Below are 72,089 nucleotides of genomic sequence, written 5' to 3' on the forward strand. Positions count from 1 at the left end.
GCCCAGGTGTGAGCGACTCCACCGCAGCTGTTTCCATAAACAGTTGAGCTGGTTGAGCTAGCTAGCTAGCTTCAGGTTAAACCTTGTAAAAGGTAAATAACTCCTGCCCACGAGTGCCGCATATCAGTGTTTACTTCCAGGGAAAAGTGTTTCCGGGTTAGTCCTGTTGTGTTGTGATTCTGTGCTGATGTTGTGTCGTTGAGCCTGACTGAGATCCTCGTAATAGCTGCGGAGAATGACTCGCTCTGAGACCAGCCTTCAGTGACCGGCTAATAACCCACACAAAATAGTCCCGTAGTCTGGCAGATTTAGTGAGTTTAGTCAATGAAAAAAACATTTATTATAAATGTTACGTTTGTGGGACCCTGGTATAAGCGGATTAAACAACGAGGAGCCGCGTTAGACGTTATAATGCAGGAGGAACAACACTGCGTCGTGGTGTTCTTGACTCCGCGTCGTGCATTATAACCGTCTAATGCGGCTCCTCGTTGTTTAATCCTTACATAATTTACATGGCTACATAAATGGTTAACACCTCAATAAAGAAACATTCTCTCAAAACATGTTTCCCCACACGTGCACAACATTTGCAGGATTTCCGCCCCTTTACAAAAACTGCTCTTTTCGAGAGGCACACAAAGCTTAACTTAAAAAAATGTGCACAGCGTTATCTGCCCTGGAGCGAGCGGCGAGTGCAGTTATCACATTCAAGAGGATAAACAATGCTACAGCGGAGGCTAATCTTAAAAGGGGAGGCTCGTATCCTGCAAAAGCAGTGGGTAAATAGCAAAATTAGCCACGGGGCCAGCCACGAACGCCACTTATCTCGCACAACGGTGTCTGCTCTGGCACAAATCTCATTCAGTGCATTTTCTCATCCGGGGCTGCGAGGGCAAGGGACAGAGGAAGATGTTCGAACGCAGCTATGGGTGCCTCCCGTGTGCTGTCCCCGTGTTTCCCCCGTTTGAGAATATGGTACAACCCATCTCTGTCAGACGCGGGAGTGAAGTAAACTAAGTAAATTCGATAACTTTATGAACGAGCCAGCGCGACATGACGGGATTATTAACGGGAATGGAAACGAAAGGGCCGTCAGTGCGAGGACGTCAGCGCCGCCGCGTGTGTCGAGATCAGGACAAAGTCAGCGGTAACAAGTCAGTAACGTTCGAGGTTCTGTTTTGTCGCGCTATAAAATGCTCTGAAGTCATGGGCTGAGGGTAGACCAGGACCAGAGCAGTGTGAGCTGAACTAAGGAGAGAAAAGGGTGAGGATGTGCCTGGAGGAGGAGCACAGGAACATGAACAGCCCAGGATTATTGTTATTCAAGATATTTTTGACAAAACCAGATATTTTAATTGTAGGCTATAGTACCTTTGCTTATACTTATCTGTATTTGTGCTTATCTTGAGTGCAGAGCAATGTGATAGTCCAACGTCGTCCTCTAAAGTCTAGTTTATTATTAGGTCCACATAATTAGACATGTTAATCAATGGTCTGTTAGTGAGTGACAGAAAAAAGAAATCACCCAAATGTCTGTGCACGCCACTGCCTCCTAGTGTCGTTGCATGTGTGAGTGTGAATGTGATTTACTCCATCAGTGTGTGTTTGTGGGCAGGGCTTATATTCTGTATCATACGTTTCTAAATACAATGAGAGAGTACAAAAAAAAAGGGTCTCATCGATGTAGCGAGTTGGTAGAAATGTTCAGAGGGGCAGCGCACCATTGAGAGTCCGCGCTCGTGCCGCCTCAGAGGTCACGGCGCCAGATGTGATCCGGTGAAGCAGAGAGGAGCGGGGGACTCTGGTGCAGCCGGTCAGGAAGACTGAGCCTCAGGGCACACACACACACACACACACACACACACACACACACTCACACACACACACACACACACACACACACACACACGCACGAGAAATGCCATTTGGCAAGGAAAACAATTTCAACTCAACTCAAGTTATTTGACATGTTTGTTCAGAGTCGCTCCGCTCGACTGTCTGCAGTTTCATCTCTCGGAAAGAGCGTGTGGCGAGGACGTTTCTGCCAAGGTTCTCAACGCCTCGGGCCACAGTGCGTTGCGGCAGGAGTGGCATCTGGTTTAGGAACCTGCCAGAACATGATGTAACTGATTTGTTGTTAGAATCAGAAGAAAAAATATCGGGAGAAGGTAATCAAACTAGAGAAAAAATAGCGCGATGTGATGCAAATGGAGAAAAAGTGTGCAGATTTTGAATAAAACAAGACTGGGGCATTCGGAAGTGGACTAGGATCCAATAAGACGGCTGTGTAAATGAGAATGCTTTGGCTTCCGGGCTTTATTTCAGCCTTTGCACCTGGCCCCCACTCTGCCTCCTGCATCACGGAACTGCAGTGACCTTCTTGCAAACTTAAAAAGCTATACTTTCCCAGCTGTCGGAAAACCTTTGGGCTGTAGACATGGAGTGCGTAAACAACATCCAAGCGTTGAATAGTAAGAATAATGGTATATCCAATTCATTTTCTTATGAATGGGTAAACAAAAATGTAAGGTCCGGTGTAAGAAATGTGTAAACATCCCCACGTCGTGACATCTAAGAATCTTACAAGAATAAAGAAATAAGTCAGTGTAGGTCGGGCTTGTGTCACTAAGTCTACTTTTCATTTATGCACAACCTCTAAATGACCCTCATGTCCTTCCAACGACTGGAAGACCTTCGCACTTAATGAGGTTAACAGGTTGAATACAGAGCTAAAAAGCATGTAATTTTCTTCATTACAGCGTGAAGCACAGCGTGTTCCGAGTTACATGACCTCTCTGACACAATAATAGACCATCTGCGCTGCATAATGAAACCTCAGTATTTCGAATGTTGCTGCATGACATAATGAGTTTGGAGGGTGTGAAAATTAGCACTTTAACTTTCCAGCGCGTGATTTCGAACTGAGGAGAACAGAGTGTTACGGAGAGATTGGGGATTCGTGTTGAGGATTTGTGGAGATGAAGGGCAGGAGCTGGCTTTGCCGGTTCGTGCCAGTCACTCGTGCTGGAAATGGTGCTGATGCCGATGTGTAGTGGGCGCTTTATCTTACCGGCAATCGAGGAGATGGACGGAGAGCGAGGTCACTGCATGGTTACAGCACGGCTCTCTACAGTGTGTCAGCTCTCTACAGTGTGTCAGCTCTCTCTACAGTGTGTCAGCTCTCTACAGTGTGTCAGCTCTCTACAGTGTGTCAGCTCTCTACATACAGTGTGTCAGCTCTCTACAGTGTGTCAGCTCTCTACAGTGTGTCAGCTCTCTACAGTGTGTCAGCTCTCTACAGTGTGTCAGCTCTCTACATACAGTGTGTCAGCTCTCTACAGTGTGTCAGCTCTCTACATACAGTGTGTCAGCTCTCTACAGTGTGTCAGCTCTCTACATACAGTGTGTCAGCTCTCTACAGTGTGTCAGCTCTCTACATACAGTGTGTCAGCTCTCTACAGTGTGTCAGCTCTCTACATACAGTGTGTCAGCTCTCTACATACAGTGTGTCAGCTCTCTACATACAGTGTGTCAGCTCTCTACAGTGTGTCAGCTCTCTACAGTGTGTCAGCTCTCTACATACAGTGTGTCAGCTCTCTACATACAGTGTGTCAGCTCTCTACATACAGTGTGTCAGCTCTCTACAGTGTGTCAGCTCTCTACAGTGTGTCAGCTCTCTCTACATACAGTGTGTCAGCTCTCTACAGTGTGTCAGCTCTCTACAGTGTGTCAGCTCTCTCTACATACAGTGTGTCAGCTCTCTCTACATACAGTGTGTCAGCTCTCTACAGTGTGTCAGCTCTCTACAGTGTGTCAGCTCTCTCTACATACAGTGTGTCAGCTCTCTACAGTGTGTCAGCTCTCTACATACAGTGTGTCAGCTCTCTACATACAGTGTGTCAGCTCTCTACATACAGTGTGTCAGCTCTCTACAGTGTGTCAGCTCTCTACAGTGTGTCATCTCTCTACATATAGTGTGTCAGCTCTCTACATACAGTGTGTCAGCTCTCTACATACAGTGTGTCAGCTCTCTACATACAGTGTGTCAGCTCTCTACAGTGTGTCAGCTCTCTACATACAGTGTGTCAGCTCTCTACAGTGTGTCAGCTCTCTCTACAGTGTGTCAGCTCTCTACATACAGTGTGTCAGCTCTCTACAGTGTGTCAGCTCTCTACAGTGTGTCAGCTCTCTACAGTGTGTCAGCTCTCTACAGTGTGTCAGCTCTCTACATACAGTGTGTCAGCTCTCTACATACAGTGTGTCAGCTCTCTACAGTGTGTCAGCTCTCTACATACAGTGTGTCAGCTCTCTACATACAGTGTGTCAGCTCTCTCTACATACAGTGTGTCAGCTCTCTCTACATACAGTGTGTCAGCTCTCTACATACAGTGTGTCAGCTCTCTACATACAGTGTGTCAGCTCTCTACATACAGTGTGTCAGCTCTCTACAGTGTGTCAGCTCTCTACAGTGTGTCAGCTCTCTACAGTGTGTCAGCTCTCTACAGTGTGTCAGCTCTCTCTACATACAGTGTGTCAGCTCTCTACATACAGTGTGTCAGCTCTCTACATACAGTGTGTCAGCTCTCTACAGTGTGTCAGCTCTCTACAGTGTGTCAGCTCTCTACAGTGTGTCAGCTCTCTACAGTGTGTCAGCTCTCTACAGTGTGTCAGCTCTCTACATACAGTGTGTCAGCTCTCTACAGTGTGTCAGCTCTCTACATACAGTGTGTCAGCTCTCTACATACAGTGTGTCAGCTCTCTACAGAGTGTCAGCTCTCTACAGTGTGTCAGCTCTCTACATACAGTGTGTCAGCTCTCTACAGTGTGTCAGCTCTCTACATACAGTGTGTCAGCTCTCTACATACAGTGTGTCAGCTCTCTACAGTGTGTCAGCTCTCTACAGTGTGTCAGCTCTCTACAGTGTGTCAGCTCTCTACAGTGTGTCAGCTCTCTACATACAGTGTGTCAGCTCTCTACATACAGTGTGTCAGCTCTCTACAGTGTGTCAGCTCTCTACAGTGTGTCAGCTCTCTACATACAGTGTGTCAGCTCTCTACAGTGTGTCAGCTCTCTCTACATACAGTGTGTCAGCTCTCTACAGTGTGTCAGCTCTCTACAGTGTGTCAGCTCTCTACATACAGTGTGTGAGCTCTCTACATACAGTGTGTCAGCTCTCTACAGTGTGTCAGCTCTCTACAGTGTGTCAGCTCTCTACAGTGTGTCAGCTCTCTACAGTGTGTCAGCTCTCTACATACAGTGTGTCAGCTCTCTACATACAGTGTGTCAGCTCTCTACATACAGTGTGTCAGCTCTCTACATACAGTGTGTCAGCTCTCTACATACAGTGTGTCAGCTCTCTACAGAGTGTCAGCTCTCTACAGTGTGTCAGCTCTCTCTACAGTGTGTCAGCTCTCTACAGTGTGTCAGCTCTCTACAGTGTGTCAGCTCTCTACAGTGTGTCAGCTCTCTACAGTGTGTCAGCTCTCTACATACAGTGTGTCAGCTCTCTACAGTGTGTCAGCTCTCTACAGTGTGTCAGCTCTCTACATACAGTGTGTCAGCTCTCTACAGTGTGTCAGCTCTCTACATACAGTGTGTCAGCTCTCTACAGTGTGTCAGCTCTCTACATACAGTGTGTCAGCTCTCTACAGTGTGTCAGCTCTCTACATACAGTGTGTCAGCTCTCTACATACAGTGTGTCAGCTCTCTACATACAGTGTGTCAGCTCTCTACATACAGTGTGTCAGCTCTCTACATACAGTGTGTCAGCTCTCTACATACAGTGTGTCAGCTCTCTACAGTGTGTCAGCTCTCTACAGTGTGTCAGCTCTCTCTACATACAGTGTGTCAGCTCTCTACAGTGTGTCAGCTCTCTACAGTGTGTCAGCTCTCTCTACATACAGTGTGTCAGCTCTCTACAGTGTGTCAGCTCTCTACAGTGTGTCAGCTCTCTCTACATACAGTGTGTCAGCTCTCTACAGTGTGTCAGCTCTCTACATACAGTGTGTCAGCTCTCTACATACAGTGTGTCAGCTCTCTACATACAGTGTGTCAGCTCTCTACAGTGTGTCAGCTCTCTACAGTGTGTCATCTCTCTACATATAGTGTGTCAGCTCTCTACATACAGTGTGTCAGCTCTCTACATACAGTGTGTCAGCTCTCTACATACAGTGTGTCAGCTCTCTACAGTGTGTCAGCTCTCTCTACATACAGTGTGTCAGCTCTCTACAGTGTGTCAGCTCTCTCTACAGTGTGTCAGCTCTCTACATACAGTGTGTCAGCTCTCTACAGTGTGTCAGCTCTCTACAGTGTGTCAGCTCTCTACAGTGTGTCAGCTCTCTACAGTGTGTCAGCTCTCTACATACAGTGTGTCAGCTCTCTACATACAGTGTGTCAGCTCTCTACAGTGTGTCAGCTCTCTACATACAGTGTGTCAGCTCTCTACATACAGTGTGTCAGCTCTCTCTACATACAGTGTGTCAGCTCTCTACATACAGTGTGTCAGCTCTCTACATACAGTGTGTCAGCTCTCTACAGTGTGTCAGCTCTCTACAGTGTGTCAGCTCTCTACATACAGTGTGTCAGCTCTCTACAGTGTGTCAGCTCTCTACATACAGTGTGTCAGCTCTCTACATACAGTGTGTCAGCTCTCTACAGAGTGTCAGCTCTCTACAGTGTGTCAGCTCTCTACATACAGTGTGTCAGCTCTCTACATACAGTGTGTCAGCTCTCTACAGTGTGTCAGCTCTCTACATACAGTGTGTCAGCTCTCTACAGTGTGTCAGCTCTCTACATACAGTGTGTCAGCTCTCTACATACAGTGTGTCAGCTCTCTACAGTGTGTCAGCTCTCTACAGTGTGTCAGCTCTCTACAGTGTGTCAGCTCTCTACATACAGTGTGTCAGCTCTCTACATACAGTGTGTCAGCTCTCTACAGTGTGTCAGCTCTCTACAGTGTGTCAGCTCTCTACATACAGTGTGTCAGCTCTCTACAGTGTGTCAGCTCTCTCTACATACAGTGTGTCAGCTCTCTACAGTGTGTCAGCTCTCTACAGTGTGTCAGCTCTCTACATACAGTGTGTGAGCTCTCTACATACAGTGTGTCAGCTCTCTACAGTGTGTCAGCTCTCTACAGTGTGTCAGCTCTCTACAGTGTGTCAGCTCTCTACAGTGTGTCAGCTCTCTACAGTGTGTCAGCTCTCTACATACAGTGTGTCAGCTCTCTACATACAGTGTGTCAGCTCTCTACATACAGTGTGTCAGCTCTCTACATACAGTGTGTCAGCTCTCTACATACAGTGTGTCAGCTCTCTACAGAGTGTCAGCTCTCTACAGTGTGTCAGCTCTCTCTACAGTGTGTCAGCTCTCTACAGTGTGTCAGCTCTCTACAGTGTGTCAGCTCTCTACATACAGTGTGTCAGCTCTCTACAGTGTGTCAGCTCTCTACATACAGTGTGTCAGCTCTCTACATACAGTGTGTCAGCTCTCTACAGTGTGTGAGCTCTCTACATACAGTGTGTCAGCTCTCTACAGTGTGTCAGCTCTCTACATACAGTGTGTCAGCTCTCTACAGTGTGTCAGCTCTCTACATACAGTGTGTCAGCTCTCTACAGAGTGTCAGCTCTCTACATACAGTGTGTCAGCTCTCTACATACAGTGTGTCAGCTCTCTACATACAGTGTGTCAGCTCTCTACAGTGTGTCAGCTCTCTACATACAGTGTGTCAGCTCTCTACAGTGTGTCAGCTCTCTACAGTGTGTCAGCTCTCTACATACAGTGTGTCAGCTCTCTACAGTGTGTCAGCTCTCTACATACAGTGTGTCAGCTCTCTACAGTGTGTCAGCTCTCTACATACAGTGTGTCAGCTCTCTACATACAGTGTGTCAGCTCTCTACAGAGTGTCAGCTCTCTACAGTGTGTCAGCTCTCTACATACAGTGTGTCAGCTCTCTACAGTGTGTCAGCTCTCTACAGTGTGTCAGCTCTCTACATACAGTGTGTCAGCTCTCTACAGTGTGTCAGCTCTCTACAGTGTGTCAGCTCTCTACAGTGTGTCAGCTCTCTACATACAGTGTGTCAGCTCTCTACATACAGTGTGTCAGCTCTCTACATACAGTGTGTCAGCTCTCTACAGTGTGTCAGCTCTCTACATACAGTGTGTCAGCTCTCTACATACAGTGTGTCAGCTCTCTACAGTGTGTGAGCTCTCTACATACAGTGTGTCAGCTCTCTACAGTGTGTCAGCTCTCTACATACAGTGTGTCAGCTCTCTACATACAGTGTGTCAGCTCTCTACAGTGTGTCAGCTCTCTACAGTGTGTCAGCTCTCTACAGTGTGTCAGCTCTCTACATACAGTGTGTCAGCTCTCTACATACAGTGTGTCAGCTCTCTACATACAGTGTGTCAGCTCTCTACAGTGTGTCAGCTCTCTACATAAAGTGTGTCAGCTCTCTACAGTGTGTCAGCTCTCTACAGTGTGTCAGCTCTCTACATACAGTGTGTCAGCTCTCTACAGTGTGTCAGCTCTCTACAGTGTGTCAGCTCTCTACAGTGTGTCAGCTCTCTACATACAGTGTGTCAGCTCTCTACAGTGTGTCAGCTCTCTACATACAGTGTGTCAGCTCTCTACATACAGTGTGTCAGCTCTCTACAGTGTGTGAGCTCTCTACATACAGTGTGTCAGCTCTCTACAGTGTGTCAGCTCTCTACATACAGTGTGTCAGCTCTCTACAGTGTGTCAGCTCTCTACATACAGTGTGTCAGCTCTCTACATACAGTGTGTCAGCTCTCTACAGAGTGTCAGCTCTCTACAGTGTGTCAGCTCTCTACAGTGTGTCAGCTCTCTACAGTGTGTCAGCTCTCTACATACAGTGTGTCAGCTCTCTACAGAGTGTTAGCTCTACAGTGTTACTGATAATGATGCAGGAGCATAACGTGTTCTTTGACACTTCTGTTGTTTATACAATACAGTAAATTATAAAGCTGTGATCCAGAATGTCATTTACAGGGGAAACATGCAACAGGTGGCGGAAATGCCCTTAACCTAATAGTCCATTCAACTTTTATTTCTAGGATCAAGTCTCGAGGCACTGTATAGGCTCTTTGGATGATTCACAGTTTGAAAGTAATTTCCAACAGTTACGGCTGCTTGATTATAGAACAATTCTAATCACAATTAGTTTAGTCATAATTGAAATCACGATTATTCAACACAGTATTTCCTTTGGACAATTAAAAAAGTCCAAATTATATTAAATATTCTGCACATTTCGAAACTAATCCTCTATTGAGAGATTTCTGTCACACCTGCCCCCTGCTGGCCAGCCCTCACACCTGCTCAAGCAAACCAAGCCATGCGGTCTGATGACATCATCACACAGCGCTGTTTGTTTATGTCGGACCAAAGCATTTGCCTGTAGCAAAACACAAAGGGAAATATGAAGGGAACAGACCTAGCCTGGCCTCCGCTCAGTTATAATTTCCCTACATGTCACGTCTGGGCCTGATCTCAGAGGCCGTGTTACATCTGTTGAATTTCAAGCTACCATTCAGCAAGCGGGGGAGGCGGGGCTTGTAGGTGACGTCAAGCATTTGCTGGTTGTAGTTTGGCAATGGCGGCGGATACGAAAGTAATGGAAGCTCGTCAATCCGTTCTGGCTCGGCTCCCAAATATCCAGAAATTCAAATTGAAGCCTTTTTGAAGGAATTCCCCCAAGAGTTATGATTGAGCTGCTTCACATACGTCACGACCAAACGGTAGCGAACATCAGATCGAATCATTTTTATAGGAGTTCAGCCCTCCCACCTGATAACAGAGCTCAATTGTGAAAGTCCAGACCCTTGTTCGAAACGAAATAAGTACGAGGGTCCGGTAAAACCAGGCTAGAACAGAACAGAACAATCGTGAAGAAAAGATAAAAAAGCACAACTGCGGATCTTTTCTTCATGATCTTCATTTTTAGATCCAGCACATGGACTTTATGAATTAAGTGGAGCTGCGTGCCTTTACCCACAAACAGAAACAATCATCCCAGCGGCATGGAATAATGCGGGTTTGCTTTGAGCTCCGTAGAGATCTGCTCCTGAAGAGTTTCAGACTCTTTACACAACCAGCACCAGGGCAAAGGATGTAGAGGCTTCTAAACAGCTGTTCTACTTTCAGCAAAAGGAGTAGAGTAGAGTAGAGTAGAGTAGAGTAGAGTAGAGTAGAGTAGAGTAGAGTAGAGTAGAGTAGAGTAGAGTAGAGTAGAGTAGAGTAGAGTAGAGTAGAGTAGAGTAGAGTAGAGTAGAGTAGAGTAGAGTAGAGTAGAGTAGCGTTATCTCAAGAGCTACATATGAAAATGATTCAAATGACCACGACAAACACAGCAGTTCTATCACGCTACGCTGGGAGTTCAGCGGACGAACTTTCCACGTGTCGGATGGACAAGCGAGTATCAAGCGAATATCAAGCATTGTCTTAAATGACTGGAATTGAGGAAATGTATCTTGTTTTGAGCGGTTTTCACTCATTTAGACACTTTTCCTGATCGGACCACGTTTACTTTGCTTGTTTGAGGACATTTCAGACCAGTTCTAGGGTAAATCTCGCTTGAAATAAGAAAGTAAAATTGCCAATGAGATAAGACCAATTTTCTTTCCCCATTGGCAAAGAAAATGACCTGAAATAAGGACGAAATGTATTGAAACGAGTCAGAAACATCTCAGAACAAGTGAAATAATCCAGGACAAACGCCCAACAACTTCTTAACTAGTCAAAACAGCTAAAATTTGGATTATTATGCTCAAATTGAGATCTAGTTAATTACTTTTTGCATTGAGGGCATCCTTGAAAATAGTTTCCTCAAGTGTGACTTAGAAGAGATTGACGTTTGTGCTAGTTTTGGTTTCCTGCAGATGGGCCGAGCGATTACAGAGAAATACCTTCAAAAGATCAAGGTGTAAAAGGAAATGAAGTACTGTTTATTTAGAGATGGTTCCGAGCAGAACCTCTGTCACAGAGTTGCTCTAAATGCGCGGTAAAGCTGTGCACTTCCCTCTCTTTGACTGAGTTGAACATTGAGAAAGGAGAAAGCCCGATCTTGCGTTTGATCTCCGCTCCTGCAGCAGTTCAGCGAGACGTGAATCGCTCTCACTTTGCAATCAAAAGCGCGTGGCGTCAAAGTGAGTTTTGTTCTTAACGGCGACAGTGGGAGACCAGCTGTGCTCCGCCAGCGCCTGCACCCACACTCTTTCATTTAACAGTTCATTTCCATTGTTGAAGCATACGATGAGAGCGGAGCGCTGGATGTTTTGGTGGAGATGAAAAGACTTAATAGGAAAGAGTTTCTGAATATGAATGTAATGTAATGAGGGTTTCAGAGTAATCAAAAATTCGGGAACTTTTTAGAATAAAAGTTTTACGAAACAGTGGGGGGAAAAAAGCTCGATGAAATGTTTTCAAATTTGGGGGATTTATAAAAGTTTAACAATTCCACAACATATGCAACCTTTTAGGTTATTTGAAAACTTTCTGTGACATGACATAATGGGGGCATTTCAGATAAACAGTCTGAATTTAAATTTGCATGAACATTTTACTTGACAATAACAGAGTCTTAAAGCAGCACTAAGTAACGTGATTACCTTAATAAATCCTTTCCGTAGTCCCGTCTGTAAATATAATGCTATTACTTCTGCTTGAGGATAATCATTTATGTTTAAGTGAAAGCCCATAGAGTCATTAGAATAACTTTAACAAGATACTTTAGGAGAGGTACGTGATTACCTTATTAAATCCTCCCCGTAGTCCCTGTGGGGGTAATACAAGTGTTTATGGGATGATTGGAGGATCTTTCATCGCCCCCTGGTGTCTCTGGCCAGAAAACTATGTTTGCAACTTGACTGCCACCGGACTGGAGCCACCAATACACACTAATAGAATCATGAAGAAGAAGCTAACATGCTAACGGGCAAAGCTAACTGCGGGCTAACGTCACTTTAAACAGTATTTACAGCCAAGTTTGAGTGAAAATAATATTTCCATTGTGTGATGCACAATATCCCTCTCTCCCTTCGCCTTTTCTGCCAGCGTAGTATTTACTCTCCAAGACAATTAATAAGTTTAAAAATATCGCAACTTGCTACGACACCTGCAGTTGCACTTTTGGCCTCTAGGGGCAAGAGTTACTTAGTACTGCTTTAAAATGAAAGGAATTTCTGGAGTGTCCATGTTTTGGTAATGGCTTCTTCTACTGCATTAAAGGAATAGGCCACCGTTTTTACATACTGAGATATGTTCTTACCTAACCTTAGTCGAGTTAATATATCCCCGTCTGGTCTTTGTCCGTGCGCTCACACATACGCAGCCTCTCCCACATGTCACATAGCTCCAAAAAAGCTCACGATAGAAGCTACCAAGCTCTTCCACGTGTTCCCTATTTAAATAAAGTTACGTGAAGTCTTTTCATGCGAAGTATATTTACACAGAAATGTAACATGTCGATTTTATAAGCAGATAAAAAGGGGGACTATATTGTGAGGCGTAATGATACGAGGAGCACAGCGTCCGCGCAGTAACTCCTAAAGACTTCCCCGCTCACTTCCGTCAATAGAAGCTGCGTGACTTGTACAGAACCTTTTACAACAAGCAGAAAATATATTTTGGGAAAATGCTCTCGCATTCCTACCTCATGGTGGAGCTCCTGAGTCCTGCGTCGTCGTCCGGGGTGAGTTGGAAATCTGTGAAACATTACTACACTATATACTTTCTGCTTGTTATCACAGCCCGGCACGATGCACGAAAAAGGCATCGTTCACAAGTTATCCAGGCTTCTTCAACTGTTCTCTGCAGCTCTACAAGTCACGCAGCTTCTATCATAACATATCTAACATATCTTAGTATATAAAAACTGTGGCCTATTCCTTTAAAACATATACTATTCTTTTCCCGAATTGAAAAATAACTTGAAATACAAAGTGTAACAGCAGACGATCAATGTCAGTGGTGGAGGTTGTTGCATGAATCATTTGTCTTCATTTGTTCTCATTAATTTAGTTATTATCATTTTTCCTGCACTCAAAAAGCAGACAAGTGCCTGTCAAAGCCCCATCCCGTAATCCTAACCAGCTTATCCAGTATTGACAGTGATGACACAACTAATATCTGTGACACAGTGTTTGGGCCAGCCTCTGTTGTCCTTCATGGAGAGCGTGGGGTGATCCATATTTCATTTCCTGCAGGCTGATAGGAAGCATCTCCCCGGAGGTTTCCACTTGTCAAACTGTCACATCTCTCAAGCCGCGCCACCAGAATGCATTTGTTGATGTTTGCCAAAAGCCTCACACCCTCCTCTTCTTCTCCCATTTCTATTTTGATTCCTATTCCAGTCCGTCTTCATGACCTCTGTGCGGAGACTCGAGTCTCGGCAGCTGGGGGAAAAAACAAAGAAAAACGTCTGTGCGGAGCTGAGGGGCGCGAGCGTCTAATACTCCGCAGCAAATTTCCATCATTCAACTCCCTTTTATGTCCTTTTATGTGAGCCCCTTGAGTTTGGAAAGGCACCAAAAACACTCTCACTTAATCTGGTGCGATTTATGAGTTATACATTTAAATTTGAAAGTGATTTTGGCTCTGTTTTAATTTGATCAGGACCGTCATGAATATATTAACCCTTATACCATGGTCTGGGTGAATCCTGGACTCTGATTGGCTGGTGCATTATTTTGGTATAACCGCACACGTAGTCCGGTGGTTAAATCACTGGGATATCACTCCGCTGTGGCGTCGCCATAGCAACGCATGACACAGCTGAGTCAGATAAAGGCGTAATTAGTGACTGACAGGAACATATGAGATGGATTTTGTGTTTGCTAAATGTTTGTAGAGGAGAGTGAGCAGCTAGGTTAGCTACTGTCAATAACATATGAGCTTTACATTTCTATTGGAAACGGTTAAGGCTATTCATCATTTTCAGGCGTACATAAAATGATCCTGCATTGAAGCATCTTTGTCTGGATTAGTAAAGTCAAACATAAAAGTTTCAGTTGGGGGGGCCCAGGTGTGAGCGACTCCACCGCAGCTGTTTCCATAAACAGGTGAGCTGGTTGAGCTAGCTAGCTAGCTTCAGGTTAAACCTTGTAAAAGGTAAATAACTCCTGCCCACGAGTGCCGCATATCGGTGTTTACTTCCAGGGAAAAGTGTTTCCGGGTTAGTCCTGTTGTGTTGTGATTCTGTGCTGATGTTGTGTCGTTGAGCCTGACTGAGATCCTCGTAATAGCTGCGGAGAATGACTCGCTCTGAGACCAGCCTTCAGTGACCGGCTAATAACCCACACAAAATAGTCCCGTAGTCTGGCAGATTTAGTGACTTTAGTCAATGAAAAACACATTTATTATAAATGTTACGTTTGTGGGACCCTGGTATAAGCGGATTAAACAACGAGGAGCCGCGTTAGACGTTATAATGCAGGAGGAACAACACTGTGTCGGCCGTTAGAACCGTCTAATGCGGCTCCGAGCTGTTTAATTCTTACATGCAGGGTTGTTGTGTGTGATCTTGTGCGCAAGATCAGACAACTTTAATTTAAACAACTGTACACATTTTTCTTCTGGAGTTTTATTAAAGGCCCTATACCTGATCCCTCATCTACCGATACCTCATCCCTTATCTTCCCAACATGTTTGTAGCTTCTTCACAGGGACATGTTTATGGGCACATTTCACAACTTACAGGGTCACGTTTCAGGGTCACTTTCAGAATGCTAACACTCGCCTGCAAGGTCATGAAACTGATACAATTGATACAATAAGGAAGACAAAACAAATGTCATTCCATAACTAGAAAAAAAGAATCAATCTCAAGTGCTCTTTGTCTCTTTGCGGGGAAACAGCAACACGATTTTAATGCTATAACAATTACTGTGGCATTTTTTTTTATCATCATTTAACATTTGGAACATTAAGCTAGAATACATTCACCAAAATATGTACTATACAACCACCTTCATAGAAAATTAATATATATAGTATGCAAGTTTTTTTCTCCCCTTAAATCAGTAAGTCACTCATGCCCCTAGAGGCCATAAGCGCCACTGCAGATGTCATAGCATGTTGTGTTTTTTTACGTATTAATTGTCCGTGAGAGTAAATCCTGCGCTGACAAAAAACACAAAGAAGAGAGAGGGATATTGCACATCCAAATACACAATGGAGATCATTTTTTTCGTTCAAACTTGGCTGTAAAATTGTTTAAGTGGTGCTAGTCTGCAGTTAGCTTTGTGCCCGTTAGCCTGTTAGCTTCTTCTTTGCGATTCTATTGCGTGTATTGGGGTCTCCGAACCACCCGAAGTGTGGTTTTCTGGCCAGAGACACCAGGGGGGGAGATGAAAGACCCCCCCAATCATCCCATTAACACTGGCGTTACTCCCAGAGGGATACGGGAAGGATTTATCAAGGTTAACAAGTTACTTAGCACTGCTTTAAGTCGAGATTTAGTCGAGAAAATCTTTTCAATTTTAGTCTAGTTTTAGTCGACTAAATTGCATGTCAATTTAGTCGACTAAATTTAAGACTAATTTAGTCGACTTACATTGATAATCTTCATTCTAATCATATTTAATGTTGTTCCTCTGCTTCATGGAGCTGCTCCACATGAACAAAGCTCAGAGCTGATCCTTTAACAGAGAATTGACATGATCTGAGGCTCTTTCAGACGCTCAACAGAAGTTTGGATGATTTTAGTCTCTCCTTTTCATTTTTATTTAGTCTGATTTTAGTCGACTAAAATATCTGGACATTTTAGTCACAGTTTTAGTCTCATGAGAAATGTTTAATTTAGTTTTAGTCCAATTTTAGTCGGAAAAAATATCACTTTGACTAAAATTAAGACTAATTTTAGTCGACGAAATTAACACTGATGGGCTTTCACTTAAACATCCTCAAACAGAAGTAATAGCATTATATTTTATTTCATTCATGGTTTATGCTCTATTCCCATGAGTTATCATCAAACCAAACTTTCAATCTGACACTGCACAAGCTGTCAATATAAAAGGATTTCTAAATTTATATATTTGCGGAGACTTGTGATAAGACACAAAGTTACACAGCGTATGCACTGCAGCGCTCAGTCACCACTGACACACACAGACACAAGCAGAAGCAGCATAAAAGGACTGCAGTGAACATGTGATATGACTTCACGCACCCTGTCACATAAACTCAACCTATAACGAGCAGAAAGAGACAGTTTGCAAACTTTAAAAAGCAAAGCCACGACCGTGAAGCTCCACACTGCTAATGAGGCGGACGTCTCCTACCTGTCAATACGCCGACACACGCCGCGGAGCAAACATGCTAATATCAGCACATGGAGAACACGCGCAGTCTATAACCGTGATTAATTGTGGACGACCTTTCACCTTGGGCAGAATGCACAGTTAGCAGTGTGTGTCTGTGCATGCGGCCCGGCGCCTGACCCCTCCTCTGCTCACACGTATAAACTCCTTCACTCTGGAGACCCAACGTGGGGGGGGGGGGACTCGGTAATTATGATGCGCCGTGAAGCCGTCTTTAGGCTCAACCCTCACGGCCTCCACGCGCTCACGCAGACTCCGCCGAATCGCGTAGCCAATTACTCCGCGTGTCAGTGAGTGATTTATTGCGCCAAAAGCGGCATCTCGTCCACGGGCGGGGAGACGGGCGGGGGGGGGGGGCGCTGTGTGTTCTCAGATGAGGTCCTCGGGTTGTATCCGTTTGACACAGATGACGTCGGTAATGGCCGGCGCTCGGCAGCTAACAGCGTGTATCTGCTGGAGGAACACGGGCGTAAACATGACACCTATAACAAACGGCTGCGGGGTTGTTTACCAGCGTCCGACTTGAACTCCGCCGCTCCCGTAATGCGCTGCTAAAATTGACTTGACCCTGTAGCTAACCCGCTACGAGAAATTACGGGCCCGCTCGGCAAACGCCCGGTAATGGACGCAAACGGAAAAAAGGAGTTGTGGGTTTAATTTTTCACACGTGTAGAGCAAGTATATCATAATCCTTTATAAGGTTTTGTCATTTCCACACCCTTTACATACGGCCTCCATGGTGCACATCAGTAAGGAGAAGTATGTGGTCCTCACTCAGCCAATCAGAAGAGATCACCCTACATCACAGATCCCACCTCTGTGGCATTTGACCAATCAGCCGCTTGCGCCCTCAACTTCCTGTTTTCGTCTGAAAAAGATCCGAGTCTGGCTAAATTCATGGCACATTTCTTTACATAACTTGAAAACTAACCATGATACGTTGATGGAACTCACACATTTTATTGCTGAATAATTGTGCTAAGTGATGATATATGTGTTGGTTTTGGAGGACGTAGTGAAATGAAATTACAGCATGAAAAAGGCAGGCACCATATTTGATCACTTAAAGAGGGGGTATCATGCTTTTCTCAGTCCCATAGCACCAGTCTATATCACACTACAATGATAAGCAAACCTCCAGTTGGTCTGTAAATGCAGTAAATTAGAATAACTGCCTTGTATAAAATGTCTCTCTCAAAATGGCTGTAGTGAATGTCTTGAAATAGGCCTCTGTCTCTTTAAGAACCTCTGAGCCTTTAGACACGCCCCCTCCACACGCTGTCTGTGGCATCAGTGGGGAGGGGGTTCTGCTGAGGAGCAGTGGTTGGTTACTCGGCTGGTGACGAAAGCTCGGAGGCGTCTCCAGGAGGTGGGGGCGTTCCTAGGAGGACTCAGGCAAACCTATCCCTAAAATGGCCGCCATCAGAGTTTTTACAGATTACTCAGAAATACGTGAATGTGCCAAGGCAACACTTCAGCCATGTTTTTAATGAGGGAATGACATCATAACATGATGGAAAGCTTGAAAAAGTCAATTTTGCATAATACCCCCCCCCTTTAAAGTTACATAGTTTTGTCCATATTTGGACATGCCTGTTGCACCCATTATTCACACAGTATTTTCTTGACAAAAGAACCAATACACCCCCGGACTATGTTTATGTTGAAGTCTGCATGTCTGTCCCAGGAGCTGAAGCGTTACATTGGGGATCAATAACAAGTTCAGTTTTTTTTTTTTCCAGCCTCAATACTAAATACGAGGAAATGGCCTAAAATAAGAGTCACATCTAAGTCTAGAATTAAACTCTTTCAGACCTGGGCCCATTACGGTTTTACCCCGATGAAAGTAGTCTGGACACGCCTCTGGTCTGACTCATCACAATCACAAGGACACAGGTGAAATACAAATGCACAAAGACACACTGTAAGTGTATTTGAGGAGGGGGGGTTAATTTTACATCCTTTGGAAATGTTCTATCACTGAGCCAATGAAGCCCCGTGTCTGAAAAGCTTTCAGTCATGTGATAATGCTACATCCTCATTAAAAACATAACGGGTCATTTATTAAAGGGATATTTCAGGATTTTTGACATAGGGCCTCATTTCTTAGTTATTCAGAGCATTGTTGATTTCTGGAGATTTTTTTCTTTTTTATTAAAATTCTTGCAGACCTTGTATTTGAGGAGTTTAGTGGTGCTAGGCTAGTGCTAGGCTAGCGCATGTCCATGGTAACTTGTAGCCTCCATTAAAAACAGTCTGACCCGAGCACAGTGCACCTGAGGCAAATCATTTATAACACCAGACTGCCCATATAAATGTCTGTGTTGACTGAATATTTTTTTTAAAATATAACCATACTGCATTTAAAAGAACTTATATTTGAGCAGCATCAGCTTCCTTTTTGTAGCTACGCAGCGGTGAAATGATCTGCTCGGTTACCGGATCTACAGTAGTTTGGCCGACTTTACCACAGGTGGAATTCACAAAGGAGCTTTCTACAAATCAGACATGGCAACGTTTGGAGCAGTGTTAATTTCGTCGACTAAAATATTTAGTCTTAATTTTAGTCAAAGTGATATTTGAGTCGACTAAAATAAGACTAAATAAAAATGAAAAGGAGAGACTAAAATCATCCAAACTTGTATTGAGCGTCTGAAAGAGCCTCAGATCATGTAAATTCTCTGTTAAAGGATCAGCTCTGAGCTTTGTTCATGTGGAGCAGAAACATGAAGCAGAGGAACAACATTAAATATGATTATAATGAATATTATCAATGCAAAGTCCACTCAATTAGTCTTAAATTTAGTCGACTAAAACTAGACTAAAATTGAAAAGATTTTTTCAACTAAATCTCGACTAAAATTACATTACATTTACATTACAAGACCATAATGTAAATGTAATGTAATTTGGTGGTCATACCGCCTTTGCTCTGCCCAATCCCGTCAGGCCTTGGAAGCTCAGCAGGGAAGGGCCTGGTCGGTACTTGGATGGGAGACCGTTTGGGAAAAACCAGGAAGCCTAGCGAATGTAGTGAGTGAGTGAGTGGTGGGAGGGGCCGATGGCGCAGACTGGTTGCCTCGCTTCCGTCAGTCTACCCCAGGGCAGCTGTGGCTACAATAATAGCTTACCACCACCGAGTATGGAGTGAACGAATAGTGCAATGTAAAGCGTCTTTGAGTGTCCAGAAAAGCGCTATATAAAACCAATGCATTATTATTATTATTATAAGACTAAAACTAAATTAAAATATGTTGTCAAAATTAACACTGGTTTGGAGGACGACCCGATGATTTTGAAGAGGTTTTTAATGTAGGCTACTAGTTACCATAGACATGCACTAGCCTAGCAACACTAAACTCTTCAAATATAAGGACCGCATGAATAAAAAAATATGGAGAAATTGGAGAAATTAGGCCCTATGTCAAAAATCCTGAAACATCCCTAGGTGCTAGATCGAGTGCAAGCTGGATCTATGTGTGGGCATGTTGCATCTGATTTACATTTCAAATTGCCTGTATTACAGTAATAGAAAATGACATACAATGAGAGACGGCTGAGTGTTTATAAAATGCATAAATGACCCGGCTGCTGAATCACTTTTGCACGTGGAACTTGTTTTGTGCATGAGCTTCATCAATGACCCCATGTGCATGTTTCAGCAATCCTTCACATTCACTGGAATAATGGAGTTATCCTTGACATCCTCTGCTTAAAAGCATTGTCAGAAACTGTCCACAATGATGCAGCTTTGAGGCAAAACATCACGGCTGGTTATCTCAGGTTGGGTCCACGGTAAAACAAAACAACCTTGCAACTTCATTATTGCAGCTTCTCCAAATAAAAGGGATATTAGTCGTGAAAAGCTTGGGAAAGTCAGGTCGTTTACATTTTGGACCTGAAGATACCGCTTCATTAAAACTTCCCCCCAAACAGCCCTCCCTTGAACAATTCACCGGCTTCTTAATAAAACGGCTCCTGTTTAATTGCGGTGTATTACGTTCAAGTGTTCTCCCCTCACTTTTACGGGCCATATGTGCCTGAACCGTCGAAACCATATGTTACCGCGAACTGCAGCGTCAAGCGCCGACGGCTGATTAAAAACGAGATGCAAACAAAGTGATCGCTGGAATAATCACTGACGCCGCACTGATAGCGGAAATGCAGCCGCTGAACTTTTTCTTTTTTTTTTTACAGCGGCGGTGGCGTTTGGAGAAAATATAAGAGGGCCCGGTGCCAGAGAGAATTAATGGGAGCCGAGTACTGGGTAATTACTGCCTTCTTCTTTTTTTTTAAACGCTGGCCTTTTGCTGCTGGAGGGAGAAGCGAAGGGCGCATTAAAGCAGGGACGGGTGATATTTGCGCGTTGATTACTGGCCGTCGCGTTAGTGGGGAACGTCCCAGTCGATGGTGACTTTTTGAAGCTTGATCATCACATTAAATACATCTTCTCAACACAAGCATCATAAATGGAAATGATGTGCGGACTTATCTGCTCGTTTGACACTCGCTGATTTACCTTGAGGCGCTGCAATGATCCCAAAGTTTGGCCGCACGTTGCATCGGCCGACCTCCGCGTCTTCATTTTAGAAACCTGATGAGGTTTCTGTCCAGGCGAAATAACTCACCACCCAGGTCGTACACTGGCAAAGTTCTCGTGATGATCCCCAGACCTGACTGCCTGATGAATCATCCGTTCCTCCCACTTAGTCCATGGGCCAAACCCCAAAATCCTTGTTGGCTCTTCAGGACAGTTAGTCCATGGGCCAGACCAAATATCGGTACCGAAAAGGTGGCAAAGGCTATCGTTGATTTTTAAGTAGGTCCATGTCTGAGGTTTATATTTTTGTATGAGCCTTTTCAGAGTTACAGCTTTATCATAGTTTTCAGCTGTTGAAGTGAACCACCCCCTTGTCAAAAAAGTCGCTTTTGACACTGGTCCATATTTTGGTTGAGGCCATTTCCAGCCCATTAGATACTGATTTACACCATTGTATTTGGTATCATTGTAAAGAAGACATGTTCATGTTTCATTTGAGCCCAAATGTACTACGCTGTGACTATTACCGTGGTAACCAAAGCTCCTCAAACACAAACCTGAGGACGTTTTTTTTACTATGTTTAACGCTGTTTCTTCAAGGAACATCACAGAGACAAATGTTTGATACTGGGAAACTCTCTAGACTCTGGGGATTCAGGAAATGTATAACATGTCAGTACTTTCTCAACTTAAGGCTTCACAGTGAGCCACGAAGTAAAAGAATGTCCACCTCACATGAGCCTCTCCCATTGAAATAAGCCTATATCTGCCATTCTGAGGTTGGAACAGCTGGTGATATTTTATGTCCAGGAAAGGCCAAACCAAAACATGGACCAGTGTCAAAAGCGACTTTTTTGACAAGGGGGTGGTTCACTTCAACAGCTGAAAACTATGATAAAGCTGTAACTCTGAAAAGGCTATCATACAAAAATATAAACCTCAGACATGGACCTACTTCAAAATCAATGATAGCCTTTGCCACCTTTTCGGTACCGATATTTGGTCTGGCCCATGGACTTGACATTAGCTCTACAACGAGACATTATTAACATTTACACAAAATGATATGGTTAAAATAAAGTCTGCTTGGGAAAGCGAATTGGGGACCGAAATCCAGGGGGATATTTGGACAAAAGGCTTAAATCATGTGAACCGGTGCTCTGCTTGATTCAATTTCAAATACTTCATAGGCTGCACTATTCAAAGGCACGTTTACATAGAATATTTCCTGAAGTATCTCCAATTTGTGACAAATGTGAACGTGAAGAAGCAAACTTACTCCATAGTTTCGTAATGTGTTGCAAGCTGCAAAGCTTTTGCTCAAATTTGTTTTTGTTTTTCGCAGAGCTTTTTAGGGTAAAGTTAGAGCCAGACCCTGTTTGGATTATTATTGGACATTCGGAACAGTCTAAAAAACTCAATAGCTCACGAGCCCATCTCATGTCATATGGTCTGATGTCCGCTAAGAGACTGATAGATACAGACGGCATCTCGTCATAGAAGGGGGCGTGGCTTCGCCAAGGGTGAAAATAGAATCTTTAGAGAAACAAAATTTTCCCTCTTTTTAGCCATTTTCTGGTGGAATATCAACTTATTTATCACATACAAATCAAGTCAAGTGTAAATCGGGCCCATATGGATATTTTCTCACAGCAGATTGTTCAGTAGAAGTGAAAAAACAGCAGTTGTAGCAAGCGCTAGCTAACCGTTAGCATTAGCCCGATGCTAACATGTAGCATCAAGTTAGCATTCTCCGTTATTTATGTATTTATGGGCTGTTGAACCACTTTGCTCCTCCCCCTGTCTTTGTATCATTATTTAGTAGAAACTATATTCATGATTCAGCATTTGTTACAGTCGTTTTTGAAAAATTAGAGAAAATTTACATTTTTTCAAAATTGTTTTCCCCCTTAACTGTTTTCAAAAATGACCATATATGGGCGATTCCAGAGATGCCGTCTGTATCTATTCTTCTTTTATGGAAGGGGAAAGAGGTCCTGGATATCAGTCATGACAGATACTCTACATTTGGAAAGAATCCGTTACAACCTCAATAATAGACTGGACACTTTGTACCTGGAAACCATGGATCAACAATCTAGTTGGACTGACGGACAGCACTGTGGGGTTTGGGGAAGGCGTGGGAGTTTTTTTTTTTTTTTTTTCTCTGAAGTCTGTTTTTTTTTAGGTATTTTAGTCATGTTATGTGTTTGTACATGTAGTTTTTGTCTGAATATTGTGAGATTTATTCATTTCCTTTTGTCTTTTTTTTTTGTATTTTTGTAAAATGAAGCATTCAGTAACTTCAATAATGGTTAACCTGTAAAAAGATTTGCTTCTCGATAAAAATATTTGAATCGACATTAGCTCTACAGTCTTCAGTGCTAACTGCAGATTAGGGCTGTGCAATTTATCGAAATTCAATTATGATTTAGATTATTACACTATTACAAAAATGGCATAATCGAGAAAAAAACGATTATTAAGGATGCCCTCCCGCTTGGCCATTCAAAGCACAGGAAGTCCGTCCTTTGTGGTTTGTGTGAGTGCGGCTGATCGGCTGAACTACCAACACAGTGCGATAAACTGTTGTATTTGTCACGGAAATACTAATATAATAATAATAAGTTGCTCACCTTTTGCTGAAAGTAGAACCAGAGTTTAGAAGCCTCAATACACTGCAAAAAGTAAACATCAAGCATTGGCTTAAATGACTTGAATTGAGGAAATGTTTCTTGTTTTGAGCGGTTTTCACTCATTTAGACACTTTTCCTGATCGGACCAAGTTTCCTTTGCTTGTTTGAGGACATTTCAGACCAGTTCTAGGGTAAATCTCGCTTGAAATAAGAAAGTAAAATCGCCAATGAGATAAGACCAATTTTCTTACCCCAAAGAAAATGACCTGAAATAAGGACGAAACGTATCGAAACGAGTCAGAAACATCTCAGAACAAGTGAAATAATCCAGGACAAACGCCCAACAACTTCTTAACTAGTCAAAACAACTAAAATGTGGATTATTACGCTCAAGTTGAGATGTTTATACTGATCTAGTTAAATACTTTTTGCCGTGTATCCTGGGCTGGTTGTTGCAGAAAAGTCTAAAACTGTTCTTCACAAATGCGTCTCGAAGCAAACTCGTGTTATTTCATGCTGCTGTGATGATTGTTTTCGTTCCCTTCTCATTTCACATCCTAATGGCAAATGCGTTGGTCCGACATAAACAAATATCGCTGTGTGATGTTGTCATCAGGCCGCACAGCTTGGTTTGCTTGGGGCAGGTGTGCGAGCTGGCCAGCAGGGGGCAGGCGAGTCAGGGATGTCTCTAACACAGGATTAGTTTAGAAAAAAAACAATAATGGTGATTTCAATTGTTACTAAAATGATAGTGATTACTATATTTTATATAATGGAGCAGCCCTGCTTCAGACGGTCTCCAGTCTGCCCAGGGGAATCCATCTCTGTCCATTTAGGGGATGTAGAGGGCCCTCTTGGATTCCCTGGTCTTTTTCACTGTTTGATATTGGTCAAACTGTGGTTCTGTTTGGAATATTGGAGAAGCCCTGTGAGGCGCCTGCAGTCGGGATATTGGCCCACAGATTAGGGATGGGCGGATCGACACCAAAGTATTGATATATATCGATGCCAAACGGCTATTTTTTTAAGTATCGATATTGGGCAAAAAGTATCGATACTAATTTGCATATGTAAAAAGAAGGCGGGGCAGCAATGATCAACACAAAAGGATGATTTATTTCTTTGTTCTGAGCCAAAACGGTCACAACAGCAAAGGATTGAACTGAGCCGGGCTGATCATTCTGGTTTAGGTTCTGTTTGTTCATTTAAAATTTTGTTTATGTATTAAATTTCACTTTAGTATTGTTTAATTAACCAGTTAAAGTAATATAATTTTAATTGAGTTAATTATATAAAATAACCAGTTTTAGAGATGTATATTGATTTTAATACATTCACCCATATGAAATGACCAGTATCGGTATCGACAAAAATGACCCCAAAAGCAAGGGCGTAGGTTTGGTGTTACTATTGGTGGGGACACTTTACCCCCCCTCAATAAATAAATAAATAAATTTAAATAAATAAAAAAGCTTTTTTTCACTAAGATAATGCCTCTAGACTTGTCAAACATCGGCGCAGAGGCATATTAATATGACTCTTTGTTGTAGTTTTGTTTTTATTAGTGAAAATCAGTCTCTAAACTCCCCGTGTTGCCCCCCCCCCCCTCACTGCTGCGCTCAGAGAACATGGCACAGAAGCCGCTCTCCTCTCCCACTCAACTTGTTAATAAAATAAGTTATGGAACGGGCAAACCGACCATTTTCTGATCGTTGTTGAGTGAAACATCCGACATAAATAAACTAGAGACATTGCGTGTTTCCGTCGGACACGTAAATGCGTCTCACGTCAGGCTTCATAAAGAGACAGAAGCTCAACCCGAAAATATGCATTTCTCCGCGAATATTTGACCAATCAACGCGAAACAAAAAGTGTTGTGATGACGATCGTCCTCTCCCAAGACTAAAGTGCCACATCTGAGTCAAGTCTTTGTGAAAGATCACACAATGTGAAAGAAGTTGGTGGGGACAACTTGGCCATCCTGAAATATTGATGGCGACATGTCCACACCCACCAGTCCTTCAGGAAGTTACGCCCTTGCCCAAAAGTATCGGTATGGCATCGATTCCAAAAAATGTGGTATCGCCCATCCCTACCACAGATATAGGATAGTTTCAGATCTACAGCTGATCATTTAGAAATCTAATTTCTGATTTACGTGAATCGGCCTGACCTCTTGTGCCAGTTTGTGCAATGTGGAAACGATCCATGTCTTTGTAAATGATATTACACATTTTCCAGACCCATCATTTTGCATGATTACTCCGAAGATGAGTGGGCTTTACTTTACCACCTGCTGCTATGACGCATCATTCATGTCATATTACAGATCGCGGTGCTTTGCTGTCGTCGTATTTGATTCACGCCAATCCGCCCCCTGACACAATAAGCTTCCGGGCGCAGCTGAGTTTAACTTTGATGGATCAGAAACCGACAAAAAAAAAAGAGTGACGATGTTGTTTTCTTTATTATTTATACAATCCGAATCATCAACCGCTTTGAGCCTCGAGCCACAACGCACAATCCCGCCGTCCATCCCCAGCGACAGAGGTGAAACCAGATCTGATTGGACGGATTACACTAAGTATATATTTAATCCTTGTCAATCTCAAAGCGCAAGGTTTTCAAGTAATGAGCGCTTGCCGTTTTCCTGTCGTCCCTGATGGGTTTTTGGTTTAGCTCTTTCCTGTGCCCTTCTTTTTTTTCTTTCTTCTTTTGAAGCAAGGCGAAGGGGGCAAGCCATCAGAGAGGTATGTGCTTTATTTAAGCTCTAAGTGAGTCTCTCCCTCCAGGCTTACAAGACACACTCGCGACGCAAGTGGTCCCAAGGCTGTCAAAACCGGAGCTGTAAAAGTGAAATGAGAAAAGCCTGTCACTGAAGTCTGCATGACCTACACCTTCTGGCGAGTGTCTATATTTCTTCCCAGACAACAGTGGTAGAGAATTGTAAGAATAGGTAAAAAAAAAAAAAAACAAGTACAGGTTGTGCAACAGAGCAAAGCATAGCACTGTTGTGACAGAATTGCATTTGGTTGAGCGTTCATCTCAGAGGCAAAAGAATATGGAGAATGCTGACACCACTTTAGAATTAAAATTAAAGGAATAGGCCACCGTTTTTACATACTAAAATATGTTCTTACCTCACATGTATGTTCTTACCTCACACACGGCGTCCGCGCAGTAACTCCTAAAAGTTATTGACGGAAGTGAGCGGGGGAGTCTTTAGGAGTTACTGCGCGGACGTTTTGCTCCTCGTATCATTACGCCTCACAATATAGTCCCCCTTTTTATCTGCTTATAAAATCGACATGCTACATTTCTGTGTAAATATACTTCGCATGAAAACACTTCACGTAACTTTATTTAAATAGGGAACACGTGGAAGAGCTTGGTAGCTTCTATCGTGAGCTTTTTTGGAGCTATATGACATGTGGGAGAGGCTGCGTATGTGCTCCGTTTGCCTGGCAGAGCGCACGGACAAAGACCAGACGGGGATATATTAACTCGACTAAAGTGAGGTAAGAACATATCTCAGTATGTAAAAACGGTGGCCTATTCCTTTAATTTATTGGATTCTTCTGAGAGCTACTCATAATTGTCTTTTTCCTGAATCAATCAATCTGATCGTCTAGAAAAACTAAAGTGCGGTTTCTTCCATTTAAGCATGTTAAAGTAATGTTGCATATTAGTCAGCGCCCAAAAATGCTGTCCCTCCAGCTGATGTCCAGAGGTGGTGCCATCCAAGACTATCCTATATACTTCCAAATCCATACACAAACATGATCATTTCCATCCATCCATTTTGTTACGCTTTATCCGGGGCCGGGTCACGGGGGCAGCGTCTCAGCAGAGATGCCCAGACGTCCCGGTCCACACACACCTCCTCCAGCTGTTCTGACCCCGAGGCGACACCAGCCCAGCTCGGAGACATAGTCCCACCAGCCTGTCCTGGGTCTTCCACGAGGCCTTGTCCAACTCTACTCCGAGCTCCTCCCCGGTGACTGAGCTCCTCACCGTAACTCGAAGGGAGCCCAGACACCCTGCGAAGGAAACTCTTGTATCCGTGATCTTGTTCTTTCGGTCATTACCCAAATATCATGACCACAGGTGAGGAACCGAATCAGCTCCCTCTTCACCGCAACAGTCCGACACAGCGACCGAATCACTGCCAAATCGTTCCGTCTATCGATCTCACGGTCCATCCGAACCTCTCTCATATGATAATTTCAACCTTTAAATTGCATTAATTACAACATTCTTATAAAAGCAGATGTTGTTTTGGCTTTGTTTGATACTGTTTCCCACCAGCCCGTGCGCCCTCTGCTGGCAACAACATTATTTTGCGTCCACTGAGGTTAGGGCTGAATTATACCATAGCTGTAAACAGATACATACGGCTGGCAATAGTTCAATAGTTCAAACAAAGCCTATTCGCATTCATATAATCTCAAATGTGAATGTCAGCATTACCAGGCAACACCACCTTCGACAGCAACATGCGTGAACCAGCCGGGAGGAAACATCAGTGTGATTCACAGACAGCGGTCACGGTCCGGCTTGTGTTTTCCTCTCCTCGTGTTGCGGGGCAGCCTGACCTCTGCAGCTGTGTAATTATTTCCGCACGCCGATGGGAAATGTAAAGGGCACAGAGATGGCACCGATGCCCACATGCACTAAACCCTGACCGACAGCAGCTATTCAACAGAGAGTATTATTTACACGAGCAGATACAGAAAGAAGAAAACAATGAATGGAATTTTCAGCACATGTTTTCTGAATGTCACTCATATGCTTTGTCTCTGCTCCCGTCCAGATGACTGCTGGACTTCGGAGCGCTCTCACATGACTAAGGGCTTTACTCCGAGACATCTGATTGGAAGTTAAATGCAAAGGCACTTTAAAAGCCCATCGCTCTCGCAGCATTTGGCAGAAGATTCTTTGGCGTGACGGAAACCTTCCCTGATGAGCTTCTCATTGATTGAAGCGCGGTCATCGCCTTCTCTGGGTCCCATCTCCGGGAAGGCCCTCGCAGATTGATGTGCCTTTCGCGCAGGTTTATCTTTGCCTTAATGCTTCTTTGTTCGGTGCTGTATTGGTGTTTCTGTCACGTTGTAAAAATCTATGAGGCAATATCACTTGCTTGGAATGGGCTCATCCGAACGTCAGCTCTCGCAGATCTATGGCCCATTGCGACATTGAGTGGGGGGGAAAAAAAAGACTGAGAGGCAAAGTCACGAACATCCTTTTTTAAGTGTTGTTGAAGAACATTTGCTGCTGAAGCTGACAATGTAATGTCATAGAGGGAATTCAATAAAAGAGTCTTTGCTTCCTATAACAACAACAACAACAAATGCAGTTTAAATGATCGAATATATGTCTGGATTAAACTAGGACTACAATTGGTGTCCAAACAATGTCCTGGAAGACAATATGCCCCTTGACACATCTCTTGTAAATTACTGAAAAGTTGAGGTTGATGGTTTGACAGGAGCGGAATCTTTGGGATCCGTTCGTTTCAAAAAGACGTTCAAAAGCCTGGCTCATTTATGAAGAGATGTTTTAAGATGTCAGTCAACGTATGAAGTATTACCTGAGAGGAGGGGCTCAGCTTCTGATTCAAATCCCCAAAGCTTACACCGGGACAGGTTTTTACCAGATAAAAAACATTCAGTGTCCCCTGCTCTGCCATTGTGTGACGTTAGTTTAGTTAAGGTCAGCACACACTACACGACTTTTCTAGTCGTAAACGATTTTATATAGAATGGGGGGTCCACACTACACGACTGGATTCAGTGCGGTTTTGGAACGCCTGGGGGTTCACACTTAACGACTGAGAATCGTCAGAGCGACACACGATTCTGACAAACAGCTGATGTTTTATAACACAGCGCGTCTGTCGTCTCTACGGCTTCAAAACTGACCCCAAATCCACAAAGACAGGCCTGTGTTTGTGAGCGCGGGATAACGTGTGTGTCCCGATGGGTCAACGGTGTCAACAATGTCACAACACCGCAGTGCTAGCTTACTGCTACTACGAAGCTTCAACTGGGCGATAGTTCTGTCACATGGAGATAAAAGTTGGCGACAGGAAGAAGCGGGACGTATTTCAGTGGATTTAATAAGAAAAGGAGACGGGCGTCGACCTCAGGATGGAGGAGACAGCGGAGGAGACGGAGGAGAAAGCGGGGAGGTTAGCCGCCGTTAGCGGAGAGGTGAAGCTAAACAGTTCGTCTCCAAACTCAGTAAGTGCCGCTAAACTCTGTTCGTGGTTGAAATGTAGCTGGAAAAGGTGGTTGTGGTGAACTTTTGGTGATATAAAGTCGTGCTGTTTCGTGTGTGGGGCTGTGGCCATGAAATGAGTTGTTTGTGCCGCTGGTTTAACAGAGAAGTGAAAAAAGGAGGCGCGGCGGTGTTTTCCTGTCTTTATATCAGTCTGTCATTCACATTTGTGTCGGTAAAATCACCCACGTTTCTCCCGTGGGTCCAAAATCGGGCTTAAAAATCAAACATGTTTGATTTCCTACGACTGGAGTCTAGTCGCGTCTTTCTGCCGCCCACACTACACGATTCCAACGTCAGTCCAGTCGTGACCCCCCCACACTACACAACCCGACTCTGTGTGACCGCCTTCGACTAGACGCGACTCGATTAGACTCGGCACGACTGAGAATTAGAGCGAAATCGGGCCTAAAAGTCGTGTAGTGTGAGCTGACCTTTACACGAAAACAGCATAACAACAAAACGTTCCATCTGTTCAGATATCCTGTGCTTCAAGTTTACACCCAGAGTGACTCGGATTTGTTTTCTCCTGACTTACTTTCCCAACACAATGAAGAAATGAAGCCTTATCTCTATATTGTTGAGCTTTGGCCTGGCCCCTGAGGTTGTTCTGCTTCTTACCAGTACCCTACACCTTTTTTCTGTGATTTTTTTCCTTTCATGATTGAACCTAACCTCACAATTGCATTAATGGAATAGAGCACTCAGAGATGCACACGTGGCTTAAAGGGGGGGTGTTATGCAAAATGGACTTTTTCAAGCTTTCCATCCATGTTATTCTGTCATTCCCTCATTAAAAACATGCCTGAAGTGTGGCACATTCACGTATATACCCCCTCTTTAAATCGTCTGTCTCTCAGCTGTCGCATTCAGAGAAAGAACTTCCCCTGACCTGTGAAGAGCTTCGGTCAAGCTCGTGAGCCAGCTACTCTCTGATTGAAATGCGTTCTCTGTGATTATGGCAATCACGCTGCCACTCCCGCGCCGTTACTCGCTTGTACTTCCTCCAGCTGGCCTGTTTGGTCACCATCCATGTTGCGGAACGGAATTTTAATGAGGAATTGAGTAGACTTTGCCTCCATAACACCAGTTGGAGTAACTAAATAGCGGGATAGCGCCAGAATCAGCGCGCATCCGAAAGCGGTTTGAAGAAAAGTCGCACACAAAAATATTCACATGCTGTTGTACTGGGTTGGATTTAGCTTTGATTACAGCATTGTTTTAATAAACTTCTGCAATGACAAAAGATCCAGTGTTGCATTAGTTTTTCCTCAAGATCTTGTGTTGATGATGGGACAGAGTGACCACTTTGCAAAGCCTTCTCCAGCACATCCCAAAGACTCTCAATGGGGTTAAGATCCGGACTCTGTGGTGACCAATCCTCTTTCACAATGAATCCTGTCATTGTCATCTTGAAATATGCCCGTGCCATCAGGGAAGAAGAAATCCATTGATGGAATATCATCGTCATTCAGGATGTTCAGGTAGCCAGCTGGACATAGTGTTGCTGAACCTAGTCCTGACCAACTGCAGCAAACCCAGATCTTAAAAGGGGGGGTTTATGCAAAATGGACTTTTTCAAGCTTTCCATCATGTTATTCTGTCACTCCCTCATTAAAAACATGGCTGAAGTGTTGCCTTGGCACATTCACGTATTTCTGAGTAATCTGTAAAAACTCTGATGGCGGCCATTTTAGGGATAGGTTTGCCTGAGTCCTCCTAGGAACGCCCCCACCTCCTGGAGACGCCTCCGAGCTTTCGTCACCAGCCGAGTAACCGACCACTGCTCCTCAGCAGAACCCCCTCCCCACTGATGCCACAGACAGCGTGTGGAGGGGGCGTGTCTAAAGGCTCAGAGGTTCTTAAAGAGACAGAGGCCTATTTCAAGACATTCACTACAGCCATTTTGAGAGAGACATTTTATACAAGGCAGTTATTCTTATTCTTATATAAATTATTATTGGCGGCACGGTAGCACAGCGGTTAGCGCTCTCGCTTCACAGCTAGAAGGCCCGGGTTCGATTCCCACCTGGAACGGGGCTTTTCTGTGTGGAGTTTGCCTGTTCTCCCCGTGTCTGCGTAGGTTTCCTCCGGGCACTCCGGTTTCCCCTACCACTAAAAACATGCACAATAGGCCAGGATGAATGATGTGTGTGAGTGAGTGTGTGGTGGTGTCAGAGGGTCCGTTGGCGCAGACGTGTGTAGTCGCGAAAGCGCTTCTGACAGTCTCCCCCAGGGGGAACTGAAGCTACAAACCTAGCTTTCCACAGTATGGAGTGAATGTACAATTGTCTCATGTAAAGCGCTTTGTGACCATGTCTGTGAAAGGCGCTATATAAATAAAGATCTTCTTCTTCTTCTTCTTCTTCTTCTTCTTCTTCTTCTTCTTCTTCTATTCTAATTTACTGCATTTACAGACCAACAGAAGGTTTGGTCATCATTGTAGTGTGATATAGACTGGTGCTATGGGACTGAAAAAAGCAGAACACCCCCTCTTTAACAGTTAAATCCAGATGGTGCTTTTTTGTGGTTTTAGTTCCTTTTGACCTGATCTAGCTTTGTCCTCAGTTCTATTAGTTCTGTGTCACCACAAATGAACCAAACTCACATAGATTCCTCCCAAGTATTATAAATCGGAAACAGTCAAAAAGCATTACACGCAATGACAGAAAGGACAATTAATAAGCTCACCTCCACCGCGAAACCCTTCCGCTCCTTTGGCCTTGGCGTCTCTCGCCTCTGATCGCTGTAATCGCCAACTCAAATGGAGCGCGGCGGGCCTGAGCGATGCCGCGTTTCGAGTGGTCCTGGAAGCATTGTATCAGCGGCGAGTGGATCAATCCCACTCAATGCGGTCCGTCAGTGGGCCGTGCGGATCCAGCGCGGAGCAGGTTATCAGTCACACCTCCACAAGTGACCCCTGGACCTTCAATGCACCGAGCTGACCAGACAGTTATACAAGCCTGTGCACCGTGTCAACCCTCACATAGATGTTCTGTGTAGAGCCGCTCCTGTCTGTGTGCTGCTGAGGTCATTAAACAAGGAGAATATCAGAAATAGAACAACACGCATTTCATTTTCATTCAAGTGCCACAGTTAATTGAAATTCCCTTTCTTCTTATGGCGGATGTAAGGATGCGCAGCCCACTTGTTCCACTCTTCAGACTGGAGTGTGTCATTATCTTATGATCCGAGTTGAATGGAACGGACGTAAAAGGCTTCCGCAGTAATTTGCTCAAACAACAGTGTTCTTTTGCCTCCTCTTTGAGTCAGCTCTTACGTTCCTCCTCAGCTTTTAGCGCTTCAACGTCATGTTTCTAAATGATGGAAATCACAACCTGAAATTTGCCCGGAGACTTGATATTTTTAAGCCAAAATTATGTTTAAATAAAACCTGCATCTACAGTAGATTATACTCATTTATATACAGTATGTAGTTCTTGCTTTAAATGATTTTTATGTTGCTCTTTTGTCCCTTTTGTTGTAATCTTGTTAACTGTTTACCTGAACCACTTGTACTCGTGCATGAAAGAAGCACCTGAATATACATTGACTGATTGATCGTGTTGCTCTTTTGACTTATTTGATTCCGACACGAGGTTTGTTATGTCCACATTTCTATGGCATCTTTTATCAGCCTTCACTCTGCACTTAAAACAGAGAGAATCAGTAACAGTTTCACATCACATTCATAAACCAGATCAGGCTTTCTCTTGGTGATATGGCTGTTGTGATATTTTACATATTCATTTTATAATTTTACCTGTGGTCAATGTCCTCCCATGTATGAAAATGCAAAATGAAACAGCATGTACTTCTATTATCATTGGATTATGATTATACAAACCGCAGCAGTGCATTTATTGGTCATTGTGAGGAGCTGGCCACGAGGGGTTAAAATGGGCGGGCAGACTGACAACAAATACAGTTCTTACCAGACATTTATTTTGCAAGACCAACAGAACTTCTCAGTGACGCACATGTCACATACAAAATGGCCCCCAGTGACTCGAAGCAGCCTACTTCCCCCTAATGGGAAAGGACCTCCCACCGGAAAGTACCATTAGCTCAGTGGGTAAGCTCCACATGCAAGTTCAGCAGGTGAGTTAACATTTTACATAAAAATGAAATGATATGTGTTCAAATCAAAGACAAAATACAAATCAAAAATCATACACAAAAGGAAACACAAAGCAAAGTTAAACCGGTTTCCCCCTGCCACATGGTCCAGCCTAAGATTTTAAAATGGCCGACAAAGACCACGCCCCTTCCTTTCTTCCCACCAGGTTGTACAGGTAAATGTCTGAGTAAATTAATAAACAACGTTTTAAATAGTGATGGCAAGATGAAGCCCCATGAAGCATTGAAGCCTCACAGCCAATTGCATCACAGACGGTTCGAAGCATCAAGGTGCTTTGCTCCACTACGCCATCACGTGGACAAGAAATGTATCAATCAATCAATAAAACTTTATTTGTAGCACTTTACAACAACACCAGGAGGACCAAAGTGCTTCACAGAAAGATAAAAACAATAAAAAGAAAAAAACACCAAATGATTGCAACCTGGACATAATTCAGTGTGCTCTAAGTATTAAAAGCAAGTTTGAAAATATGAGTCTTTAATCTGAATTTAAAAAGGGACATGTCCGTGAGAATGTATAACAAAATAAATAAATGGTGGGGGCTGAAAGAGTTGTGATGTAAAATGTGCTTGTGTTACTTTGTTTATGTCTAACCCAAATACACAAAATGTGAGGGGGAATCCATTTCATTTCATTTCACTGTCTCTTTTGTTTTGAATCGCGCTCCAAATCCGCGAATCATTTCCTGAATCAGTCATGTGGTACGGCCACTTCCCGAGGCTTCGAACGTCACCACACCATGCACCACACACGTGATCAACACACGCATCGATACGCGCATCAATAAACACCCCTCTAGATTACTCGGCACACGCTTCGAAGCCTCGACACGATCGGCACATCACTAGTTTTAAATGGACAATGTGATATAATTATTAACATATACATGAGGGTTATTGTTGGCTGGTGTATATTGCAAACGAAACAAACGAAGCAAAGTAACAAACACACGCAATGGGACAAACCCACTTTGTCACAGTCATAATATCCAGTATTAATTTTCAAACACAGTCTTTTCCAGGAGCGGCCCAAGCTTAGGCCGTGAACTCACACCCAAGTGGGCGACATCAACACTACAGCAGGCATTTCCCAAAAGACTCTTCAGAAAGTGTTCACATATTGCTGCACTCCGGATACTGGAGCTCCCTCGAGGCTATGCCTGGATGAGCAAAGTGTGGTTGGTGAGTATCTCTGAACAAGTTCTACTTCAGCCAAGAGGAAACTGCATGAGGGAAAAGGTTATGTAGGGATGCTTGGTTTACCGCCTTTGCTCTGCCTGATCCCATCAGATGTCGAAATCTAAGCAGGGTATCAATCAATCAATAAATCAATCATACTTTATTTATAAAGCGCTTTTCATACCGAAAGGTCTCACAAAGTGCTTTACAGATTACAACATTTAAAACAATGCGCCTGCACAACCTCCCATATATATACATTTTATATATTAGGATTAAATAAATAGATTAGTCAGCTAAAGGCTAAGCTAAAAAGGTGGGTCTTGAGCTTTTCTTAAAAAACATTTTCGTTCTCTGCAGCCCTGAGCTCCTCCTCAGCCCTGAGCTCCTCCTCAGGTGGTTCCAGAGGCGAGGGCCGTAATATTGGAAAGACCCCTCACCATGAGTCTTTTTGTTGACTTTAGGAATAACTAGAAGACCCCTGGAGGAGCGAAGGGGCCGTGAAGGTTCATAAGGTAAAAGCAGTTCTGAAAGATAAGAAGGACCAAGACCATTAAGACATTTAAAAACCATTAAAAGAACTTTAAAATTGATCCTGAAACATACAGAGCCAATGCAGCGATTCTCAAACCGGTGTAATGTGGTCCCGCCTCCTGGTCTTCGTCAGGACACGAGCTGCTGAAGTTTGTAAAAGTTGTAAACCTGAGATCCTCTTTTGGGAAGAGTATCTCAGGGTAGGACCTGGGTGGTACTTGGAGACCGCCGGGGAAAACCAGGAAGCCTGGGTGAATGTTGTGAGTGAGTGGTCGGTGGTGGTTGGAGGGGCCGATGTGCGCATTTTTCTTTCTCTAATGTAAATGAATAATGCACCTTAGAGCATCTGGAAATGTGCTATATATAAACCTAATGCATTATTACGGCTCAGTAAATAATAATCTCTTGGGATACAATGTTATCACTATTTATCAAACAACAAATGCCAACAATTATCTCTATTTCTACTGAGAATTAGTTTTCATTTAAATGTAAAACTGTCTAAAGCTGCAGACCCAGAGGAGCGAGGACGTCTCTCCCCTGCAGAATACTATTGATCCATCCAAGAAGGTTGTGAGACTACAGGACTCACCTTAATTCACTTGCTGTGGAGGTCTTTTCATGGTCCTGACTGAATGATCATTTGTCTTCCAGCACCAAACCAACCGCCAGACTCCCAGTCACGTTACGTCCATTTCCACCAAAGGAGAAAAAGTACATTCAATTCTAATCAAATCATGTCGTTGGATTGCATTTGTGGCCTGTGTGTTTTTCTTCCAGCCGCCTGTGTCTAAGCAGCTGCTGATAATACGGCGAGGTCGGGGGGGGGGGGTCTGGCATTGACTCACTGCGAGCGCACATTTCACGCCTGCTCGCATCGCCGGGCCTAACGAGCACGGTTAGCGTCGCGCGAGTGAGGCTACCGTGCTAATCGAACATCATTAATTCATTTTGTAGCACAAGTGATCAAAGTCTGTTCAAGGCGCACGCGGTAATGGGTCTGATGGAGGAAATAGATGCATGGACGCTGGAGCTTGGTAAACACATTAGGTGCATTCCATATGTGTCTCCGTCTTGATTAAATGGGACGATTACTGGGAAGACTCATGATTATCTGCCGCTGTGGATGGAGTGGTTATCCTTCTCATATTGGTTACAGTCACACGCTCCGCACCTGACGGAATTACGCTCTGATTTCATTCTAAACTGTAGTGGTCCAGCACATGGGACCTAGATGTTGTTCATGTTGACTTAGAGCAAAAAGAAAGGTATGTTTGAGTCCCCTGACAGTAGGTTACGGGATCGGAATATTTCCCTCAGAGTTGCCGTCTTTTATTATGGGAAAAACAAACTATACATACAAACTCGTACAAACTAATGATAACATTTAACAGCACGTTTTAAATTGATCTTTGAATCCTAACCCCCATCCATCATCCATCCATCCATCCATCCATCCATCCATCCATCCATCCATCCCTTTTGTTCCGCTTTATTCAGCAGTCTCAGCAGAGATGCCCAAACTTCCTGGTCCACACACACCTCTTCCAGCTGTTCTGGGGGCCAGCTCGGAGACATAGTCCCACCAGCGTGTCCTGGGTCTTCCATGAGGCCTTGTCCCACTAGGACATGCCTGGAACACCTCCCGCGGGAGGCGACCAGGAGGTACCCGGAACAGATGCCCGAGCCACCTCAGCTGCTCCTTTCGACGTGCAGGAGCAGTGACTCTACTCCGAGCTCCTCCCGGGTAACTGAGCTCCTCACCCCCAGCCACCCTGCGAAGGAAACTCATTTCGGCCGCTTGTATTCGCGATCTCGTCCTTTCGGTCATGACCCAAACCTCATGACCATAGGTGAGGGCGGGAACGTAGATCGATCGGTAAATCGAGAGCTTTGCCCTCTCTTAACTCCCAACGTCCCAATATCGTTTATTATATTGTTTATTTTTGTTTGTTCAGGTCAGAGGGTCCAAACAATAAATATAGTCGTTTTTTTTTAATATACTGTATGTATATATTAGGGCAGGGTGATATGGCCTAAAGCAGGGGTGTCCAAACCTTTTTCCTGTGGGGCCGCATACTGAAGCGTACACGGGGTGAAGGGCCATAGATCGGTGGTTAGTGCCGCAAAACCTTTGACTAGCAGAGGTTTAAATTGCGCCCACACCTTAATTTCTGCTCAAAACCTTCATGCCAGCTCTGTCTCACAGTAAAAGGTTAGTTGTTTGGTTAGAATTGTGTAGAATTATTACATTTCAAATAAAAAGGACTATCTCTGATGATGTGTCCCGATTCAGCAAGAAGGCAGAGGGCCACCAAAAGTTGGTCTGAGGGCCACATTTGGCCCCCGGGCCGCACTTTGGACACCCCTGGCCTAAAGTCTTGATCACGATATAAAAAAGAAATATCACGATAATGATATATTTGACGATATCATTGACAACGGACGAATTACTTCAAAATTCCAGCTTTTCGCCTATTTGGAAGATTAATGCAAAGATATTTCTTTTTTTTTTAGCGCCGTACTAATTTCCTCACAAACATGATCTATTGAAACAATTTACATCCTTCATTTCATTTTGCTTTTTAAGCAGCTGCCCTGTGTCGTACACACTACGGTCAGTGTTTCTGCTGCTCTGATGGAGCTGAGCGTAACATAAATGACATCGTGTCCACGACCATATAAAACATTACAACCGTAGCACAAAAATATAGCGCGATAACGATATGCGATACAATATGGCCCACCCCTCATATATGTATAATTGAATATATATAAAATAAACGAGTATCCATTAATAGAAAGCTGTGATGAAGGCTGTTTTTTTTTTACTAAAAGCATATTCAAATAAAAAGCGTAGTTCACATTATCTTGAATGTGCTTTAATACAATAGAGGTGAAGTTATACATCTGACCTCCACTGAGTGCGGCCCTGTTGTTTGTGTATGTTGTAAGAAAGTGCTGCTTTTATGAGATGGAACTGCCATCAGACTCATCAGCCGCATTCCGAGCGCATCCGTCTTCAGTAAAAGCAGTAATTAAGCGACGGGCTCAGTGTTATGTTTGCACCATGAAAGAAACAATTTCATGCGTTGTGATATTGGCTGAAAGCGTCTAATGGATTCACGACCATGAGAACATTTATCTTTACCAAAGAAACGGCCCATGATAAAAGCACTTTAATGCCTAATGCTTCTGTAAAGGTTATTTTTATCTCCACCCTTTCAGATCCGGTTTATCTGCGTCGCTGTAGATATAATCCGAAGCAGACTGACTGAGAAAATCATATTCAAACCCCAAAACACCGATGTCATGAGGTGATGCAGACGCCTTCACCAGACTCATTCATTGTTTTTGATCGATTCAGCCTTCAGAATGTTTCCAGAGCAAAGCATTTTCTGGTTAATGGTAGTTTCTGTTTCTAATCTAAACTGATTTGCTTCGTTTTGCGCAGATGGAGGGTGAGTCCAGGCCAGTAGTCATCAATTACGTTTGACTGACAGTATAAAAAGAATCTTAAAGTGGATGCAAAATCAAAATGAACGATGTTACAGTGTCAGAGCCGCAGCAATGGAGTGATGTTTTGTTTCAGTAATCCTGCAGAAACAGTCTCCCTCTTCTATGGCCCCCACCACATTAAACTGGATCTGATTCTGTCCGTGGCCAAACTGTCTTTCTCTGATCTGTGTCACCGTCCACTTTGAGGACAGTGGAAGTTCTATAGGCAATTTCTCAAAAACATCCTTCTTTGCAAAGTGCTGGGCAGACTTCATCAAAATGTAAAGAAATCCGTCACCCACTTCTCCCTGAATTAGCGTGGGGGGTTTTGGCTAGCGAGACGTTGGCTGAGCGAGACACGCAGCGAGGTGAATTGAATTGTCACCGTTGATTTGGCTCCTTTGCATATCAGCCAGAGAATGAACCACCAACAATGGCACAAAATGGGGTCCTTGTCTGTAACGTGTACGACAAAGACCCACTGTAGTCTCTGGAAATGGGATCAGCTGGTTCTCGTGAATGTGAGCTGAAATTCATTTGATTATTATCGGAGCTTTCGAAAGTTCACGGCAATTGGAGTCCGGGCAGAAGCACGGAAGAAGATGGATGCTATTGTGACCAAGTGTCTTATTTTCAGTACTCAATTGTCCGATCCACTACAAAGCCTATACGCCGACTGAAGTGACAGAAACACGGGATGACATGACAGAAGTCTATTTCATATGTTGTTATATTTAGGCTACTGTGGCTTCTTAAAATGGCATTCAAAATAAAACGATGTTGAAGAGTCATGTGACATCGCACAGCCCCCACATTCACAGCTGGGTTACGACAAAAATCAAACAAAAACGCAGTTCCACCATTGATTCCAGTGGCTACAGCCGTGCGCATGTAAATATAAGAAGACATAGTACCAGGACTAGGGCTGAAGCTAACGATTATTTTGGTAATCGATTAATCTACTGATTATTATTATTATTTTTTTTTTTTTTTTTTTTTTTTATGCACCAGGTGTCAGGTATTTACAGTGACTACATACATTTATAATAATGAAAATAATAATAATAATAATTACAATAATAATAGTATTAGTGGAGATTACAGTGATAAAATAGTTATGAAACAAACAGACAGAAGAAACACACAACAAAAACAAAATAGGGGGAAGAGAGAGAAAAGGAAAAATAAATAAATAATAATAATACTAATAAAATAATAAATAATAATAATAAAAAGTATATATATATATATAAAATAATGTGTGTGTGCGTTTTTTTTTTTTTTTTACTGAATCCATTCCTGTTCTACTGATTATTTTTACGATTAATCGCTTGGCTGTGAAAGGTGTATGAAAATTGTGTTTTTTCATTTATTTTTAATCACATAAAGCTAAAGTGGCATCTCTTGAGGACATGTTGATGGAGTAAACTTAAACTGTGTTGTAAAGTGTTTTTGTAGAGCCAGTTCTGCTTTATTAATTGGATGAGACACAGACATGTCTATGAAATTTTCAATGTACAAAACTCTACAGACCCTAACTTGAAAAACAAAGTAGTTTTCCATCAAAAATCAAAAAATGTTCATGTAATTTTTGCTCTTTTTAAGTCTGTGTTTACTAGAAAACGATTAATCGATTACTAAAATGGTTGACATTCCATCTTTGAGTAAAACCTGCAAGTCATTTTAAGAGCCCACACACTCACTCCCACCCGCTGATGTCATGAGGTGGAAAAAATCCTTTCAAGGCTCAAAATACCTCCACTACAAAACATCACCTTGTCAATACCGCCTTTGCTCTGCCCAATCCCGTCAGACCTTGGAAGCTCAGCAGGGAGGGGCCTGGTCGGTGCTTGGATGGGAGACGTTTAGTAACACCAGGAAGCCTAGCGAATGTAGTGAGTGAGTAAGTGGTTGGTGGGGGTCGGAGGGGCTGATGGCGCAGACTGGTTGCCTCGCTTCCGTCAGTCTACCCCAGGGCAGCTGTGGCTACAATAGTAGCTTACCACCACCGGGTATAGAGTGAATGAATAATGCAATGTAAAGCGTCTTTGAGTGTCCAGAAAAGCGCTATATAAAACAATGCATTATTATTATTATTATTATTATCAATAGCCAGCAACAGATATTTTATTTAAAGGGGGGTATTATGCAAAATCGGCGGCCATTTTAGGGATAGGTTTGCCTGAGTCCTCCTAGGAACGCCCCCACCTCCTGGAGACGCCTCCGAGCTTTCGTCCCCAGCCGAGTAACCAACCACTGCTCCTCAGCAGAACCCCCTCCCCACTGATGCCACAGACAGCGTGTGGAGGGGGCGTGTCTAAAGGCTCAGAGGTTCTTAAAGAGACAGAGGCCTATTTCAAGACATTCACTACAGCCATTTTGAGAGAGACATTTTATACAAGGCAGTTATTCTAATTTACTGCATTTACAGACCAACAGAAGGTTTGCTCATCATTGTAGTGTGACATAGACTGGTGCTATGGGACTGAAAAAAGCAGAACACCCCCTCTTTAAACTCCCTTCTGTGACAGTAGCGGACAAACCAAAAAGTATATGTTCAGAAAACAGGGTTGAACTAATACAGCCTAATGTTGTCCTTAAGTAAAACAACTTCAAATATCAATCTTCATGTGTCTGAAAAACGACATTGTTCCCAAGGGCAACAATAAGAAGCCGAGGACATGATGACGATGGACAGATGCCTATTTTTACAGACCTCACTCAGCTTTTGTGCCACGGTTCAAACTGTGTTCTGCACTTCAGGGTTTAGAGACAAGTCATTTTTTGTCAGTCATCAGAGAACTGTTGCCAGGTTTCGTGGCGCTTAATGTAGACTTTAGAAAGAAAATTATACAGAATCTTGTGACAATCAATCACGCATAAATTGCCTTAATTCGAGACCTTCAGAAACTCAGATGCCACATTTTATTGAGTTGAGAATTGTTGAAACATAATTATGAGCTCATGTTTGCTGTATTGGTTGTCAAGGGCTTTAGCGAGATGTTTTTATGGTTAATTAGAGCCAAACAACTTGCCTTTAAAAGATGTGAATGGCGGAAATTGTGACGGACAAATACAGACACATTATTCGAGGCAGGAATAGCTTTTGAGTCATGGCACCAGTCGCATGCCACAGTCCTGTAATTCAATCAAAGCCTCCATCTCGCAAGGTCAGAGAGAAAATAGAGGCTCCACCTTTTATGGATCTGCTTCAAACTTAAATGGATTAGTCCTTGGTCTGACTCAGAAGTTGCAATATGGGTTTTTCAAAACGGCCTTCGGAAACTGTGGCTTTATACATGGATATCCACTGCAAAAATCCGAAGTGTTGTTTTGTTTGTTTGCGACGCCCATACACGATTAAATAGTACATCGTGTGTGTACAGGCCGTCAAAGCGGGCTAATCCAGAAGTGTTCAAGTTGAAGGAGGTTTTTTTTCCCCGCAAAAAATCCATAAAAAGAATTCCTCAGAAAAGGTCAGTCATAAATAATGGCATGAAAAACAGCGGCGTTGTAAAGACGTCAGGAGAAGGCCATCCCCATCAACTAAATAGAGCCATAGTGACGAAGGCCGAGCTCCGGCGTGCAGCTCGCGCTCTGAAGTGCTGAGGTCAGAGCAGCTGGCGCCGCATCAGCCCAACCAAGACGCCAGGGGACTGTTAATACGGGGCACAGTGGAGGAAAGTAGGATTTGTTTTATCTAGTGCTGGTGTGAGTGCTACATTAAGATCTTTCCAGAAGGGTTGTGGAAAGAGGATGCTGAAGTACTGATCAATACTGAACACTCACACAGATCTGACACATACTTTTAGAAACTAGAAGGTAGGGCCTGGTAATTAATCAAATTTTAAGGAGAGACACTACAGGCAAAACTACATTTTTTCAGTTTTCAGGTTTTTGGGCCAAATTGGTCTCTGAACATATAAACTTTCACCCGGAAACAGAAAATATGCCTAATCTTCACAATAACATGTTTAAATATTGCGCTGATTCAAAGTTCCCCCATAGACTTATATGGGAGAATGCAATTTCAAGGGCCTTTTTCTCAAAACACATGTTTCTGTCATTGTGGCGACACTATGTCCACGTCAGTCGGACCTAAAGACTTCACATTTTCCAGCCTTGGACTGAACAATATTTGGAAGATTTTTTCAGAGGGATTTTATATTATTTAATCCCTTAAGCCCCATTTATTGAGTTTTGAATGTCAAAAAATAAGGCGAAAATCACATTTTTACAATTTTTTCCACTAAAAAAACAGCTTATTTTAAAACTACTAAGAAATACTAAATCCCCTCTGAAAAAGTCTTGGTAACTCATTCATCAATAAAATGAAACCATAAATTTGAATGTAGCTCTATCCATTATTCAGATTTTGTCGCCAAAAAGATGGGAAATTTGGGGCATTTTTAGGCATAAAACACCTTGTTCTTATATGAAAAGATAAAATGACAGAAAAGTTGCCATGTATATTTTTCTCACATTTATGCCAGTAATGTACAAATTGATATCTGTAAATATACATTTTTTCCCTATTCACCTGCAGTGTCTCGCCTTACTCGAGGAGATTTGTCCTGTCGAAAAAATATGGACGGCGCAATGCTGCAGCGCCTGTCAGGTCAATCCCAGGGATACACTAGCGCCCAAACAAACAGGAAGCACAGGACGCCACATGCGGCAGCTGGAGGAGAGGACCCGGTGATAGCTACGAAGTTGCGCTAACTCGTCTAATGGGCGAGACAGAAACATGTGGGGAGCTGACAGAGGAAGAGGATGCGCACGGGGATGAAGAGTTTACCTTCGAAGATGAAAAACTATCGATCGCTATTTGAACCACGTGGATTTGCTTCGAGGCTGCAGCGGTGGCTCAGCTGGACTTCTAACAGTGAATTGTAAGTTTGATCGTCTTTTTTTACTAATAAATGTGTGGTTTACTCATTTCTTCATGTACAATCGCCCAGCCCTACGAGAAGGTCTTGGCTTTCAAATGAGTTATCACACCGGAGGATGGGCTGTGGGCTCTTCAGTCACTATTTCTTGCATGAGTCTCTTGGTGAAATGGTTTTCGAAGTGACCATCCTGAAAATGTACAATCACCTTAACCTCTAACCCCCGCCAGAAACAAGCGCATTTTCTCCAGTTTGGCTTTATCCAAATCCCCCCCCCCCAAAAAAAAAAAAAAGCAGAAAAATAGCAATGCAAATGAGGATGAAAACGCAACAAAAACTCAACAAAAACATGATGAAAAAGCCACAGAACCGTGACGAAAAAAAAAAAAAAAACACTTCAAAAATGTGACAAAAACACGACGACAACGTGACAAAAAAAGTTACAGTTAAAAAGCTTTTCGATTTGGGTAAAGCCGAACTGGAGAAAATGCACTTTGTTTAGGCGTGGGTAAAGAGGTTAATAGTAAAATGGACTTTTTCAAGCTTTCCATCATGTTATTCTGTCACTCCCTCATTAAAAACATGGCTGAAGTGTTGCCTTGGCACATTCACGTATTTCTGAGTAATCTGTAAAAACTCTGATGGCGGCCATTTTAGGGATAGGTTTGCCTGAGTCCTCCTAGGAACGCCCCCACCTCCTGGAGACGCCTCCGAGCTTTCGTCACCAGCCGAGTAACCAACCACTGCTCCTCAGCAGAACCCCCTCCCCACTGATGCCACAGACAGCGTGTGGAGGGGGCGTGTCTAAAGGCTCAGAGGTTCTTAAAGAGACAGAGGCCTATTTCAAGACATTCACTACAGACATTTTGAGAGAGACATTTTATACAAGGCAGTTATTCTAATTTACTGCATTTACAGACCAACAGAAGGTTTGTCATCATTGTAGTGTGATATAGACTGGTGCTATGGGACTGACAAAAGCAGAATACCCCCTCTTTAAAGCAGAGATGGGGTTGTTTCTCCAGTACCAGGGGCGGACTGGCCATATGTCCATTCTGGAAGAGCACAGAAGGGCCACTGGCTCTCGGGCCACCGGTCTGGCCTTTCCATTTTCTCCTCTTATCCCCCGCCTTAACCGAGCTTTACCTAAATCTAAAAGCTTAAAGGGACTATAAGGAGTTTAAGTATTTTCCTCCCCCTACATGTTCCAGCCATGTCCTCATGTGTAGAATGAGCTCAGACCTGTTCACCACAACTGCCTCTAAAATCCTGTACTCAAAAATGTGTCACTTCGGCCTGAATTGCCGTCATGCACGAGCTTAATATAGAAGGTGCAGTTACACATATGGCCTGAGGTGGCAGTAGTGAGTATAAAATGGCGAACTTGCTTCCAGCCCCTTTAAAAGAAAAGAATCAAAAAAGCGCAGAAAATGAGGATGAAAACGGAACAAAAATGTGCCAGGAAAGCAACAAAAACTCACAAAAAACATGACAAAAAAGAGACGAAAACACAACAAAGCAATGGAAAAAAAAGCAATGAAAAAAAGCAACACAAAAGCCACAAAAACACAATGCGAAAGCGACACAAAAGTGGCGAAAACACAACGAGTGCGCGACAAAAAAGTGACAAAAAAGCAACAAAAATGTGGCGACAACATGACAAAAAGTTTCAATCACTTTTGTAGGCCTTAGCTTTCAAATGAGGGGTTACAGTTAAAAAGCTTTTAGATTTGGGTAAAGCCGAACTGGAGAAAATGCACTCGGTTAAGGGTTAAATATGTATTTGTGGAAGTGTTGCCTTTACGCTAGTTTGGGCCAGGCTGGTCCAGAGTCCAGGGCCGTTTTTCAGTCCCAGTCCAGCCCCTGTCCAGTACTACAGTATCTTTGCATTTTTAGTCAATAATCCTCTCTGTAGCCGTAGTAATGGTATTTTTTCACTGCATTGACATGGCAAACCCAGGCGATATACTGCACATCTCCTGGTTTTGATTCCATCTGTAGAAAGTACACATGGTCTTGGTCATAACTTCATTATTTCATAAAAAAAAACCACATTGCCATATTGCCAATAAATCCCACAACCAAATCCTTACAGAAACAACCTCCGCTTCACTTTACCCGACCACACAGACTGTCTTACTGTGGCATAACATGAAAGACTTAAGACCGGTCCAGACAGGCTAAGCCCCAGACTGTAACTCCGCTCCACGCAGATCCAGGCTGCTCTAAATATTGACTCTCTTGGCTGATTTATCCAATCAATTGTGTTTTGTTTTATCCCCGGTCTTAATTTAAATTGATTGAGATTTTTGTCTTGTGTGTTGCCCAGAGCGGGTTTAATTAAAAATCCGCCCTCAATACCGTAAAATCTGGGATGGAGAGCGCAGCCTATAAAAAGAAAGGCATGTTTATATTGCTTGAATTCTTTCCACATCCGTCTCAAAAAAAAACTAAAAAAAACAAGCTTAATGTGAATTTAATGAGTCATTTCTCAGCTGTGCGGTGTTCTCGCAAAATCAGTGAGGTGCTAAAAAAGGAGTGAGGTTTATTTCAGCGAAGATAAACAATACAATCGGCGAATGTTGGACTATACAGTGAATGTTGCAAAGCAGGAGGGCATTGAGTGCATAGCCTAACCCAGTGGTTCTCAACCTTTTGGCGCCGCAACCCCCATTTTAACAGTAAAAGGGATTCGTGACCCCCGCCCGGGTCACACCGTGAGTAATAGAAATAGAAGCCGACATAATTCTTAACCTCTTAACTCCCGCCTGAAGCGAGAGGATCTTTTTCCTCACGTCGTCACATTTTTTTTCCCATCATTTTTTTGTTGGGCGTTCAACTCATTTTTGTAACTTTTTGTCATTTTTTTGGTCACATTTTTATCACATTTTTTGTCACATTTTTGTCATTTTTTTGTCATTTTTTTGGTCATTTTTTTGGTCATTTTTTGTCACATTTTTGGTCAAATTTTTATCACATTTTTGTCACATTTTTGTCATTTTTTTGTCATTTTTTTGGTCATTTTTTGTCACATTTTTGGTCAAATTTTTACCACATTTTTGTCACATTTTTGTCACATTTTTGTCATTTTTTGGTCATTTTTTTGGTCATTTTTTGTCACATTTTTGTCATTTTTTGGTCATTTTTTTGGTCATTTTTTGTCACATTTTTGTCAATGTTTTCGTATCAGCTTTTTTCCAGAAGCTTTTGGATTGGGGTAAAGCCAAATTGGAGAAAATGTGCTCGGTTCAGGTGGGACTTAAGGGGTTAAAAAAAAAAAAAAGGCTAAAATGAAATTAAGATAAGATAAGATAAACCTTTATTAATCTCACAAAGGAGAAATTCACTTGTTAAGTCGGCGTTACTTCACAGTCTTATTGTACAGTCTGACAGCAGTGGGGATGAAGGCTTTGCGGTAGCGCTCCGTCCTGCACTGAGGGTGTCTCAGTCTGCCACTGAGAGAGCTGCACAGCTCTTCTACAGTCCCGTGCAGTGGGTGGGAGGTGTTGTCCATGATGGAGGTGAGCTTGGCTAACACCCTCCTGTCCCTCACCTCCTCCACAGAGTCCAGGGGGCAGCCCAGGACGGAGCTTCATCAAACAAATAATGGCACTCTGGTAAAATAGCACACGCATGCTACAATAAAACATCAGATTATATGCTAATGAAAATATGGCTATTTTATCTAAATGATCTGGCGACCCCCCCAAATTTGTCTCGCGACCCCCAGGTTGAGAACCACTGGCCTAACCCAACAAAAATTCCAACCAGACCCACCTGGGCTTCAGTTCGCCAACCCAAACCATCCAGAAACCATATGTAACATAACATCCGGTCATCATGGCAACAGAAGAGCGCCTCGTGAAAGGACGTTTAATCCAATGAGCTGCTGAGACCCGTTTGAAAGCCTGTATGGATTTATCAGGGAACAGATAAGAATCCACTTTTATGCTGTAAGCCCTAATAATGTGTTGGAAAATACATCCACTGAAGTGTTTGACCCGCCCAGAACCACGAGTTTTGTGCCAACACACGCGTCACTGATGAACACTTATATGCTGTACTGAGATGTAACAGAAAAAAGTATTTGTGTGTGTTTGTATGAGCTTGAATTATGTTTCTGTAAATAAAGTGGGGAAACATAAAGCGACGCTACATGGCAAAATGTATTTACTGCCCAGGGGCGGACTGGCCATATGTCCATTCTGGAAGAGCACAGAAGGGCCACTGGCTCGAGGGCCACCGGTCCCGCCTCAACCGAGCTTTACCCAAATCTAAAAGCTAAAAAGAAAAGCATCAAAATAGCGAGAAAAAAGAGGATGAAAACAAAACAAAAATGTGCCGGAAAAGCAACAAAAAAGTGACAACAAATGTGATGAAAACAAAACAAAAACGTGAGAAAAACACAACAAAAAATGATTAACCCCTTAACTCCCACCTGAACCGAGCACATTTTCTCCAGTTTGGCTTTACCCCAATCCAAAAGCTTCTGGGAAAAAGCTGTGAAAATAGCGACAAAACTGAGACGAAAACAATGATGGAAATGTGACAAAAAAGTGAGAAAACATTGACAAAAAAGTGACGAAAAATTGATGAAAAAGTGGCAAAAATGTCACAAAAAATTGACCAAAAAATGACAAAAATCGGACAAAAAAATGACACAAATTTGATAAAAAGTTGACGAAAAAATGTGACAAAAAATGACCAAAAAATGACAAAAATGTGTCAAAAAAATTACAAAAATGCGATAAATATTTTACGAAAAAATTACAAAAAATTGACAAAAAATTACAAAAAAATTGACGAAAAAATGACGAAAAAGTTACAAAAATGAGTTCAACACCGAACAAAAAAATGATGGAAAAAAAATCCTCTCGGTTCAGGCGGGAGTTAAGAGGTTAAAAAAATATATATATACTAGCTGAGACCCGGCCTTCGGCCGGCCCTCGCTAGTCTCCACATTTGATATTCAGAGATTATGAGTTATTACAAAGAAATGTCCAGTATAGTCCCTATAACCCGTCACTGGGTATTGCTGTAGACCTGCAGTAAGTAGACCAGTGGTTCCCAAGCCATTCCTAAAACTATGGCCACTACAAATGTGTAAAATAATGAATGCTAAAAATAATGTCAAACAAAGTGCAATTGGAGTGTTTGATGCACCTGTACTCCTTTCGTATATACTACAAAGACAATATGTGCGATAAACTCAGGGAATCGAATTCAAGAGACAGTGGAACATGTAGACCTATGGATAAATATTAGGGGTTCAGCTCTCACGGTTCAGTTCACGGTGCAGGACACGTGGTTTGGTGCATCACGTGTATGTGCAATCAAAAAAAAGAATAAGTTGTTTTTTATTAGACAGTATTTATATCCTTAGAATACAATTGGCAATGCTGTCAAAGCCGCTTTGTAGAATGTAAAGAAAAAATAGAAAAGAAATGGTACAGCAGCAAAGGTAAAAAATACATACATTTAAAAAAAAAGCTACAGTGCAGGCCATGCGCTCGTTAAGTGGTAGTTTCAGTTTCGCTTTCCGCACACGGAGGCTGAAGCACTCGGAGCAGCGCGTGTCATTTGAAGCTCGTGTTTCTGCGTGTACTTTTTTTCGGAGACAAAACTTTGGAGACGGAATATGGCCAGGATTGGATCTTACGCATGTGTCTGCACCTCGGACATTCAGCACTGGATCTATAATGAACCACAGCCTCGGTCACTGCAGGAGAAACTTAAACAAAGACGCGCAGATGTGTTTTGGAGGATGTAACTGTACCTGTGCGGAGCGTCTGCAGCTCCAGTTTAGCGGTGAGTGATGATGACACATCGGCCTGTTTGGATGCGCGCGCGCACACATACACACACACACGCGAACACATCGCCCTGTTTAGATGCGCGCACACGCACGGCAGTCAGATCTCGTGCACTCGCGTTGTTGTGACGGCGGGTTGTCCTCGGACAGCAGCACCACGGTCCATATGGACCCGTGGCCAATGCCCGCGGCGGGTGGGACGGTCACGTGGTGGCCTCTGGCCAATGGCCGCGAGCGGTCTCCCATCCCAGTCCTAACCAGGCCCTTCCCTGCTTAGCTTCAAAGTCGGTATGGGAAATAAACATGGCGGCGCCCAGGCGGCGGCCATTGAGATAGCGTTTTCTATAATAGATGACAAAACAGCCACAAAAAATGAGAAGAAAACAAGGATGTAAATGCAACAAAAAATTTGACAGAAACTCAACAAAAATGTGACAAAAATGAAAAAAACAAATAAAAAACAAAACAAAACAAAAAGGTGACACAACACAGCAACAACACGAGGAAAAATATCAGTTTTGTGGGTCTTAGCTTTCAAATGAGGTGCTACACAGGCCTATATAATAACCTAACCATTTGGTTTAGGCGGGTGGTTAGAGGTTAAAATATGTATTTGTGGAAGTGTCACAGTTACGCTAATTTGGGCCTGGCTGGTCAGAGTCCAGGGCTGTCTTTCAGTCCCGGTCCTGCCCCCGTTACTGCCCCATGTTCCACAAATAGCATCGTCATATCTGTATGTGAGTGTGAACATGGTCCCAGTTAACGCATGAAAACCAACCAGCAGCCGCCTCTATGCCTGACCATTAGAGCCTGAATGTCCCGTGGAGACGTTCAGATCCCTGAGCCAAACCTGTGCTCTCTCAGATGATCCAGCCTCTACACGAGCGGCGTCTGCAGCATATGCCTAATGGACGGTTTGGGCCTAAGCTGCGCTCTCAGCATTCCAACTCATTAACATCTAACATGCACCGAGGACCCAGGCTGCATAAGAACCATTCCTATTGGCAGTCACGTCCAGTCCAGTCCCAGCTCCTCCTGCTCACTGTCTCCATCTCCACCACATCTTTGACGCTCCACACTCTCGGGATTTGACTCTGTTTTTAAAGCCACTGCTGCTTTGCGTCAAAGTCTAACAATGAAATGGAGGGTGGAAATGTTAAAAGCCTCATAGCTATACGCACACCTGTCAAGTTTCGGATTTGGAAATAAGGGAAACTTTCCGAGCTGTCCCACCAGCCCAAACAAGACGGGTCAAATATGGTTGTTTCCCGCCAAAACAGGAGCCCTGACAGCTATGGCCACATGTCTGTTTTATTTAAGCTTTCCAATTTGACTAATGATCAGGTCTGACACAAAATGGAATTCAACCATTAATGTCTTTCTCCCCCTTTCAGCGCTTTCGTTCAGGATTGTTCTAGATTTGTCGAACGTTTCACGCGCTGACTGATGCGACCCCTCTGGGAATTGCCAAATACTGTAACGCCTCGAGACACTTTTTGGGGACGGCTGACAAAATGCCAAGAACCTCTTAGCGCCGTTGTTTGCTCCAGACGTGTTGAAGCTGCACATTTTTTTGGGTCCTTTGGGCTTCCTTTTGAAGGGTTTGGCAAACTTTTTTTGGCACATACAGAGCGGCTTTGAAATTCTCATGTCCCGAAGTTTGCCAGTGTGATGTCGAACACTGTCTGCAAGCAACCGCAGTGATCTTTCCAAATGAACGGGCTCTACGATGGGAGGAAAATCGTCATCAGATTCTTTAAACAAATGAGAAACATTCAAGGTGACATATGGAAATTTGATGGGCTTATATTATGAAGCCATGACCCTCTGAGCTTGTGTTCTGTCCTTATCCTGGAGGAGTATTTTGTTACACCACCACATCTCAAAGCCTTGGGGTATTCTCTAGACCAGGCGTCTCAGACATGCGGCCCGGGGGCCAAATGTGGCCCACGAGGTATTTTTTTGTGGCCCGCCAGAAGATTTCTTATTTATATTACATGCGGCCCGCCGGTAAATTGCATTGAACACATTAGAACTACATTTCCCATGAGGCACCGCGCGGTAGCGCCAATGCCGCTCTTCACTCCAAGGACTAGCATAGCGGACCGTGCGACGTGAGAACGACAACGTCAGACAGAGGAGAGAGATGCGGCGCTTCTGCAGACGACTTATCAACTTTATTCAACAAAGACACTAAAGACTAAAAGCAGCGACTGAGAGAGAGGAGCTTCTGAAACAGGTGGAGACTCAGAACGCCAGGGAGAAACTTTAGTTGTTCAATTAACATGTGCTGGAAAAGTTACAGCAGCAGAAAGACAAAAAGCACCTTTACCATCTTTACCTTTATGACTTTGCAAAGTGAACACTTTGTCCTGTGTTTAAAAGTGTCACAACAGTAAAGTGAGGAGCCTTTTCTCTCCATCTCTCTCAGAGCAACATCGTGAGCTCTGAGAAGCACATCATGTTAAATCATTTAAGCTTTATTAAGGACACATGTGCGACCACATGATCCAGAGTTAAATTAAAAATAAAGAATATGGAAATGTATAAAAAATACTGCAAATAATTACAGCAACATCCATCCACCCATCCACCCATCCATCCACCCATCCACCCATCCACCCATCCACCCATCCATCCATCCATCCATCCATCCATCCATCCATCCATCCATCCATCCACCCACCCACCCACCCATCCATCCATCCATCCACCCACCCACCCACCCATCCATCCATCCATCCATCCACCCACCCACCCACCCATCCAACAAGTTTGTTGCTGATTTTCAGCTCCAGTCCTTGGTTGGGTCTTTCTACACAACATTAAAATGACATCTGTCGTACAGTTTGCATTTCTTTCTAAATAGGCACAGACAGAGACTGGACCTGACTCCAGACTCACTGATGCCCTGAACCAAAATGAGATTTATTACAAAAACACTGTCTGAGTCTTAGCTTAAAAATGCTTAAAAAGAAGCTTAGAAATGTGCAGGTAGGTAATGTACCGTTTTCTTTAAGATATATTATAGCAACAATAAAAAGTTGCTGAATCATAATTGGCTTAATAAAAAAGGCTAAATCTGTTGCGGCCCCCAACCAACACTGAGTTTGCATGTTTGGCCCCCGCTCCAAATGAGTTTGAGACCCCTGCTCTAGACACACATTATTCCATGTTGATTGCCAGCCCTTCTCTGTTGTCTTTCTTGGATCAAACAAAAATCTCCACGGATCTGCATTTCAAATTTCTTCCAGTGTCCCGCTCCTGGCACGCGAACTATCGCCGTTTACCAGCGCTCTCCTCTCTCTCACGGGACCCGGCTTTCCTTTCAGAGCCCGCCGCCGCCGCCGCTTTGCATCCGGACCGCTCGGCAAAAGACGGACCGTGCGAACTGTTAACAGCTCGCTAAACACGTCCGCTTAATTCCACCCCACGCGCTCCCTTCCCTTTCCGCCGATCTCCATTGCTGATGCTCTCCGCCACTCTGCTCCAGACGCACACAAATCAATTCATAATGCCTCACTCCGATGTTCGGCGCTGGAAGTGTGGGAGCGTGTTGAGTGACCAATTTAGACCGGGATGTTTGTTTGGGTCTGACGGAATTATTCAAAAGCTCCGGCGAAACAGCACAAAACGCAGTAAGACAAGACGCTGCTTTGATTCGGGAAAAACAAACGCTTTTTTTTTCTTTTTTTTCTCTCCTCCTCGTTTGTTACTTGCTTCAAAAAAAAACAGCCAGGTGCATCTTCACCTTTCTGCTCGGTGTCTGCTAAAATTAGCCCGTTAGCGCTCATTTGAATCAATTAAAAAACGCCTTCGCAACAAACCGTTATCGCCTAAATAGATGTTAATGGATTAATAGTTCTTGCTGCTACGATGCCAAAGCTAATAATGTCTAATACAACACATGGCGCTTAACCAGAGCAGACTTTGATCCCAAACAGTTGGACATAATAAAATTGAGTTTGTTTTGGCACAGGGGGGAGTTTGAATTGTTCAATATCTGGCGTGATCTTGTAAAAGTCTGACATTTAGTGCCGCTTATTACCATTTCTTGAGACTTGAAGCGATGGCAAAACGACCGAAGCCAAAGGGTTGGATAACTTCTTGGATTCGAACTGCTGAGACAAAGCATGCACGGAAGATATTTGCTCAGCAGAAGCTAGTACAAAAATACTCATACTAATCAAAGTTGTTTTACTGTGTGTCCAAGAGTAACTGATGGCAGATGATTCAATGCTTTGAATAGTCCAGAAGGGAGGAGGGTTTAGTCAAGGCACTGTATGTGTGTCATAGGTCAGATTTACTCATGTTTGGTGATGGTGTGGTCATTTAGGTCAAGAAGACTTTGATTAAGTTTGTATTTGTAAAGGCACTTAGATGTGATATATAGATAGTTCGAACCTTACTCTCCCAGTGTTGTGAATCGAGTCCTGTCTCTCTTCTTCCAATCCCTCCTTTGTCAATTTTTGCCTGTATCTGTTTGGGATGTAATGATGCACTCAAGCCCCGATTCAACTTCCGATTTTAAGTTCCCGATTTTTTTACTTGTTTGTTTGTGTGGGTTTTTTTTTTAAGAAAATGAATATGTCTCATTTCATAACCAAAATATGTTAAATACACACATTTATCAGCCTAAATAAGATGTATTACAAAGTAAACATTTTGAGACTAATACTTGTTTGCCAAACTGCAACTTTCCTCTAGGTTTTTGTTGGGCATTTAGATTTTTTTTTTCATTTATAACTAAATTTACAGTGCAGAGTTTTTTGGTTTTCTCCGCAACCCGCAAATGCCTCACTGCCTGCTTTGTAATTATCATGAGGTAAAAGATCTGACGCCTCCCTGTAGATATTGGATTATTTAACAATTCATGAGCATTTCAGCTGCGTCCGAACAGGTCGGTCAGATGTTTGTCAGTTCACGATCTTGGAAACTTCAGAGACACGGAGTCTGAGACACGAGGACGTTTGAGGACGGAGATGGAAGTGACAGGAGAGATCTGGAGCTGGAGACGCATCTGGAGAAGAAGAAGGCTCACGAACACATCAATGGTGAGTTGTGCTTTGGTGTCGCTGTTGTTGTGAGTAAAATGGCGATAACCTATAGCCCACACATATAATATAATAAATGATGAGAGCGGTTTGGCACAGCTGGACGTTCAGTTCCTCCACAGGTGTGGCGGGGCTGAAGACCTGGGGCTGCTTTCCTTATCGCATGTGGGGATAATTTTGCAAACAATGTAATGAACATACCCTCAATGGGAGCTTGGGGGCGCTGTTTTAGCAAACGTCTTATATGGTCGTAATTAAGGGATAAGACAAACGAGCACTTGTGTCGTATGGATTTGGAGGACTTGTTGGTGAGGGGTGTGTTTGGGGTGCACTGTGAGGCGTGGGAGGTGTGGAGCTTGTCTTTGCTTCTGCGAGAACAAGTTAGCTTGTTGTTTCGAAAGGTGGTGCATAGCGAAGAAATGTGAGAATGCAACCTTTCCGGTCGGGCAAAACGGAGTCATTGAGGATGCCCTTCACATTGAAGGTTTATTTGTTTTTTTTTCAACTCACATTTTGAGCAGTTTAAATCGATTTGAAATACATTTTCGATGAATCATTACATCCTGAGTATCTGGTCTTTGTATTCAGTCCATTAGCTCAGTTTTCAATGTAATATCCTTACAAAATCCAAATGTGTGTTTGCAGATGGCACTTTAATAGTGTTGTCTACTGTTCCAGGCCCATTTGTGCTATTTAGTCTGAATTTTAACACACTCAGACACAAACCCTCACCACGTAGAGGCGGAGTAGGAAGTGCGAGCGTTCAGCAATGACTCAAGACCAGAGAGCATCAGGCTGGTGTTTTATCAGTGTCTGTGAGGCAAAGGAAATTGCAGTTTATCACATTGGGTCAAACCATCTCTGTAGAAACCCTCTGCATGTGGAAGCATCGCCCGACAAATCTCTAGCTTCTGTCTCATCTGTGTTACTGTCACTCGTGCTGTTCTAGGCAGATCCAGACCAGGCCTCACACATCCCCTCCACCCGCTCTCGTGATCCTCCGGGCGCTGCCTTTACCGGCTTGGACTGTGGATGTGGGTGGAGTTGAACAACTTCCCAGCACATATCAAACAGAGCTGATATGATTACAAACAGGCACGTATTAACAACCTGCACATGTGCGGGGGAAAACGTTCCACTCGAGCGTACACCGTATTTATTTTTCTTCTTAAATCGTTTTTTTTCTGACACACGGCTCAAAGAATGTCGACTTTCAAGGAGACTTTATGACTCGGGACATTCCTCTCTCTTTGTTCTCGGGTTACGCCATCCTCATATCATTACCGGGGCACCGTAAAAGATCGGATCGTAAAAAAAAGAATGGCGCAATGTTAAATCCTCAGCCAAACGCCTACCCCAAACCTATTTGTCATTGGAGTGAGGATACTGTGTCTGCTGTCAAGGCCTCTCATCATTCATGTGAGAAAACCCGACCTCAGAGAACGAGTCGCCGTCACTGTCGTAAATCCAGCTGCAGGCTTGTCAGCGGAGGGGAGCGTTCGCGTTACATCAAAATATGCACTGCAGGTGAGTCGGGTTTCGACGGCAGGTCTCAGATGTGTGGGAGAAAGGGAAACTTCGGTGGCTTCCGTGAGATAGGGAGTTGTCAGAGGCAGGAGGTGTGTTGTGCAGTCATTTCTTACCTCGGTGGCCTTTTTGTTCTTGTGGCTTTAATACATTTTGGTCTCACGTTATCTGTTAATAATGCAGTGCTATTAATCCAGGCATGATTGTGTTGCGTACATACTGCTTGAAGAGTTCCTGTGCCCTTGTTTTCCCTTGTTTTCCTTTCAAAGGTGTGAACAAGACAAGACAATTAGATTTATCTAACGTTCCATCCATCTAACGCCTGCAGTTCCTGAGGGTTGTTTTGCTTCACTTGGATGTGTGTAGTTCAGATTCCGTCTGCCTGTTCCGCACTCTTTTCAGAGGAATCTTTAAAGTCATTCTGGGTTTCACAGTTCAGCCGCCTTTACCAAACATTCACACCCTGCACTGTCATTTTGTGCAGCTACATTTTAGAACATTGGATAGATCTTTTTTGTGATTGCAAAATGAATCACAACAGAGTTCTCTTTGAGAGCACTCCCTTCCTTCAAATATAAAACATTCATTTAACATCTGCATAACTTTGCTGGAAGTCGTTATCGACCATAAACTCACATTCAAACTCAATGCTGAACACATATTTTCAAAATGTCAGCAACGCCTCTTTTTTCTCCGTAAACTCCACCCGTCCATTCTCGCCTCTTTCTATAAATGTTTCATTGAATCCATCCTCACATTCAACATCACTGTCTGGTTTGGTTCACTCACTCTCACAACATGCTCAATAAAATCATCAAAATCAGCAATAAAATCATGGGTCAGGAGCAGGACTCACTCAGGAGCATCTATGACTCCAGAGTTCTGAGGAAAGGAACCCAGATCTCCACAGACTCCTATGACTCCAGAGTTCTGAGGAAAGAAACCCAGATCTCCACAGACTCCTCACACACTCTGCACTCTCACTACGCCCTGTTGCCGTCAGGGCGCAGGTTCAGGTCCCGCCCTCTGGGGACAAAGAGGGCGACCTCCACTTTCCTCCCGACCTCCATCCGCCTGCTGAATAAATGACTGTGTGGACCTCGGTCTATCAAAGGCCCACTATACTGTTTTTTTAATGTATTTATCATTGCTGTATGTTGCTATATGTCTGTGGATGTGCTGTTTTTATCGGGCCCGTACTGGCACTTCTCCTGCAAATGAAGTTCCTAACGGATAAATAAAGTGAATTTGAATTTGAATGTGTGGACCGGTGATTTATGCTCTGGCCTCTTAGTATTTTGTGCTATATTTTGCGATACTAAGACTATTGACTTGTTGAAACAAAATGGAAAGAAAACTTGTTAACCTTTGGGGGTTACCTCTGGAGGTAATACAAGTGTTAATGGGATGATTGGGGGGTCTTTCATCCAAAAAAACACCAAAACTTCGCTGCCTCCAGGTCGGAGCCACCAATACACACTAATGGAATCACGAAGAAGAAGCTAACAGGCTAACGGGCAAAGCTAACTGCGAGCTAGCGCCACTTAAACAGTATCTACAGCCAAGTTTAAGTGAAAAAATGGTGTAATTGGATGTACAATATCCCTTTGTCTTTTCCCTTCGTGCGTAGTATTTACTTCAGGGGTGTCCAAAGTGCGGGGAGGGGGGAGGAGAGAGAGAGAGGAGAGGGGAGAGAAAGAGAGAGAGAGAGAGAGGAGAGGGGAGAGAGAGAGGGAGGGGGAGGAGAGAGAGAGGGGGAGGAGAGAGAGAGAGAAAGAGAGAGAGAGGGAGGAGAGGGGAGAGAGAGAGAGGGGGAGGAGAGAGAGAGAGAAAGAGAGAGAGAGGGGGAGGAGAGAGAGAGAGAAAGAGAGAGAGAGGGGGAGGAGAGAGAGAGAGAAAGAGAGAGAGAGGGGGAGGAGAGGGGAGAGAGAGAGGGAGGGGGAGGAGAGAGAGAGAGAAAGAGAGAGAGAGGGAGGGGGAGATTGGTCTGAGGGCCGTATTTGGCCCTCAGACCACTTTTTGGTGGCCCTCTGCTTCTTGCTGAATCGGGACACATCATCAGAGAAAGTCCTTTTTATTTGAAATGTAATAATTCTACACAATTCTAACTTAACAACTAACCTTTTACTGTGAGCCAGAGCTGGCATGAAGGTTTTGAGCAGAAATAAAGGTGTGGGACACAATTTAAACCTCTGCTAGTCAAAGGTTTTGCGGCACTAACCACCGATCTACGGCCCTTCACCCTGTGTACGCTTCAGTATGCGGCCCCCCATGAAAAAGGTTTGGACACCCCTGCTTTACTCTCATGGACAATTAATGAGTAAAAAAACACAAAATGCTACGACACCTGCAGTGGCGCTTATGGCCTCCAGGGGCATGAGTTACTTAGTTCTACTTTAAGCTCTGGTCTACTCAGGCAGTTCAGTTTATCGCCTTGCTTTCACAAACTACATCTTCCAGACTCTTGGCAGAATTTGACAGTTTTGACTTTTGTGTAGCAGATATTATTGAAAGGCTATATTTTATTTCTCAGATCCATAGATGAAAATACCCACAGCCCCGACTTCCTTTCAGCACCAAACGGAGCAGCCATTTTGAGTCTCCTCTCCTGGTCACCTCTAGATGCAGTGGGTCTTGTGCCTTCACTATTCATCAGACTCTGCATCCATTACCGGCTTTAGCGAACGCTGCGCTCGGCGAAGGTCACAGCTGCCGGGTCCCACCTGGAACACCGGCTCCTCTGACCCGGGGCCCGGCATATGGAGCCGCGGATACACTCCATGCGGCCCGGGAAGAAAACGTGTTCTCAAAGCGACCGGGGAATGTCGCGAAGTTTCAATGACAGGTGGTGATTTAATTATTGAAAGCACTCGGTTCAGCCGTAGTTTAACCAAGGATTTCTTTTTTCTGTGACGAGGAGCTGGAGAGATGCAGAAATGTGGCTGAAATATGAGCTCATGTTGCAGTGAGAGCTGAGCTTATGACCTTCAGTTTATATAGCCCAGTGGTGTCTGTATTATGTATGTTAAATTAACCTTTTACCCAAATCTATAAGCTTCTTGACTGGAAATCACAGCCGAAAGATCTAAACCGATCTTTTCCCTTTGTGGTTGCCGTGTTGTCGTCACTTTTTTCACTTTCTTTTGAGTTTTTGTCCTTTTTTTTGCTGCATTTTCATTGTTTTTGTTTTATTGTCACTGTTTTGTCCCTTTGCCTGTTCTTGTTTCTTTGCGCTTTTTTAAAATGGTGTTTTCGTCCCATTTTTGCCATTTTTCTCTTTGAGTTTGTGTCGCTTGTTTGCTGCACTTTCATCCTTTGACTTAAAAGTCTTTTGTTGCTTCTTTTGTTGCTTCTCTTTGGCTTTTTATTGCGTTTCTGTCACATTGTGGTTGCTCTTTTGAGGCTTTGTTTTTTTCTTTTTTGCTGCGTTTTCATCTTTGTTTTCTTCTCGCTTTTGACGCTATTTTCGTTGCTTTTAATTCAAGAAGCTTTTAGATTTGGGTAAAGCCAAACTGAAGAAAATGTGCTTGGTTCAGGTGGGGGGTTAATATGTTAAACAAAAAACGAAATTTAGCAATAAAAACAAGCCAAAAAACTTTTCACACCAAGCAACGCTTCCATGAAATAGTTTGACCCTTTCAATTAACCAGGACTAGATAAGGATTAAAATACATCCAAAGCGGATCTAAAATGACATAAACTGGACAAAATGGACTTTTTCAAGCTTTCCATCATGTTATTCTGTCACTCCCTCATTAAAAACATGCCTGAAGTGTTGCCTTGGCACATTCACGTATTTCTGAGTAATCTGTAAAAACTCTGATGGCGGCCATTTTAGGGATAGCTTTGCCTGAGTCCTCCTAGGAACGCCCCCACCTCCTGGAGACGCCTCCGAGCTTTCGTCACCAGCCGAGTAACCAACCACTGCTCCTCAGCAGAACCCCCTCCCCACTGATGCCACAGACAGCGTGTGGAGGGGGCGTGTCGGAAAGGCTCAGAGGTTCTTAAAGAGACAGAGGCCTATTTCAAGACATTCACTACAGCCATTTTGAGAGAGACATTTTATACAAGGCAGTTATTCTAATTTACTGCATTTACAGACCAACAGAAGGTTTGTCATCATTGTAGTGTGATATAGACTGGTGCTGTGGGACTGACAAAAGCAGAATACCCCCTCTTTAAGTAGTTGGAGAAACACTGACTTTGACAGTGGTCGGAGGCTGAGGTTTTGTTCATTAGGTCAGGCGCGGTCACAGGATAATGCACAGACATGAAAACACATCACACCAAATTGTAGTCATGGCCTAATTTGCATCTGTCGTCACGCTTACAGCAGCCGGTGTACGAGCGATCGCGATGCCGTCACGTCCGGGAGCTTTGGCAGGCAACATGAATGGATTAAATCAACAATTACGGTTCCATGACAGGCAAAAAAAAAACAAGGTCCACAAACGGAGCATTGCTTTTCTTCCGTCATTCGGATGTCTGGATGTCTCAGCTGTTTGCCGACCATTCACCAAACACATCGGGTGAAAATAGCTCGTCTTCCCATGTGACAACTGGGCCCAACCTTGCTTAGCTTGATTTCTCCTAAACCTTTTTTTATTTGTTTTGCTTGTGATGTCTTTCCACATATAGCCAGTTTCCTATAAGCGCTGTTGAAAAAACCCCCTTTGATGAAATGTGTCACACTGGCCCATCTCACTTAAAAACGAGCCTGTGAACCCTGGACTTTTCTATCCATTGTATCACTGCTGGATGTATAAACAACTGCACTACACAGGACTCCATCCCCGCCTTGCACCACCATTAATATTTTATGCCCGCGCTGGTCAAAATGCAGCCTCTTTTAATCAGGCCGAGCGGAAAAGGAGAAGGTGTACCAATTATTTTTCCTATAGAGCCGTGTTTCGGAGAATGCGTTCTCTGATACAGGATTCTCTAAGGCAACTAACACTCGGAATACAATGTGTTTGAGAGAAAACACCAATTAGCATACAAATCCCTTTCATGTGCGCAGCTCCTCGTATGGAACATCTACTGAGGGAATCGTGGCCCGAAAATATACAGAGGAAGCGTGCACATTGTGTTTGGAATTGTTTTTATGGAGGATGGTGTCTGTGGATGGTCTATGGATAAGTTAGAGATAAGGTTTTAAATGACGCAATTATATAACGACAGATCTAGATTACTTTGATCTGGAGCTCTAGATCTATTATCTGTTTCAGTAGCATCCAAATGTTGAAATACTATTGAATTAATGTACAGTCGTTGCCAAATGTCAAAATGGAAACTATGAAATGATGCACTTTCTCTTTACATTTGCGGGTTAGGTTTCTGATCTTGTTTTTCCATTCCTGATTCACCTCATTATTATCATCCAACAAGGACTTTTGCACAGTACAATCTGGTTGTTAAAGGGACAGGCCACCTTTTTTCCATACTGAGATATGTTCTTACCTGAGCTTTGACGAGTTCTTTAGGACCTGTCTGATCTTCCCCCGTGCCTTCAGTCACGTAAACACAGCGCAGACGGCGTTAGCATTTAGCCTCTCCCTCTCTCCTCTATAGCTCCAAAACAGGTCAAGATAGAAGCTACCAAGCTCTTACACGTTATAATACCAGGAGTAGTTCGAAATCCGCACAGTAAAGTGAAGATTACTGCACGGATTTCGAACTACTCCTGGTATTATTACGCCTTACAATATAGTTCCCCCTTTTATCCGCTTAGAAAATCCACATTGTTTAATTTTGTGTAATTATATTTTGTAGTGGAACACTTCACGTAACCATATTTAAATAGGGAAAACGTGGAAGAGCTTGGTAGCTTCTATCTTGACCTGTTTTGGAGCTATAAAGGAGAGAGGGAGAGGCTAAATGCTAACGCCGTCTGCGCTGTGTTTACGTGACTGAAGGCACGGGGGAAGATCAGACAGGTCCTAAAGAACTCGTCAAAGCTAAGCTAAGAACATGTAGCAATGAACCTCTTTTGGACCGAAATCTGTGGTTTGCTCCAAACTCCTAATCAACTTAGGAGCCCAGATGACTCCCCCACCAACAGGTCAACAGCCCCCCCCTGGACCGACTGTTGCCAGATAACAAAGACCTGATTTAAAAGATCAAAAGGGGATGGGGTTTTTATTGACACTCTACAGATGTGAAATTCCTGTGCAGACAAGGATATACGGGACTGTGAATTACGACCCCTTCGCAGCAGCCAGGAAGGTCAAACAAAATCCAATCGTCAGTGATTTTCCGTTCAAGGAACACTGATCACACCAGAAAACTATGGATGTTTAATTATTAGTTTCTTACATGACCAATCGCCAAAGTCCTACCAGGCTGAAAACCCTCGAGAAGAAAGAAGTCCACTGAAGGTCTGATTTTACTAGACCAGAGACTCTAACTCTTTTCATGTCTAGGTAAACCCGGGACGTGAAACAGAAGGAGTGCTGCAACCACATTGTGCTGCTAACTTTTCATTGTGTGACATGTGTATTTTCATCTGGATGTCAATATGTGAAGTGTTGTTACTTTATATCGATGTCTTACATTCCTACATTTTTAACAAGTTGGTGAAGAACCTACCTAGGAGGTAACAGTAAAACACGCCCCCCAGGACCGCCCATTTCCTCCGGGGATAAAAGCCAAAATCAATAGTGACCACGCTCTCTGATCCTCAACTGATCCTCAACTTTTCTTTTGTTTGCGTGTTGCTTTACGCTACGCCAAGCAACTAGCTTATTTTCAGACCCACGTGGTCCTGTAATTTTCCGAAACTTCGCGTTTCTTTCTTTTCACTTATATTTTTCCCTTTTGTTTATTTTAAGCTTATATATACGTATTTGTTTAAGTCGAACCTTTACTTTTGGGAGCAAGTCCTATACGTAAACAGAGACTCCACGTACTAAATCGTGATTTTTGTAACGTCGTTTTTGATCACCAATTTTTGCAATTGCAACACTCGAGTCAAAGCTCCCTTTTGGGTTCTCATCCGAAAGAACCACATCAGCCAAAAGCTGCCCTCACTGCCACACCAGCGCGCGCTCAACCACGCGCACGCGCCGGGCCTGCACGAACCACGCCAGGGAGACGCCGTGCCTGACGGGCGAGTCAAATCCACCAGGGGGAAGCCTCCGGAGACCCTTCGACGAGGGAAGACAGCGCACCTAGCTCCACTCGGGCGCTGATTCCAGGCTTACGACCCCGGACCCCGGACCCGCGGCCTCATAAACGCTGGTGTCGACCCTCCCGGGCCCGACTGCAGGTGAAATTTCGCTTTTCCCACAAGCTGTGAAAGTGCTTTGGCTACGTCAAGATAAAAGTTAAACTCAGTGTTGCAAACAACCCCCTTTTGAATTTTATTGCGTGATTTCGTTTTATAGCCCATTAGCTCTCGACCAGGGCAAAACCTTATTAATATCTAGTTAGACCAAGATAAGAAGGCGCTTCACCAATCTGTTAAATCATTCTAATGTCTGTTTATGAATTACATCTGAATAACGTGATGATTTAAGATTTGCTGTGTGTCCTTGAATAAATATGCAACGATAAGGTTTGGGTCATAGTGTATTTGTACTTTGGTTTCAGCAGTAGTTAAAGGAGTCAAGAACTTAACTAACTTCAGATTAATTAATCAATCAAATCATGAATTTCTCGGCTATAAAAGCCCTCTAAATTTCTTGAAAACTTCAAGATGGTGCCCCTTTAATTCTGAACTAACACTTTATAATAAATTAGATAGAGTTTAGTCGTAATAATTTTATTCCCAAACAATCTCCTTATCTATTACCTCGTAACAACGTAAGTGTAATTAATATACACGCTACATATTGGCGCTCCCGCGTGAGGCCTCCGATGCTGTTTGAAATCTATTGTGCATTTAAATCTACTACCCTTTCTGCTCAGCTGGCTGCTTTCGCGATAAAGTGCTGATGTTGTTTGAATGGCTATAGATTGTTGTTGCTGGTTGAATTGTGATCATAATGTGTTTGCTACCGTGGTTTAAACACGTGTAGTTGTTGTAAACTTTAAGGCCTTGGAGGCGATATTTTGTGTCATAACGTCGCGTTACACCGAGTTACTGATATTGTCGCCCCTTTTGCTACGATCTTATAGACACGATGCTCTGTCTATTTTGACGTGTAGCACACGCAGCCTAAACCTGAGAGGTCGCTCCTTTCAACTAAGCTGCGCGCCGTCAGTGTGACGGTGCCCTGACAGACTTGTCTGTCGCCATTCTTTGTTTAACGCAAAGACCCCAGTGGGCACGCCTCCAGAGGAGGAGTTGTGTCCACTCCCACGTGATCTCACCCCAACGAAGGGGAGGAGCGGCGCCCGCCCATTTTTCCCCAAATTGGGACGGCGGCTCCATCTCGTGGCCACTCATGGGTACTGAACTGTACCTCCTCTAGTTCCCAAATTGTCCTCAAAGCTCCTAGTATTTTCGCCCAATTACGTTCACAAACAAAATTTAAATTCCCAAATTGATACAAGAACAAAAGAGCTTCACCTAAAACTCATTTAACAACTTGTTGCTTGTGCTGTTTTGCTGTGCTAACATCTCAGAAAACCACCTGCTTTTGCATTGTTGTTTGACTTGTTGCTTGTGCTGTTTTGCTGTGCTAACATCTCAGAAAACCACCTGCTTTTGCATTGTTGTTTGACTTGTTGCTTGTGCTGTTTTGCTGTGCTAACATCTCAGAAAACCACCTGCTTTTGCATTGTTGTTTGGCTTGTTGCTTGTGCTGTTTTGCTGTGCTAACATCTCAGAAAACCACCTGCTTTTGCATTGTTGTTTGGCTTGCTGCTTGTGCTGTTTTGCTGTACTAACATCTCAGGAATCCCTACTTTTTCCTTGTTTTGGCTTGTTGCTTGTGCTGTGTCGCTGTACTTGACGCCTCATTAACCCCTGTTTTACAATTGTTTTAGCGTATAGTCTGTGCTGCTTGCTGCATGTGATAATCTGCTATAACCATTGCCTGTTTTAAACCCATGCTAAAGCACGTATAGTACTGCATTTATTACCTCAGTAAATCTATGTGCTTTGTTTACATGTGTAATACCTATTGTTAACAACGCTGCCGCATACTGCTATGCCCTTCTACTGAATGCTAATAATTGTACTGCCTGCCTTAGCACTGTTTTCTAAATATATGCTTTGTTGAATTTACCTTCTACATGTGTCTTTCATTCTGAACGGCATGAGTTGCTAACAAACGATATTTTGAGAATACATCTCTGCATGCTAACAGTGTTTAGATTAGTAAATGTTTGTAAAACATTAGTTACTAACCAACTTACAACTTTTAATGCTAACTTTATTAAGCTAAACAGCTGTCCGCCGCACACTTTTCCTACTCAAAACATTACATACTCTCACATATAAATAAATAATCAAGGTGTAACAATAGCACCTCCAAAGTGCAACCTTAACAATTTGAGGTGCACGTGTCAATAGTACAGTATTCATTACTGTACTTTTAAATAACGCAGTATTTACTACTGTATGCAGACAAACTCAAATTCTTCCAAAACATAGACCCGCACAATTTAAAATAAACATGTCAGGAGACCAGCAATCCCCAGAGGTAAGTATGAGGGACCCCCTCGAGCTACTCGAGGACGTTTTAACCGACATGACCACCAAGGTCATCCCTGGTTTTGCCGATGCAACCCAGAGCACCACTCCCTCTGAGCTAAACAATGTTCTAGCCGCTCTTGTAGCCGAAGGGTTAACGGCGTCCCTAAAAGAAAAGGACGTACCCAAATGGCTTGGTAAGATGGCTTTCATTTTACATGCTCAACTAAAACATTCAAAAGACCTGCTGAGGCAAAGTGCCGACCGACTTAAAAAGAAGTCGGAAGACACTGCCCGCCTGAAAAGGGAAAATGAAGCCCTACAATCAGAAAACGACAATGTAAAATGGAATTTAACCGAAACGGAAGGCAAAATACGGGATATGGAAGGCCAACTCCATAATGAGGACGAATCACGAGTTGGACTAAAGGAGACTATGCAGCAGCTGAGAGATGATCTCTACGACAGAGAGAAAGAGCTGGATGCTGCAAAACATGAGTGGGATGATGCCCTCAGCAACCTGAAAAGGAAAGAGAAGGAACTGGCAGCTTCTCATGAAGAACTAGTGGAACTAAAAAAGTCCCTACTGGTGCTCAAGCATGAGAGAGACCAACTGCATGCGGATCGAGACCGATCGGAAAGAAGATTGACTGAAGCCGCCCGGCAGAAAGGGGAAATTACGGATCTCCGGGAACAGGTAAAGCAACTTAGAATCCAAGGTAATCTCGATCAAGAATATATGTCCCGCCTCCAAAAGGAGCTAAGATACTCCTCAGGCGCAGTTGGAGGACAAACAGAGGGACGTGAAGGTGAGAGATTAGGCAAAAACCTCGATCTCACCGAGCTGAAGGCCGACCCAGAGGGCCAGCCTCCTAGTGGCCCAAAAGCCGTAGCTTCCACGCCCAAACAGTTGCGTTTCGACCTCGGGGTTGGAGACCCCGAGCTTTTACCCGACGTTAGGCCCCGCTCGTCCAGCTTTCTGGACAGCCGACCTGCCTATGAACCTAGCAGCTACCCCAAGAAACCCCAGGGGGTTCGCACGTCTGGGGATAGGTCCCCTGACTTTAGAGACGACCGTAGCGAACGTCGACTGTACCGTGACGATAGAAACCCCCGCCCAGACTTTAGGGACGATCGCAGCTCCCGCCGCGACATTAAGGGTAAAACACCCGACCTTGGGGACGACCACGACGAACGCCGACTTGACCGCAACGCTAGAAACCGATCACCCGACTTTGAGGATGACCGTAGAGAGCGTCGAGCCTACCGGGACCCTAGAGAAAGATCCCCAGACTTTAGGGATGTCCGTAGCTCTCACCGCGACCCTAGGGACAAAACCCCCGACTTTAGGGACAACCGCAGCTCTCGCCAAGCTTACCGTGACACGAGGGAAACGTCGCCTGACTCTAGAGACTCATCTAGGGACAAAACTCCCGACTTTAGGGACAATCGCCGCTCTCGTCAAGCCCACCGTGACCCTAGAAACACGTCGCCTGACTCTCGAGACTCAGCTAGGGACAAAACTCCCGACTTTAGGGACAATCGCCGCTCTCGTCAAGCCCACCATGACCCTAGAAACACGTCACCGGACTTTAGAGACACACTCAGGGACAGACCAAGAGACTCAAGAGACTCTAGAGATAATTCTGCTGACCACGCCCCTCGAAACCGCTCCAGGGACAGACACCCTGACGACGGTGACGCCAGACCCCGCTCCATCAGATACTCAGACTTTGTCGGATTTATCAGTGACCTTAGAGACTTGGACCGGACCTCAGGTGGACTCCCCTCAGGTAGACCTAGTCCCGGCCTCTCTGAAAGGGACTTTGACAAAATTGCACGTCACGTCCCGCGCTTCGACCCGAAACCCGGAGTCGTCAACGAAACGACTGCTTACCTTAACGACATCGACTACTACTTAGCACGAAGACCAGGCGCGACAGTAGAGGACAAAATTTACGCTATTAAGCTTACCTCTACTAGAGCTGTGTCCTCCTTCATCGAACGTCAATCGTTACACATCCGTCAGGACTATGCACTCGTATGCAAGGCACTTAAGGATGAGTATCCTGACAACGCCATTGATGTTGGCCTGACTAGCGCCCTCGCAATCAAGCAGGGACGCCAAGAGAACACTGAAAGCTATTACTATCGTTTAAGGACTGCCTTCTTTGGATCCGGGAACCAAGAAAATCAGGAGGAATGCAAAAACTTTAAAGCGCTCTTTATTCAAAACCTGCATCCAACGGTTAGCCACCACCTGGGAGTAATGGCCAGCCCTGCAACCCAGACTAGCCGTCAGCTCAGAGAACTGGCTAGTAGAGCCTACGCCAAGCAACAGACCAAAACACAGGGCTCTGTTATGGCCGTCGACCAGCCTCAAGACTTCGAAGGCACTCTAGAGCACGAACCTGAAACTGAAGTAACCGCTCATAAGCCTTCTAAGTCAAATAACAACTGGAACAAGGGGCAGCCGAAAAACAATCAAAACTTTCGGCAAGGACGAAAGTCTAACTATAACCAAAACGGCTCCAGCCATGATACAGGTAAGAATTATAACCAAAACTCGGGAAATGACGGCAATCGTTACCGTAACAACAGTAACAACAGTAACAACAAAAGGTGGAGTCAAGGTAAGAAAATTGCAAACCATTCAGGTAAGGAAAACACGTCAGGAGCGCACGACCTCCTGAATCCTAAAAACTTGTCAGACGTTAGTAAGCAAGACATGGAGACAATTAAAAACATCCTTCAAAAGAGCAATAAAAAGAAGAAAGACCTATTCACTTTAACATCAGTAAGCATGGTAGAAAATGAAGAAGTCACTGACCAGGAAGTGAACGAGGAGCTATACTTGGAACCCGAAACAATCGACCCCAACGAGGGCCCGGACACCTTCCAAGAACCTCAGAGAGATGAATATTCCTCCTCTGAGAACGAGGAGCCAACATCACATAACTCTGTAATGGTGGTGCAAGTAAGCTCCATCTCAGACACCCAGGATGATGACCCATCCATCATCCACTTTAAGCCACCGTTCCGACATTTTCTAGGTAATCTTTCTGCAAAAGGACCGGGCAAAAAGCTCTATCTCTCAGCCAAACTGGAAGATAGAATGGTCCACGACGCTCTTCTTGACACTGCCGCAGATATCAGTTTGATATCAGCCAACCTTTTTAGGTCACTGCAATCCATGGCGCGGCGCTCACACCGTGAGCTCAAGCCCCAACCTTGCTTCCTTGAAATACAGCCGTATTCCGACGATCAAACAGTCCTAACGGAAATGGCATTAATAAAACTTACCCTGGGACCGATGTCTCTAATCCATCCCGTGTACATTTCCCACCTTAACTCCATCCCGCTGCTTCTAGGGCAGGACCTCCTTAACCGCTTTGAACCACTTATTGATTTTCAAAGATTGAAAATATGGGCGCAGGTGCGAAAACCGCTGCCCGTCTGTTCTCTTGACATCCAGGGCACTCGCTCTGAGGTACAGTGCTGCGTTCTTGATGCTCAACAATCTGTTGAGGCAACCCCAGGCCAGGCCACTTCTAGCCCTAGGCCCAGTCTTGATGAGCCCTTGAGCTCCAGAGACAACTACCTGTGTACCGTTGACTCCCTTACGGACACCCAATGCCCTCGAGTCATAAACGGCTTAACGCTGGAAGAATCTCCAGTCGACGATGTCGTCTTAGCCCTATGGGCCGATCGGTCTGCCATCAGTCTGGACATGTACAATGCCTTAACACAAAAGAACTCAAATTTATCTTTAATCGAAAAGAAATTGCGCTTTCCAGCAGACCCCACGCCCACTGAAGTTATTCAAGCCATAGGCCGCACCTCTCTCTCGGTGCAGTGGAATAACCGAAGGTTGAACCACAGTTTCTTAGTGGTCCCAAACCTTCCACACCCAGTTTACATTGGCAGTGACATCTTAGTCCGGCTGGACGTCCAAGTTGACACCCTAAACAATGTGCTGTGGTCCCTCACTGGTGTGAAAAACCATCTTGATAAGCCTTCTCAAGAAAGCATGAAAGCAGGACAAGTCATTCCTGAAGCATGCCAGGTAAACACCAGGGACAACTTAACACTGCCTGCCAACTCGGCCAAAATAATTCAGCTGGATGTTGCCTTAGGACAACAAATAGACAATGAACAAGCTTTCTTTCAACCCTCTCGGTTGTTTTCCAATCTAGGTCTGTCACTCGCTGCCGTGCCACTGGTAAAGCTGAACCATCGTTCAGTCCAGATGGAACTACAAAATAACACGTCAGAGGACATCCTTATTCCTAAAGCAACCCCTCTCGGTTGGCTAATTGATAGAGACTTTCATGACTTTGAACTGAGACTGACAGTCATTGGCAATCTCCCACCATCACTTCTTACAAGCCAAGGTACTGACATTACTTCCACGATACCGTTGGGAGCTATTTCCATAGAGTCTGTTCTCCCCTTGACCAACGACAACGTCTGTCGTGTCGATCTAACTAACGTCCAGGAAATGGTTGTGCAGACAGTTTCACTTTTGAACGTCGACTCCGCCAGCCAAAAGTCCTCAACCGACACTGCTGAAACAGTAGACGGCGGGACTGCGTCAGACTTTAACTGTCAATTAGAAAAAGTATTGGCAGATGCTGACGCCATAGAAACAGAAGATGAACGTAACCAGCTGCGCGAGCTGCTTTACAAGTACCGATCCTTCTTTTCGACAGACTCAGCGGACTGTGGACTGACAAATATCCACACAATGCGCATTCCAACACAGCCTAATGCGCCTCCAACCTTTGTCCGCCAGTATAAAATCCCACTAGCTTCTTATGAACCGGTTCAGGGAATTATTGATGACCTTTTAATAAAAGGGATCATCCGCCCTTGTAACAGCACGTACTCGGCCCCCATCTGGCCAGTCCGTAAGCCTAATGGCAAGTGGCGTCTGACGATTGACTACCGTCAGTTAAACAAGCGGGTCCCACTCTCGCGATGGCCAATGACCCAGCTGTCTCAAGATCTTCCCAAAGTGCGAGATGCCAAATACTTCTCCACCCTTGATGTGGCTTCAGGCTTTTGGACCATCCCGGTCCACCCAGACGACCAGCATAAGCTGGCGTTCACTTTTGCCAACCGGCAATACACCTTTAACAGGTGTCCATTTGGTTTCGCTAACTCTCCGGCAGAGTTTAACATCTTTTTGAACAAAGCTTGTCCCGATGCCGCCAGCAGGGGCACTCTAATTTATGTCGACGACATTCTTATCAGAACAATAAGCTTTCAGGCACACCTCCAAGAAATTGATCACGTTCTGGGCCAACTCACCACGGCTGGAGCAAAAATCTCACTCTCAAAGTGCCAGTGGTGTAAGAAGAAAGTTAACTACGTCGGCCTTCTGGTAGGCCCTGACGGAGTTGAACCCCAGGTAAGTAGAATCCAGGGCATTGAGAATTTAAAAACACCCTCAACCGTCTCAGAACTCCGCAGCTTCCTCGGAGTCTGCAATTATTCACGACAGTTCGTGGAAGACTATGCTGAGCTGGCTAAACCCCTGACAGAACTCCTTAAGAAGGACACAGCTTTCTCATGGGGTCCAGCTCAACAAGCAGCCATGCTTGCTTTAAAACAAAAACTGTGCACTGCTCCTTGCCTGGCTTACCCAGACATGAACAAAACTTTCCACCTTGAGGTGGGCTTCTGTAAACACAGCCTCAGCGCTGGGCTCTATCAAATCCACGACTCAGATAAAAGAGTCGTTGCCTATGCAAGCAAAACCCTTGCAGGTCCCGAAATTAAATACACAGACTGTGAAAAAGCTCTGTTGGCCACAGTATGGGCCGTGAAACACTTCTCTAACTACATGGGGGGTCAAAAGGTGGTGGTTAACACAAACCACCAACCCGTCACGTTTCTGGCGAGTCAACGCATCAGAGACGGAGTGGTGACAAATGCCCATGTGGCAACTTGGCTCATGGCACTCCAAAGCTTCGACATTGAAGTACACTATGCCCAAAATCACAAATCCTATCTGGGCATGGAATTAGCTGCCTGCCAAAAGTGCGAAAACGACACTCCGGCTTCAAACATCTCTC

The sequence above is a fragment of the Gobius niger genome (genome assembly GCF_951799975.1).
Source record: "Gobius niger genome assembly, chromosome: 15".
NCBI lineage: Eukaryota > Metazoa > Chordata > Actinopteri > Gobiiformes > Gobiidae > Gobius > Gobius niger.